This window comes from Cervus canadensis, chromosome 8 (assembly GCF_019320065.1).
Source record: "Cervus canadensis isolate Bull #8, Minnesota chromosome 8, ASM1932006v1, whole genome shotgun sequence".
In the NCBI taxonomy this organism is placed as follows: domain Eukaryota; kingdom Metazoa; phylum Chordata; class Mammalia; order Artiodactyla; family Cervidae; genus Cervus; species Cervus canadensis.
The window spans coordinates 64,630,306-64,696,726 of record NC_057393.1 but is presented as its reverse complement, the minus strand read 5'-3'; the positions used below and the strand labels follow the sequence as shown (position 1 = coordinate 64,696,726).

The window sequence follows — 66,421 nt, the reverse complement described above, 5'->3', positions numbered from 1 at the left end:
CACGCTAGTAACGCTCGAAATTCTCCAAGCTAGGCTTCATCAATACTTAAACCATGAACTTCCAGATGTTCAAGCTGGTTTTAGAAAAGGCAGAGGAACCAGAGATCAAATTGCCAACATTTGCTGGACCATCGAAAAAGCAAGAGAGTCCCAGAAAAAAACATCTATTTCTGCTTTATTGACTACGCCAATGCCTTTGACTGTGTAGATCACAATAAACTGTGAAAAATTCTGAAAGAGATGGGAATACCACACCACCTGACCTGCCTCTTGAAAAACCTGTATGCAGGTCAGGAAGCAACAGTTGGAACTGGACATGGAACAACAGATTGATTGGTTCCAAATAGGAAAAAGAGTACATCAAGGCTGTATATTGTCCCCCTGCTTATTTAATTTATATGCAGAGTACATCATGAGAAATGCTGGGCTGGAGGAAGCCCAAGCTGGAATCAAGATTGCTGGGAGAAACATCAATAACCTCAAATATGCAGATGATACTACCCTTATGGCAGAAAGCAAAGAATTAAAGAGCCTCTTGATGAAAGTGAGAGAGGAGAGTGAAAAAGTTGGCTTAAAGCTCAACATTTGGAAAACTAAGATCATGGCATCCGGTCCCATCACTTCATGGCAAATAGATGGGAAAACAGTGGAAACAGTGGCAGACTTTTTTGGGGGGACTTCAAAATCACTGCAGATGGTGACTGCAGCCATGAAATGAAAAGATGCTTACTCCTTGGAATAAAAGCTATGACCAACTGAGATAGCATATTAAAAAGCAGAGACATTACTTTACCAACAAAGGTTCGTCTAGTCAAGGCTATGGTTTTTCCAGTAGTCACGTATGGATGTGAGAGTTGGACTATAAGGAAAGCTGAGCACCGATGAATTGATGCTTTTGAACTGTGGTGTTGGAGAAGACTCTTGAGAGTCCCTTGGACTGCGAGGAGATCCAACCAGTCCATCCTAAAGGAAATCTGTCCTGAGTATTCATTGGAAGGACTGATGTTGAAGCTGAAACTCCAATACTTTGGCCACCTGATGTGAAGAACTGACTCATTGGAAAAGACCCTGATGCTAGGAAAGATTGAAGGCGGGAGAAGGGGACAACATAGGATAAGATAGTTGAATGACATCACTGACTCGATGGACGTGAGTTTGAGTAAAGTCCAGAAGTTGGTGATGGACAGGGAGGCCTGACGTGCTGCAGTCCATGGAGTTGCAAAGAATCGGACACGACTGAGCGACTGAACTGAACTGAACCACAAGCAATGTATGGCTCTTGTTTGAATCCTGACTCAAATCAGTAATACAAAGAAATTTTTTAAACAACTGGGGAAATTTAACTATGGAATGAGTATTAGATGATATTGAGGAATTACTGCTAGTTCCCATAGTTGTATAATAACTATATGGTTATGTAAAAGAGAAAGACCATTTGTTAGAAATGCATATTGCTGTATAAGTGCAATAAGACTGATGAAATGTTAACTATTATTGTAGCAGGGCAGTCATTGTTTTTTTCTACTTTGTATATATTTGAAATTTTTCATCATAAAAAATTAAACTGATAGAGCAAGTCAACTAAAAAGGAAAAAATAGGAATAAGAAAAAAAAAAAAATCCTACCATCCAGGGAAGGCTTGTTTACAAAACCAAAGGAATATCTGGTAAAAGTCCTTGACTGTGGCAATCAATCCTGGCAGCAAATCTGAGCTTATCTCATGCACACATCCTCTGTTTCTGTGCAACACATATGAAGCAGTCAGATGGGTCCTTGGGCAGGAAATTGCAGGGTTTTGTTTTTTCTGTTAAGACTGTTGCCGTTTAGCAGCACTACCCTGCAATAAAACAATTCCTGAGTCTCAGAGTCATCCATTGCTGCCATGAGATTGCAAGTTAATAAGCTAATGGCCAAATTGCCTGTGTCCTGCTAGCATTAGGGATGAAGTAGCTTTCTGCAAGCTAAATCAATGGAAACCCCTTCACAGACTGTAAACTCTGCTTGTGGGGACCACTTTTACCTTAATCACTGTCAAACACCTGTGACCAGCATGGTAGCTGACCCCTATTAAGCACTAATGTTTAATTGAACTGAAACCCCAGAGGAAAGAGACCACAGTAATTTGAATGCTACTTAGTAAGAAAATGTGCTGAAAGATTATGGAGATAAGTTTAGGGACTACTACCTAAAGATAATAATGTTCCTTTGCCAGGCATTAGAAATTCAGGTATTAGAAAAGGAGCATTGATGAGGAAAAATAAGAAATAATAGAAACCCAAAGCATCAGGTCAAGGTAAGATTAGGAGAGTGAAAATTTGGTTTCACTTGACTCCTTGTTTAATGCAGTATTTAAAAAACAAACAACAAACAAAACCCTTTTCTCTATGCTTCTTTGTATCCTTCCCCTTCACATTATCTTGAGTAACAGTGATTACAAGTTCTCATTCTACACACTATAGGATGTCAGGGGGCTGGCAAACTCAAAACCTGTAATTACTAAGGTTATATCTAGTGACATGTAATATACAGGACCCTACATTTTCCCTCTTTTGTCTAAAAATGACACTCTAGTAAACTTTGTCACTTACTTTTAAGTGTCAGCAATTAGATGAGTAGTTCCTAATTTGAAACACTCCTAGTGAACTAAAATGGACAGGGATGGGCAAAATTATTCAGATGGCCATTATATCTACTACTGCAGACAAGAATCCCTTGGAAGAGATGGAGTAGTCTTCGTTGTCAACAGAGTCCAAAAGGCAGTACTTTGATGCAGTCTCAAAAGTGACAGAATAATCTCTGTTTCCAAGGCACCACTCAATATCACAGTAATTCAAGTCTATGCCCCAATCACTAATGCCAAAGAAGATGACGTTCAAGGGTTATGTGAAGACCTATAAGATCTTGTAGAACTAAAACAAACAAACAAAAAAAAGATGTCCTTTTCATCATAGGGGACTTGAATGCAAAAGTAGGAAGTCAAGAGATACCTGGAGTAACAGGCAAGTTTGACCTTGGAATACAAAATGAAGCAGGTCAGAGGTTAATAGAATTTTGCCAAGAGAATGCACTGGTTATAGCAAACACCCTCTGCCAACAACACAAAAAATAACTCTACACATGGACATGACCAGATGGTCAATACCAAAATCAGACTGATTATATTCTTTGCAGCCAAAGATAAAGAAGCTCTATACAGTCAGCAAAAACAGGACCAGGAGCTGACTGTGGCTCAAATCATGAGCTCCGTATTGCCAAATTCAGACTGAAATTGAAGAAAGTAGGGAAAACCACTAGGCCATTCAGATATGACCTAAATCAAATCCCTTATTATTATACAGTGGAAGTGAAAAATAGATCCAATGGATTAGATCTGGTAGAGAGAGTGTCTGAAAAACTATGGATGGCGGTTCGTAACATACGGGAAGCACTGACCAAAACCATCCCCAAGAAAAAGAAAGGCAAAAAGGCAAAATGGCTGTCTGAGGAGGCCTTTCAGATAGCTGAGAAAAGAAGGGAAGTGAAAGGCAAAGGAGAAAAGGAAAGATACACCCATCTGAATCCAGGGTTCAAAGAATAGCAAGGAGAGATAAGAAAGCGTTCCTCAGTGATCCATGCAAAGAAATAGAGGAAAACAATAGAATGGGAAAGATGAGATCTCTTCAAGAAAATTAGAACTACCAAGGGAACATTTCATGCAAAGATGCATAATAAAGGACAGAAGCAACAAGGATCTAACAGAAGCAGAAGATATTAAGAAGAGGTAACAAGAATACACAGAAGAACTATACAAAGAAGGTCTTAATGACCTGGGTAATCACAATGAGGTGGTCATTCACCTAGGCCAGACATCCTAGAGTATGAAGTGAAGTGGGCCTTAGGAAGCATTACTACAAACAAAGCTAGTGGAGGTGATGGATTTCCAACTGAGCTATTTCAAATCCTAAAATAATGCTGTTCAAGTGCTACACTCAATATGCCAGAAATTTGGAAAACTCAGCAGTGGCCACAGGACTGGAAAAGGTCAGTTTTCATTCCAATCCCAAGAAGGGAAATGCCAAAGAATGTTCAAACTACTGCACAATTATGCTAATTTTACAAGCTAGCATGATTATGCTCAAAATCCTTCAAGCTAGGCTTCAACAGTATGTGAACCAAGAACTTCCACGTATACAAGCTGGATTTAGAAAAGGGAGAGGAATCAGAGATTAAGCTGCCAACATCTGCTGGATCATAGTAAAATCAAGGGAATTCCAGAAAAACTTCTGCTTCATTTACTACACTAATGCCTTGACTGTGTGGATCACAACAAACTGTGGAAAATTCTTAGAGAGTTGGGAATACCAGACCACCTTGCCTGCCTCCTGAAAAACCTGTGTGCAGATCAAGAAGCAACAGTTAGAATCAGACATGGAGCAACAGACTGGTTGCAAATTGGGAAAGGAGTACCTCAAGGCTGTATTTGTCACCCTGCTTATTTAACTTACATACAGAGTATATCATGTGAAATGCCAGGCTGGATGATGCACAATCTGGAATCAAGATTGCTGGGAGAAATATCAATAACTTCAGATATGCAACACCCTAATGGCAGAAAGCAAAGAACTAAAGAGCCTCTTGATGAAAGTGAAAGAGGAGAGTGAAAAAGTTGACTTAAAACTCAATATTCAGAAAACTATAATCATGGCATCCAGTCTCGTCACTTGATGGCAAATAAGGAAAAAGATGGAAGCAGTGACAGACTTTATTTTCTTAGGCTCCAAAATCACTGCAGACGGTGACTGCAACCATGAAATTAAAAAAACGCTTGCTCCTTGGAAGAAAAGCTATGACAAACCTAGACAGTGTAATAAAAAGCAGAGATATCACTTTGCCAATAAAGGTCCATATATCAAAGCAATAGTTTTTCCAGTAGTCATGTGTGGATATGAGAGTTGGATCATAAAGAAGGCTGAGCACCAAAGAAATAATGCTTTCAAACTGTGGTGCTGGAGAAGACTCTTGAGAGCCCCTTGAATAGCAAGGAGATTAAACCAAGCAATCCTAAAGGAAATTAACTCTGAATATTGACTGGAAGAATTGATGTTGAAGCTGAAGCTCCAACACTTTGGCCATCTGATGCGAAGAGCTGACTCATTGGAAAAGACCCCGATGCTGGGAAAGAATGAGGGTAGGAGAAGAAGGAGGTGACAGAGGATGAGATGGTTGGATGGCATCATCAGCTTAATGGACATGAGTTTGAGCAAGCTCCGGGAGTTAGTAAAGGGCAGGAAACCTGGCGTGCTGCAGTCCATGGGGTCACAAAGAGTCAGACAGGACTGAGCTACTGAACAACAACAAGCCCTATCTCAGGGAGAATTAGTAAAATAAATAACATTAAGCCATTTTAAATTCAGAGAGGAAAGGCTCTGTGAAAACATGAGATACTGCTCCTCAAACACAGCTTAAACTTTGTTTCTTTAGTAAGTTTTGATACCAAAGACCATAATAAACCAGACTTGGAAGCTTGCTTTAAGAGAATATTGTCCTCATTCTATACTGATCTCTACTGCTTTTTTGTGTGCTATTATAAACTCCTTGACCACCTGACAAAGACATTTTCTAAAGATCATTTTCCAGAATTAGACTTTATCGCGTTCTCATTTAGTATGCTATGCTATGGCGTCAATATCATGAAATCAATTTCTTAAAGTCACAAAACAAGATTTTGACGTGAGGGGATGTCCCTCTTTTAGAGTTCCCTTCTGGATAAGATACTGGAGGCCTCATTGCAGGGAAGTCTTGAGAAAAAAAACAATAGGAGGATGAGGGATTGTGAGGGTTTTTGTTTTTTTTTTCCTAAAGAAAAATATCAATAAAATAACTCTTGACAATGTAAAACAGTGCCTCTATCTGGGGTCAAGGCCAGAGCAATGGACACCTTATCCCACTCATCCTCTTCCTCTGATAAAGCCCCAACCAGTACTAAAAAGTCTTTTTCATAAAAGCCTAGGGGCCTTTTTCAAAAGTGCTTGAAAAAGAAGTAGACAAAGGAAAACTGAAATCAAGAGGATTTTCCAGTCTGTCTCTGGTGGCTGGTCCAGAAGGATGCCTCAGTTCCTGCTTTTCGCCTGCCTCTTCATCATAGTAACACTTGGGTCACCAAGGGGTAAGTCTTGTGTCAAGTACTTGACACAATATTTTTTTTGTTGGAGGAATTTGCTGTTATATACAGGTTATTAAGAGCAAGATTCCAGTATCTTAAATACTGGTTCTAGAATAGTATAAGAAAAGTCACTGATAACCTATGGAGATATGTTTCCAGAGAATTTCATGTTCCATTTAGCCTCTCACCTGGGCATCCAAAATTTCCGTGGATCTGCCAAATCCAAACAACTTTCCACGAGCTAAATATTTCTTGGAGTATGTATAAAAGGAATTCTAACCTCTTTATTTTCTAGGCACTTTTATAGTCCTAACTTTAAGAGCAAAAAAAAAAAAAAAGATTTTCAGAGTGGAGGATAGAGTTTTTCCTTTAACAAATACAAAGGACTGACCGTGCCCATAAAGGCACAGATCTGGATAAATCAGACTTCTTAGGTTTGACATCTTAAAATATGACTTTTGCAGTGACTGACTGTATCTTAAACTCTCTCCCCCCTCAGCTTTGGTACAAAACAGGCCAACAAAGCAAAGTTTTCATTCCAGTTAGTAACAATTTTCTCTCTCCTTTTCCCATTACAGTTTAAGTTCTAACTAGAAGACAGAGTGAGAGGAGGCTGAGATGATGAGGAAAACCATACTTCTTGGCATTTTGGGGAAGCTCAGTGTTTAGCTGCCCCTATTTCTTTGGGGTAACTAAGGCCTTGCTCTAGTACCTTTAAGAATAAACATTAAAACGAGGCTTGAGACAGTAAGGAGACATAGAAAATTAAATGTCATGTGGTATCCAGGATGGGATCCTGGGACAGAGAAAGATACAGGCAAAAACTAAAGAAATCTAAATTGTGGACTTGAGTTAAGGTATCAACAGTGGTTCATTAATTGTGGCAAAGATAACCATACTCGTGTATGATTATTTCATGAGGGGAAACTGGGTGCCAGATGTGAACTCTTTATACAGTCTTCGCAACTATTCTCTACATCTAAAAAAAAAAAAAAAAATAGTCCTGAAGATAGGTTTGAGCCAAGTTTAATCACCCTGTATCTGCTGCCAGTAAGTAACCAAGAGTTGCTTGAGCCAAAGTCGTCCTTCCCTCAACTTCCTCTCTGCTTTCTCCCCACTCTCTTCCCTGGCTTAACTGTCCATTACCTCCGTACCCTCCCACCAGATGCGTTCTACCTTCTTAGATCTTTTTTATTTTATTAAATTTTTATTTTCCCCATAACTTCTAGGATGTTTAACTCCAAGCCATAAAAAGGGAAACCTTTAGGGGCTGGGGATTGAGGTGGGGGTGAGGTTTCCTGGGAGGAGAGGGGAAGTGAGAAAAAAAGGAAAAGAAGGGCCAGAGAAGAGGGGAGATGGGAGGGAAGGAAGTAAAGAGTGAGAGGGAAAGAAGGCGAGGATGGGTTTCTCTGCTCTCTGCTTTCGGTTTTCGGCCGCTGAGAGGTGCTGGCCCCGGGGATACGGGAGGGGCAGCTGGCCAGGGGGCTGATGGGCAAGAATCCTGGTAAAGGCTGACCGGCTCTCTGCCAGCCAGGCCCCCTGACTTGAACTTCCAGAGGAATCCACCCGGCTGTTCTCATTTGAGGAGTGTATATATGGGTGTGTGTACATATATCAGCAATTCAGGATGCAGCATGTATAATACCGAATTCTGGCCTCCACACTGAGTCTGAAACAGGAATTAACACCAGCGGCCGGATTATAAAAGGATTGAAGTACTCCCTTAAAAGGGGGGTGAGTGGAATGGGTTTATTTACTGTTAGAAAATATCGCATGAGTAACTTTTAATTTATGTTTATTTTACAGAAGATAGTAAATTTCTATTTGTGCCATACATCCCTACAAGAGAAGAAATAAACTTTTAATGAATAGCACAAGAAATGATAGTTATATTTAAGGAAAAACTTTATAAATCATGAAATAGTTATTGAGGGAGGTTTAGGAATTTCTGTAAAAGCTATTACAAGTTGAGTGCCTAACCATTTCTTGTAAAATTAGAGCCAAGGAGATGAACCAAATATTTCTATGAATATATAATCACCTGTGAAATTGCCCTGGAAACCTTTCTTCATAACAGAACCACAGCTGGGAGAGCAGATGAGGGAATGTTTCCCTTTTCAGACGGTAGAGAGTCCATATGTGGACATTTCTTCCCCTCGAGGGACATCAAACCACAGTCTAGGACACAGCTGGGGTACCTCAGGGACATTTTAAGGAGAGGGTTGTGCCTTCCATGTGTAACTCTACCAAAGTTTTTTTTTTTTTAGAATATGCAATGTTCTACTTATTTCTTGTCCCTGTTATATTCTCAGTGGGGCACTAGGCTACGCCCTCCTCTACATGTGACTGAAGTTTTGAGAGTAAACTTGAATTGGAAATGTAGACTGGGAAAATTCAAAATATCTTCTTGACAACTTATCAACAAGACCCATCACATTTAATTATTATGCAGTATTTGCTAAAGCTGAATTTCCTGTCCACAGAGTTTACTGGCCTTGATATGAGTTCCCTGCCTACAATGTCAATTAAATCAGCCTCACATGCATTAAGAAGGATAGTATCCTCCGGCTAGGTCTCCTTTCTAGAATTTCTTGATTTTATTGTAAGATTCTTTATAAGCACAATTTGCCTATGTTATTTCAGCGTTTTCTTGAAATTGAGAGAAACGGTGAGAATACTGGAGATATTGGTGTCTTCAGTCATTAAAATGGTTTTGATGAGATACTTGTCTATGTTATTTATGCCTTAAAAATGCATGCTTGAAATGTTGCTGTATTCTAGACAGTGATGCCGTGGCTAATTGTGAAGACACAAAGCTCATGATATTTTCAATAAGCTGGTGGAACATGTACCAACATTCATACAGAGACTACCCTTGGTGATTACTGGCCACTGTGCTGTGTATTTCCAAGCACATGCCAGAGGCCTTGTGCTTCCCAGCCGAATAAGTTTACATATTTATTATCAAGCCAAACTGCCTACTAGTACAAAATTCCATCCATAATCTTGCTTATAAATGATCGTTTAGTTGGACCCTCCGGTCTTTTTCGATTTTCCAAAGATGAAGAGCTTACCACACTGTGATACAGCTTCTCCATTACTGGGCTTCCCAGGCGGCACTCGTGGTAAAGAACCCACCTGCCAATGCAGAAAACATAATAAGAAACGCCTGTTCAATCCCTGGGTTGGGAAGATCCCCTGGAGCAGGGCATGGAAATCTACTCCATGTATTCTTGCCTGGAGAAGCCCATGGACAGAGGAGCCTTGCAGGCTACAGTCCATGGGGTCACAAGAGTCGGACACGATTTCGTGATTAAACCACCATTACTGGATAGCTAAACTGAAATGCACTTCCCCATAACAATTTGTTTTGTCATTGTAACAGAATACCTAATTCCTTTTTCACAAGCTTTTTCCAGATTTTTTTGAAAAGTAATACATAATATACAGGATTTTTTTTTTCCTGCAAATAGTAGTTCTCAGCTTCCTCTCCAGTAAATAATTGTTAGGCTCCCTTCTAAATCTGGTCACCATCCTCTGGACATCAGGTTTGTTCATTACTTTCATAAAGTATAGCCTCCAGATATGAACACAGTACTCAAAATCCAGACTGACCAGTGCAGTGTTCAGTAAGATTATAACTTCCTTTGGTCTGAACAACTATCCTATCAGAGGAATACTGTGGATAAAAGGTTTAGTCCAAAAAAAAAAAAACGTTTAGTCCAATGCAAACACAGAGCTTTAAGTAGATTTGAAATAATTTTTCAAATGTAAAAGGCATTTATGAAATATGTTTACATCAACTTGAAGAATCTTAAACAACTGCTTTTAGGGACTTTAGATTATTTCTTTCTTGAAATCTAAGATCAAGAAGGTAAACTCAGGCTATTGCCACTGTGATCCAGATCATCAGGTTGCCTCTGAGGTGTCCTTTTCATCCCCAGCCCTAGACCCTTGTTCTGCTTACATCAGTCTGAACGAGCCATGGAGGAACACTGACCACCAATTCGATGAGTCTCAAGGCTCCCCTCTATGTGACAACAGTGTGGACGGGGAGTGGTACCGCTTCACAGGCATGGCTGGGGATGCTATGCCCACCTTCTGCATACCAGAAAACCACTGTGGAACCCATGCACCTGTCTGGCTCAATGGCAGCCACCCTCTGGAAGGTGATGGCATTGTGCAACGCCAGGCCTGTGCGAGCTTCAACGGCAACTGCTGCCTATGGAACACCACTGTGGAGGTCAAGTCTTGCCCTGGAGGCTACTATGTGTATCGTCTGACCAAGCCCAGCGTCTGCTTTCATGTCTACTGTGGTCGTGAGTACTTCCCTGGACTCTTTTCCCTCCCCTCAAAGGCCCCAGAAATGACATCAAAGAGAATAGTGCTATAGAATTCTGTTGTAGTAGTATCTCAGCGCCTGAAGAACATAGATTTAGGAGCACAGATATCTCTAGCTCATGATTTCTGGGGACTACTCTTAAGATTTCTGAAAAATTCCTAAGAATAGAAAGGAAGGGAGCTATGACTTTGATCAGTTTTGTCTTTTATGTAATTTAGTGTGGATTTCCAACCTTTCTGAGCATGGAGGACCCCTTCTTTAGATATATTTCAGACATCCATATGGTAGCATTGTGCTTAGTATCCATTGATATTTTTTAGAAATGATGTATAATGGGCAGAAGCTACTTGAGATCAGTAATACTTTCAAATGAATTTTCATGTTATTAATCCCTTCAAAATCTGTACACATTTTAAAAACAGACTGCATAGAAGAGTAGAACATAATGCTATTTAATCTACAGCTCATGTTTGGTGAGGTTTTGCAGAAAACACCAGGGTCGCCCAGGGGTCTGTGGATGTGAAGTTAGGACTCATGGGTCTCAATGACAGAACATGCCCATGCCCCTGGACAGTACCTCTTGCCAGTGGGTTATATAAACCCAGAACAGTGAGAATTCTCTTGATGTTGATTAGGAATTTGTACCCTGTAATTGAACTCATGAGACTTTCTTATGGATGAGTGTCCTCTGACCCTCGCCCCTCATGAAAGGTCATCTTTATCCTTCCATAGATTTTTATGACATCTGTGATGAGGACTGCCACGGCAGCTGCCTGGGTACCAGTGAGTGCACATGTGCTCCAGGAACCGTGCTAGGCCCCGACAGACAGACATGCTTTGGTAAGAAACTCATCTTGCAGTAGAAACAGGCCATTAGGAGCAAAAGGACAAATCAAATCAAAAACTCTTCTTGACTCATAGCACCACCATTTTTCCACTCTGTGTCTCTGAACACTCGGAATGGGGTTTGCCTTTTTAGTTCATAAGTAAAGCTTCAAGTCAAATTTATATCATGTGCTGGGACAGTCTAGGATTATGCTGTCCAATATAGTAACTACTAGCCATATGTGACTATGAAGCTCTTGATATGTGGCTTCTGTGACTGGAAAACTGAGCTGTAATTTTACATAATTTTAACTTAAAAGCTAATACTTGATTGTCATCGGAAAACTAAAACTATGTGGAACAACTTGAGTGAACTGTAAATTTCATGACTCTAAAGTACAAATCACATATTTCTGATGAAAATTTATCATCCAAATTGAGACATGCTATAAGTGTAAAATACACACTGGATTTTGAAGACTAGTTAAAAGTACATATCTCAATAATTTTAATACTGATTATATATTAAAATTAAACATTTTGGAAATACTAGATTAAATGAAATATATTATTAAAATTAATTTTACCAATGGCTTTTAACAAAATTTTTAATGTGACTAATAGGAAATTTTATATGTGTGGCTTGCTTTGTATTTCTGTTGGATAGCTTTGGTCTAGAATTACCTACAGGTATACTTCTATAGCTTCAATGATATAATTTTGGTTTGTCTGAGTAGCAAGAAAGGGGAGTCAGGTTATTCATTGGAAATGCAGAATTGTCTAATTGTATATATGTTTTGTTGTCCACAACTGGGAGAAAATAGAGTTGAAAAACCCAGGACTGAAGGTCATCTCTTTTTTGTTTAATGTCATGAAGCTTTTTGTATTCAGACTCAAAGAGATTTAAAACAAGTCTAGAGAGAAAGGGAAGCACTGCCCCACACCTGCCTCCTCCAGAAGAGCAGTAACAAGATCAGGGTGGGATAGGGATCAGGATGAAAGGGCTATCAAAGGGTTCTTATTTTAGAAAAGCTTTTGTTTCTCAGTCTCTTTAATGAACCGCCCCCCCCACGCCCCCACCGACTGTTCTATGGAGCGTGGTTAGGCCCTCCCACAACAGTTGTTAGGCTCTTGCATGGCCGATTTTGACTATGTGATTTATTGCAAACAGATCTGGGGTGTGGCAGACGATGGTTCCTACAATCCCCCCAGCCTCTCACACTGCACAGGCACACGCACACACACACACACATATACACTCATATCTGTTGGAAAATATTTGGCTTCCTTTTAAGGCAGGGGTTTTTCATTCATTTCTCTGCCTTTATTTTCATATAAATTTTGAATAGGTAATGTATTTAAATAGCTCCCAAATTAAACAGCATGACAGGTATACAGTGAAACGTCTGGCTCTCTGTCCCCCATTTGTTCCATTTCCCCCTCCTCCAACTCCACCCCAAGGAAACTACATTATTTACTTATGTATGCTTCCAGGATTTCTTCAGGCAGATATAAAAATAAAAATATACACATTTAATTATTGCTGTTGTTTAAATCAAAGGTCACCTGTTATACACACCATACATGTCTCTTGCTTAGCAACTTATCTTGAATGTTTCTGCCTATCAGGACGCAGGGAAAAGCTGCCAGTTTCCACCTGGGGTCTGCCTGCTGGTTTCAGGGAGATGATGAATTCCCTGAAATTAGAGGCAAAGCTTTGTGTTTGTGTGTATGTCAATGTTACTTTAGTTTTTAAAAAAATATATAGCAATTTTAATTATTTGTTATAAATTATGTATTTGGGGGAGGCAGAGAGAAAAGAGAAATAATATAACAGACCCTCATGTACCCAGATTTACAGCTAAATTTTTCTTCTTTTTTTTTAAATAAAATTTTGCAGACACAGATAAAGCCATCTCACGCCATCTCTTAGTATTTTGAAGTTAGTGTATGTCCTTCTGGTCCCTGTTTTTTGCTTTTATTATTTATGTAAATAAATAACAATAACAATATAACACATATAACTAACTATATAGCACTGTTTTGTGTGTTCTTAAAATAGTTCTTAACATGGTTTTAAGAACCTTAACTCCCCTGTGAGATTTTCTCCACCCTTTTTTCATTTTATACCTATAAAAGTGGAATTGCTGGGGCATTGAGTATCTAAATTAGGCTGTAATGGACAATTAACTCCCAAATAACAATGATTTAAATAAATAGAAGTGTATTTCTCTCTCAGGTAAAAAAATCAGTCTCAGGGTGAGTAGTCCAGGCTTTGGACAGAGACTGGACCCAAGCACCAGTGTGGCCGTACCCAGGAAGGCTGCCAGCACCCCTATCCATCCGCTGTCCAGGCAGTAGGGCCTAATCTTAGCAACTGTATTTTTCATTTCTACAGGTTCCGTGTGCTTGGTTTCGATTCTGCTCTGTTTTCCTACACATTCTTTTATTTGGCTACTGACCTTGTATCTCTTTAGTAATTTTTTAAATCCTTGTATTATGTGTTTTCTTGGGTTATTCTGTTCTCTATAGTTCAGAGATTACCAGTTGTTACCATATCAGCTTTCTCATAGTGGATCATCTCCACCTGTGTAGTGTTTTATGGTAAACCATCTTCTATTGTAATTGTTTTTTCTGTGGAACTCCACTCTTATCACTGGTTTGAAGAAGTTGGTTTTTGTTTTTGTTTTCTTTTACTACACAGCAGTGTTGCAGATGCTTTTGTCACAGAAGTTTCACCAATCCAGGTCAAAGTTTACATCAGTTACTCAGTTTCAAGATCCCCACTAGATGTGGGAATTGTGACTTCATACTTCAACCATGGCAGAGCCAGACTTGGCTTTTATGAAGGCTTTTTTCTTTCTCAGAACTTGAGGCAGAGAGCTCCTTACTGCTTACCTGGGCCTCAGAGCAGAGCCCTTCCTCTCCCCCTTTCACTACGGGGATGCCTTTTCCAAGGTCCTAGGCATGAGCTGGGTTTCAGTTCCAGCTCATCTTCTCTCAGGGACCCACGGCCATACCTTCTGTCATCTAGTGGGTGTTTAAAGCCCAGTCCCTAGTTTATATCTTATATCCAAGCCATGACAAATTTAGCTCTTCAAGCTCCCCATTTTTTGTTTTTAGAAGGAAGTGGATTGACATTTGTTGCCAACTGTGCATTTTTTATAACAAGAATCATTATCCTGTATCACATTCTTAAAAAGGATAACAATCATTACTTAAGTACAATATGGGAACATTCCAATGTTTATTTTTTTAAAGGTGGTTTTTTAGTATTTTGAAGTCTTTACTGAATTTGTTACAACATTGTGTTAGTTGCCCAGTCGTGTCTTTGCAACCCCATGAACTGTAGCTTGCCAGGCTCATCCGTCCATGGAATTCACCAGGGAAGAATATTGGAGTGGGTTGCCATTCCCTTCTCCAGGGGCTCTTCCCAATCCAGGGATTGAGCCCGAGTTTCCTGCATTGCAGGCAGATTCTTTACCATCTAAGTCACCAGGGAAGCCCTGTTACAATATTGCTTCTGTGTTATATTTTGTTTTTATGGCCAGGAGGCATGTGAGATCTTAGTTCCCTGACCAGAGATTGAACCCTCACTGCCTGCAAAATCTTAACCACTGGACCACCAGGGAAGGCCCTTCCAATAGTTAAAACAGATTTTAAAGGCAGTTGTTTATAATATTAGGTTGGTCAAAAAGTTAGTTCGGTTAGTAAATAGAGTTCGGTTAGTAAATAGAGTCAATAGAGTTCTTCATAAAAATGAAAAATGTGTCTGTCTTTACTTAAAACTGAACAAAATTTTTGGCCAGCCCAATAGAAGACTACCTCACTAATAGTATACAGAATACATTTATTTTAGAAAACATGAACTTTGCTTAGCTAACCAGTTCATAAGATTTTGATTCCACTTGTTTGACTTAGTATGAATGGAATGCTAGATTTTTATTTTTTTAAAAAATAGATATGCAACAATCAACAAAGTTTTACTGTATAGCACAGGGAACCATAGTCTATATCGTGTAATAACCTCTAATGGAAAATAATCTCAAAACTAATATATGTGTATATGTATGACTAAATCACCTTGTTGTGCACCTGAAACTTTGTATGTCAACTATACTTGAATCAAATATATATATATATATATTAAGGAAGACTGCTTCACAAAAAATTTCATCAGACCTAGCCTTTTGCAATGTAAATTTATTTAATGCATTTAAAACACAGTTTGATTTATAAGTTTCAGGAATTGGAGAAAATGAGACTCGCCAATACAAGCAAGTAAGTGAAACCAGATAACAAAGGGAATTTCATTTCCCCAACAGTTTTGCCCTGAGGAGGGAACTGGCGAACAACCAGCTGCCTTCTGCTCTAGCAGAGGGCAGAGGGACAAATAACTTGGTTGAGGAGACCAGGTTAATATTATAGAAGTGATTATATTGGAGATGGTTTGTGGAAAGTCTATGAACAGGATCTGAAAAGATGTAGCGATTCTGCTAAGGGGCTTGGGAAAAGACTGCCTGGCTCAGCACTGTGTAAACTGTGTGGTTTCTCTTCTACAGATGAAAATGAATGTGAGCAAAACAATGGTGGCTGCAGTGAGATATGTGTAAACCTCAAAAATTCCTATCGCTGTGAATGTGGGGTTGGCCGTGTGCTAAGAAGTGATGGCAAGACATGTGAAGGTGAGGTGGGCAAGAAGGGATTCACATCAAGAGCCCCCACTAAGCCACTGGCTTATTTTTTGACATTTACGAAACTGTCCAGGGTTAGAAGAGAGTAACAACTTGGCTGTGTAAAGAAACCACAAACCATCATCACTGAACATCACTGCAGGATGCTTGTGTTGCAGACAGAATGCAGTGTTGATTTTATCTCCAAGCTTTGGCAGAAGGGAGCTGTTGCAGTTTGCAAGAGGCAGAGAGCTGCATTTTAGTTTGGGATATAAAAATTGGGTATTCCATGTTTCTCAAACTTTAATACACCCACGAATCACCTGGCATCTTGTTAAAATGCAGGTTCTGATTCAGTAGGTCTGGGGTCAGGTGAAGATCCTGCATTTTTAAATAACTTTTAGGTGCTGGCTATGCTGCAGACCCAGGGAGCACATCTGAAGTAGCAAGATAATGGAGGCAGGTGGCAGTTTCTCAGACTTTCTTGCTGAGAATCACCTGCATGCTTTTAAAGCTGGCCCTTCCCAGGTCTCTCTCCTGGAGACTCTGGTTCAGTGAGTGGGAGAGGCCTTACAGTTTGTGTTTTTACCAAGTTTCCTATGTGAGTCTTACCACCTTGGAAGTTTGGGAAACTGGTTTTTATGAAGTCATTTATTTTACTCATATGCTTTACATTTATTAGAGATTAACACATGTTTGGAGATAAGTAAACTTACCTGATTTGATAGTAGAAATGCTACATGGTGACAGTTTTAGTCACTAAGTCATGTACGACTCTTGGACGGTAGAGTTGGACGTGGACTGTAGCCCGCCAGGTTCCTCTGTCCGTAGGATTTCCCAGGCAGGAGTACTGGAGCAGGTTGCCATTTCCTTCTCCAGGGGATTTTCCCAACCCAGGGATGGAACCTGGGTCTCCTGCATTGCAGTGGTTTCCTGCATTTCAGGCAGATTCTTTACCAACAGAATCACCATGGAAGTCCAGAAATTCTGTATACATTTTGTACAATTAAGTAATAAAAAATAATTTGAAATGTATGTTGAATAACTGAAATGGAAATTGTCTACTATTATGACATGAAGCTTTGATAATATCCCTTCTCTAAGGCACATTTGCCCTTGCAAATTATCTGAAATTTCATAATTTCTACTTTAATAACTCTGAATCTCATGACATTGAGAGTTAAGAGGCCAAAAAAAAGAAAAAAATCTCTGCAGATTATATGAAGAGATAAATGGCTTATCATTATTTACAGAGGACATATGATATGTCCTAGAGGATAACTGAGTGTATGGCTGAATACATTATAACACTGCTTGTGAGTTCACTTTATTCTAACTATATTCAAAATAATAAACTGCTACCCTAAAAGGAAAAATTATGGCCAGTGCTCACAATTTATTTCATGCCACAAAGTTTGCATTATTAACTCAGGGTCCATTAACCAGGATATCAAACTGTTGTCTCTTATAAAAAGACTAAATGTACTTTAAGTTTTATTGGATAAGGGTAATATCCTGAATCCTCCTTAAATCTTATTTTATACAACCATCTTTGCATATTTGTATATTAATGAAATGTTCCATGAGGAACATTTGTAATTATCTACGAGTATTTTATTGGAAATATTACAGTTAATCCTCATATAATTTTAAAACCTAATAATCATAACTGAAAAGTATTTTAGCAGAAGATAAAGTTTGAATATGAATTATACTTTAGGATTAAGATTCAAATTTGAAGCCCTTACATTTTGGAGCATTTTTTGGGTTTTTTTTTTATGGAAACCCTTACATTTTATTGATAGTCCAAACATATTTGTTTCTTTAGTTTGTTAGATTAGCATATTTTCTTTTTTAAAATAAAAGGCTCTTTTTAATTTTTAAGTAATTTTTATTGTTTGTTTTACTATAAAAGAGTTATGTTCATGGAAGAAAATACGGAGAAGTAAAAGAAAGATATGGACCCAGAACCCATTTGCTAGATATATCCATTCTAAACATTTTGGTATATCCTTGTAAGAGACTTAAAATTCTTCAATCCAAGTAAGAATTTCAGCTTATTTTGTGCATTGCAGTGTTAGATCTGGAAATATTCTTAATGAACATTTAATCCAATACTTTCATTTTACATTTATTGAAACTGACACCCAGGAAAATTAAATGGCTTAAGGAACATCACTTTTAAGAAAAAAATTTCCTATTAATGTTGATTTTAACATTTTATAGCATATTTTATGCTTTCTTCTATATCATTATATATCATTTTCAGCTATTTAAAAAACCTGTAAGAATACTTTAATCTTTTTTAACTACAGATTTATAAACAGGTCATAACCTAATTTCTCTTAAATTTTGTGAAGATTAATTCATTGCAAATTTATTCTCTCTCCCTATTTCACAAAAATTGATTCATTCCAAGTTAGTTAACTGATGTTCCAAAGAACTAATATTTTTATCATTATTGAACTGAGACTTATAGCTATAACTGGAAATTGGCTAATACCTTCCCTTGAACATCTTAAATGAATTGAAAGCATTCTCCCCCAGGTTTTTTTTTTTTAACCACACCCTGAAGAATCTTAGTTCTGACCAGGGATCAAACCTGGGCTGTTGGGATTGAGAGCTCAGAGTCCTAACCACTAGACCACCAGAGGATTCCTGAAGGTATTCCCCTTTAAATATTACTTTACCCCTAAAACAGGGAGCAGCAAACTTTCTCTGCATAGACCAAACAGTGGATATCTAATATGGAATTTGTTCAAACTACTCAACTCCACCCTCGCAGTAAGAAGGCACCCCATAGATAACAGGGAAATAAATGAGTATGACTAAGTGTGCTAATCAAACTTTATATAAACAGCATATAGCAGGCCAGAGTTTGATGATCCATGATCTAGAAGATAGCATCCAGAACCCACAAAGGTCATTATTTTTCCTCTGCTATATGACATTATGTGGTAGTTTCTTCATTTTTCAACTGGATATTTTTCCTTTTTTGCCCATTTGATTGAGTATGCTTTCTGAAAATGCAAAACTTTTAAAAAGAAAACTTTTAAAAGCTACCTCATACGAGAAGAATGAAGGAGCTCGGTGGAGTGGAATCTCTCAGTTTGCTGTCCAGGTCTTATTTTTATAATGTGCTGTCAACCCAAGAAAAATATCTCCAGTGCTGTTATTCCTAGAGATTCGGGGAGAGGGTCTGGTGACCCAACCATTGGCAATAACTCTGGGTAACTCTGATCCATTTAGCTGCTCTGCTTGAATTTATACTCTGTCAGTTCCTGTTACATCAGTAATAAACATTTCAAAATTTGGTGGACTAAATGTTACAGCATTTAAGAAATGACTTTCTGGTCTTCCTCCCCAAATTATACTTTAATCATGAGAAAAACAGACAAATCCAGGTTGAAGGGCATTCTACGAAATGACAAGCTTAAATGGTGAGAGCTGTGTTTGGTTGTAAGATGGCTCTTTGTAGCTCTAACATTTAATCAAAACTTCTTTGTGGACATTTCTGCATGTCTCAGTGACCGAGGGGGGCCCCAGTGATACTGTGGTAAGTCAAGTACAATGCCTGATGCAAACCATGAGTCCAAGAACCAGAATTCTTGAGGAAGAAGGCTACAAGATCCTTCCTTTTTCTTTTGGTTTTTATTGTAGACATTGAAGGATGCCACAATAACAATGGTGGCTGCAGCCATTCTTGCCTTACGTCTGAGAGAGGCTATCAGTGCGAATGTCCCCGGGGCTTGGTGCTGTCTGAGGATAACCACACTTGCCAAGGTAGTACATGCTCAGCTTCTGCTCTGACTTCTTCCTTCCCAAATCTCCCTGTCTTCCTCACCCAAGTGTGTCAAGATTCTCATCTTTTAGAATACCAGCTCTTTCAGCAGTGTGTGTTCACTCTGGAATCATTCAAAATTGCAGTTAAAAAATTTAACATAAAATTTACCATCTAAACCAGTGTTAAGTGTATAGTTCAGTAGTGTTAAGTATATTCACATTTTTGTGCAACAAATCTTCAGAACTTTTTCATCTTGCACATCTAAAACTCTGGACCCATTAAAAACATCTACCCCTCATTCCTTCCTCCCTGCAGCCCCTGGCAACCACCATCCTACTTTCAGTTTCCATGAAGCCAACTATTTTAGGTACGTCATATAAGTGGATTCCTACAGTTTGTCATCTTGTGATTGACTTAATTTCACTTAGTAAGTTGTCCACAAGTTTCATGCATGTAGCGTATGACAGGATTTCTTCCCTTTATAAAGCTATTCCACTGCATGTGTACACCACATTTTATTTATCCATTCATCCATTGATGGACATTTGGATTGCTTCCTCCTCCTGGCTATTGTCAGTAATGCTGCTATGAATATGTGTATGCAAATATCTCTTTGAGATCCTGTTTTCAGTTCTTCGGGATCTATACTCAAATGGATTGCTGGAACATATGGTTTCCTTTGCTTTTTACTTTTGATTTTATTTACCCTGATTTCTATTATTAGTTGTATAACTAATTTTCAATTAATTTCAATACTTAATTTAGATGGGGTTCCTCTCTTTTCTAGCAGATCATTGTTTTTCTGGAAATCTAGTTATTTATGTCCAGAATATTAATTTATTCATCCAGCAAATATTTAACAAGCACTTATCTGTGATTTCTTTATACTAAGTTATTGCTATTATGTGCCCTCATACACTGATACTGCCCTCATGTTTTGTCTGACAGTACTCAGAAGTACTCATTTTAGGATATTTGTACAGTCTTGAGATGAGAATGCTTTAGAAAAGCAATCTTTTTATATTAAATTAAAGTGGGCTTTATAGTCACAGTTTATGGTTTACTGAGCCATGCAAGGATGATTTGGAACTTTTCCCCAAGTGCACTAATGCTGTTTTTATTACCACTGTTTTATGGGGCAATAATTAATGGTGAAGTCAAAGCAGTAACATTATGTAATTTAAGCCCATATCAAAGCAGTACTTTTCCTGTATTGCCGATAAATTGTTTCCGCTAAAAGTTCATCCTTTAGGTGTTTTGATACATGGAGTTATGCTAGACACGCTTTGAAATGTTTGTTAAATTGAAACTTCAGAACATTTCTTCATTTGGGAAATAATACAGTATTTGACGAGCATTATTTGACCACCACCTTGGGAGTTAGGAGTCCAGCTTTTATTCACCAATTTGTTTTGAGCCTCACAGATTTTTCTTGTGGATAAAACAAAAAGCTCAAAGTGCAAGAGGGAGAAGTTGTTTCCCCTAGTAGTCTCCTTCCCCTCCTCCCAGTCCCGCTCTCCCGGTTCTGACAGCATCCCCTGTCCCCACAGTTCCTGTATTCTGCAAGTCGAACACCATCGAAGTGAGCATCCCCAGGGACCTGGTTGGCGGTCTGGAGCTCTTCCTGACCAACACCTCCTGCCGAGGCGTGTCCAATGGTACCCATGTCAACATCCTCTTCTCCCTCAAGACGTGTGGCACAGTGGTCGATGTAGGTTCTTCCTAGAGGACTCTTGGGGAATGACCAAATCTAGTTACTTGGGAATTTGTTGATGAACGTGTGAGTTGTGGCTTGTGTCATAGATGACGTATTTCCACATAAAAGAATGGCGCTCAAAAATTCACATGCTGTTCATTTAACAAATGTATTATTGAGCATCTGTGCTGTGCTGTGGTCCTGACACTGGGAAGACAGCAAGTTAAAAAGAATTCTGCTCTTTCAGTTCTCAAATAGTATTGAATACCATCTCTCCAATATGCACAGATATTTTCCTGAGTGCATCAGCACCAGTACCAGGAGGCCTACTGTGTCTCCTCTGACCAATTATCTTACTTGAAGAAAACAGTGATTAATTCACGCATATGCAAAATAAGATTCCTGACTTTTAGGAACATACGTGGTTCCTAAAAGAAAATACACATAAAATATGAGTCAGCGATACAGTTGACAGGTGGTGTAGGAGGCCAGAAAGGGACAAACCCTGGAGTAGTCAAGACAAGTGAGACTTGAATTGGGGTGGAAGCATATGCGTGGTTTATACAGGCAGAGAGGTGGGGAAAGGGCATTTCAGATGAGAAACAAGTGATCAAGTCTCAGAGATGGGAATTCTTGAGGCTTATGCTGAATGAATGGGCAATACAACCTGACTGGCAAGGAATGAATAATGGAAAGGAAACTGGAAAAGTGGGTGGAGGGAGACTGTGCTTTCAAAGATCTGCTTTGTGTGCTGGGGTGAGACGTTTGGCTTTTTCCCATAGGAATGGGATGAAGCAGGCACTGTCATGATGAAATCAGCAGTGGACAAGATGAATAGAAAAAAGAGGACCTGGACCCAGGAGATTGATGTAGAGGCCCTTGCAATCAAATAAACAAGTATTTATTTATGGAAACAGAGAAAAATCAGAGAGCTAATTAGACTTGGGATGAGACATTGGGGAGATATTTGAGAAGGACCCACTTTAGGCAAATTGTGTTTTGTCGTATCTGTGGATAATCAAATAGAAATGCCCTGCAAATGAGCCAGGGGTTCTTGATACACAGGAGAGCAGACAAGGCTAGAGATGAAGAACTGCAAATCATCTGAGTAAATGCGACAGCTGAAGCCCATGTACAGATGAGCTCAGCCCAAGGTCATGCTGCTGCACAATCACCAGGTCTAGGATTCCAGAAAAATATAATATACAGAGGCTGTTCTTTTCTAAACTATCAGAGCTTTGAATTTGCTGATTCTGCATAGCTCAGGTTTTTATGACTAATACTCCAAAGGAATGTGTGGGTTGACCATGAAGTGATATATAAAACTCTTAACAGTCAAAACATGTTAGTAAAAAGAGGAGAAGCGATTTTTCTTTTTTTTAAGTTTCAGGTTTTAGCAACTGAATCTCTCATGTGTTTTGACGTAAAGAGAAATTAGAGAATGCTATGGTGGGCAGCGGGTAGGGTGCTCTGTAGAGATAAACAGAGGCTCTTTCCCCTCCTGGCTCTGGCCTGGCCCAGGTGGTGAACGACAAGATCGTGGCTAGCAACCTGGTGACGGGCCTCCCCAAGCAGACCCCAGGGAGCAGCGGCGACATCATCATTCGAACCAGCAAGCTGCTGATTCCCGTGACCTGCGAGTTTCCACGCCTGTACACCATCTCCGAAGGCTACGTTCCCAACCTTCGCAACACCCCGCTGGAAATCATGAGCCGCAGCCACGGAATCTTCCCGTTCACTCTGGAGATCTTCAAGGACCATGAGTTCGAAGAGCCTTACCGGGAAGCTCTGCCTACTCTCAAGTTGCGAGACTCCCTCTACTTTGGTATTGAGCCCCTGGTGCACGTGAATGGCTTAGAAAGCCTGGTGGAGAGCTGCTTCGCCACCCCCACATCCAAGATCGATGAGATCATGAAGTACTACCTCATCCAGGATGGGTAAGTAGGCTTCCTGAATGATGGATTAGCCTTAGTTCTCATCCGGGTCTTCCCTGGTGACTCAGATGGTAAAGAATCTGTTTGCAGTGCAGGAGGCTCAGGTGCAATTCCTGGGTCAGGAAGATCCCCTGGAGAAGGAAATGGCAACCCACTCCAGCGTTCTTGCCTGGAGAATTCCGTGGACAGAGGAATCTGGTAGCCTACGGTCCATGGGATTGAAAAGAGTTGGACAGACTGAGGGACTAACACTTTCACATTTGATCTCTGGACACAATAGCAACTTCAATCATTTCATAAAACCAAGCAGCACTCTTGCCTGCTCTTAATTAGTTCAGAAACCACTTGTGTACATTTTGGTGGTAAAAACTGGTGAGGAAGAGCAGAGTCAAAAATGACTCCAAGGGGTCTAACTTGTATGATTGACTAGATGTCCGTAACCAAGATGAAAGGACATAGGTTGAAAAGCAGATTTGCTGTAAAAATACTGAATATGATCATTCCAAATAATAATATTACAATGTAAATGCCTGGGCTTCCCTGGTGGCTCAATGGTAAAGAATCTGCCTTCCAGTGCAGGGAACATGGATTGGATCCCTGGTCTGGGCAGATTCCCTGGAGAAGGAAATGGCAACCCACTCCAGTATTCTTGCCTGGGAAATCCCATGGACAGAGGAGTCTGGCAGGCTACAGTCCATGGGGTTGCAAAGAGTCAGATACGATTTAGCAACTGAACAACAAACAAAAACAAATTGTAAATACCCACAGGATACTTAAGAGAATTTCAGTGGCAGTTGGAAATGCATGTCAGTTAGACTCAGAAACAATAGAGACAAATAACAGAGGATTACCCCTGTTTATAGTTGAAACTATAGGATTGATTGGGGCTTCCCAGGTGCCACTAGTGGTAAAGAACACGCCTTGCCAATGCAGGAAGCATAAAAGAAAGGCTCGATCCTTGGGTAAGGAAGATCCCCTGGAGAAGGGCATGGCAACCCACTCCAGTATTCTTGCCTGGAGAATCCCATGGAACCTGGCGGGCTACAGTCCATGGGGTCACACAGTTGGACACGACTGAAACAACTTAATATGCATACCTAGGATTGATTAACCTGGTCAGAGAGATTGTAGAGCATGGGTGGCATGGTGGTGGTTGTTCAGTCTCTAAGTTGTGTCTGATTCTTTGCGACCACATGAACTTCCCTGTTTGCTCAAACTCATGTCCGTTGAGTCAATGATGCCATCAAACCATCTCATCCTCTGTCGCCCCCTTCTTTTGCCCTCAAACTTTCCCAGCATCAGGGTCTTTTCCAATGAGTAGGCTCTTCGTATAAGGATGGCAGATGGAGAATGAGAAATGCAAGAGGATAAGGAAGTGGAAGCAGCAAATGCAGACCCCTCTTTTAAGAAATTTGGTCATGAAGGAGAGAGATGAAATAATTGGTTGGTTTTAGGAGAGGAGAGATCAAGTGAACTTCATTTCTGTTTGCTTGTTTTATACAAAGGAGAGTTCCATATTTGTTGAGGTTGTTGGATTGAGAACTTTGCATGTGTCCATGTATCATTGAAAGCCTAACAGTAACCACATCTACTGCTTACATTCCCAGGAAAATTACACTCACACCCCAAACTCAGAGCTGTATCTCTTCAGTTCCTTCCTCATCCTCAGTGTCAGATGGGACGTATCTTTAGCAGGTCAGGACTGGCCGCTTAAGGAAAGGCAAATGGCCTAGTGAAGAGCTCCGCAGATGTGCCCTGGTTCATGCCCTTTGCTAATTACCCTGATAGACTCTGAAATTTCTCCTTTGCTTTTAACCCCCTGGATCTCTCACCATAGGCGAACTTTACCTGCTGCTATCGATTTCCTGCACAGTGATTTTAAACTTTTGATACACATTAGGATCAACTGAGAAGCGTTTCTAAAAGTAGCAATATCCCAACCCTGTTCTCCACTCTTACTGCCTTATTTCCAGCCCTCATTATCTTTCACCTGGACAGATGAAAGCTTCCAAACATAGCCTCCTACATCCCAGCTCTCAAGTCTCATCTCCACAGAGCCCTGGGTATCCAGTCAAAAGGAAAACAAATTATATATATATAGTCATATTCCTGCTGAAAACATATTGATGACTTCCTTTGGTTGGTAAATTTAGCTGTTTACTAGCAGGAGTACTGGAGAAGGCAATGGCACCCCACTCCAGTCCTCTCGCCTGGAAAATCTCATGGACAGAGGAGCCTGGTAGGCTGCAGTCCATGAGGTCACTAAGAGTCAGACATGACTGAGCAACTTCACTTTCACTTTTCACTTTCATGCATTGGAGAAGGAAATGGCTTCTCCAGTGTTCTTGCCTGGAGAATCCCAGGGACGGGGGAGCCTGGTGGGCTGCCGTCTATGGGATCGCACAGAGTTGGACATGACTGAAGTGACTTAGCAGCAGCCTCAGCAGGAGTACCTCTAGCTTCAGATTCCTGTAGCCTCCTCAGCTTGTTTTCAGAATCTGGAAAAGGCATCTGAGCTGCTCTGGATGGCTAGAGGTAGGTCTTATAGGAGACGGCAGGCCTTTGGGTTTCTTGCCATCTTAAAGTGATCTCCACGAAGTTTTAAAATGAAACATGGAAGCATCAATTTTTTCTTTTTTTTTTTTCAGTCACATAATTAGTGCTAAGTAGATCTGGGGATGGATTTACTTTGTGGGGGGTGGGTTTTGGTTACTTTTAAATTTTTTACAGGTTTATTGCACTGCTGTTTGTATACAATAAATATGCTATTCAAAGTATACAGCTTGGAGAATTCCCTTGAGGTCCAGTAGTTAGGACTCTATGCTTCCACTTCAGGGAGCTGGGTTTGATCCCTGGTCAGGGAACTAAGCCGCCCAGTGTGGCCAAAAGATTAAGTGTGCGATTTGGTAAGTTCTGATGTCTACATACTGGTGAAGCTATCACTACAATCAAGGCAGTGAATATTTCTCTTATCACAAGCTTTCTCCTGTCCCTTGCATTTACTTTTGCAAACAGAAACATATAGTCTTAACCCACTTACTGGGAAAACATGTAACCTACAGTCTCAATAAAGCTTGTGAAGTTTATTTATAAACTTTATTCAGACCGTCAGTTAGGACTATATGCTTATATTTTAGACAGTTCTAAGAAGATGTGCTATTTAATTTTCCAGCCTTTAGTGCACACAAAAACAATGCTATGGAAGATATTAAAATTGTTCAAAAGCATAAGCAGAACTCAAAAACACAGCTATGCAGACCTGTTTCCACTATACATAGGCAAATAGTTTCATCTCTAGTGCAATATTGGATAGTACAGTATTAGCTAAGAACAGTAATGGTGCATTTGAGATATTCCCTCAAGATAAAATCCAGCTCTCAGTTTGGCTCACTGTGCCTCACCCTCTGACCTCCACCTTCTCCATTTTCTGCTCCTGCCAAAGAGAACTATGGGCAATTCACAGTTTCTGTTGCTCCTTACACTCTCCTGATTCTGCAGCTGCCATTTCCACTGCCTGAAATCTTCTTTCCTTTTTATTCATGTCTGATTCTTACTGGTCCTTTGAGACACATTGGGACTTTTTTTTCCCTCCGTGAAGCCTTCCCTGATTGTTCTAACCAGAACTAGAGATCTTCCTTTCGTCTTCCTCAATTCTTTGCCTACATACAGTAAAGGTCATTTACTATTTGTCTAATGAATTATTGAATGAGTGTTTTCATAATACTAACTTGGGGCTAGTTCAGAGTCCTAAAATAAACATAATGCTGTTTACTTATATTTGTAAATTGGTTGATTATTCATTGTCCTCAGCTTAAATTTAAATCAGGCTGGTTTCCCCTGATATTTAACACATCTGATTTGCTTCCCTCTAGTTTTAGTTGGCATATGCTCTGGGAATGCAAAAAAATTTAATGCAAGCCTAAGCAAAATAGAATTAGAAAGTTTATCTCCAGAAAAAGAAACACTGAATTCCAAAATCCAACATTGGACAACTTTTGGGTAATCAGTTATTTTGACTTATCCTATACTGTTTGTTGTTACTTTCTTTTAGCACATGAACTTGGAGTTGATGAACTAGAATTGTCTAATCACAGCAAACACGGAATCCAGAGCCAGAATTTGTCTTGGGTTCTATTCTGTAATGTGTTGCCTTGCAACAACTCTTTCTGTCACACTTTCTCTAAAAAATTTTTTTTTACTATTCAGCCACAGAAAAGAATAAAATTATGCCATTTGCAGCAACATGGATGGACCTAAAGATTATCACACTAAGTGAAGTAAGTCAGACAGAGAAAAGCAAATATCATATGATATCACTTATATGTAGAATCTAAAATATGATACAAATGAACTTATTTACAAAACAGAAACAGACTCACATAGAAAGCAAACTAATGGTTACCAAAGGGTAAGTTGGGATTTGGGGAAGGGATAAAGCAGGAGTTTAGGATTAACAGATACACACTACTATATACAAAATAAACAACAAGGCCCTACCATAGAGCATAGGGCTTCCCAGGTGGCACTTGTGGTAAAGAATCCACCTGCCAATGCAGCAGACTCAGGACACGCGGGTTTGATCCCTGGGTTGGGAAAATCCTTTGGAGGAGGAAATGGCAATCCACTCTAGTATTCTTGCCTGGAAAATTCCATGGACAGAGGAGCCTGGTGGGCTACAGTCCATGGGGTTGCAAAGAGTCAGGCACAACTAAGCATACACACACAGGATAGCATAGGGAATTACAGTCAATATCTTGTAATAACCTGGAAGTAGTGGAAAAGAATATGAAAAAGAACATATATGTGTATACCTAAATCACTTTGCTGTACATCAGAAATTAACATTGCAAATCACCTATACTTCAATTTTTTTAAAATAGTATTTTAGGTAAAGATAAATTGAGAATGCTGAGGCACTCAGATGAAAAGTGCCATTTTAATGTCACATTACTACCGTTCTCACAGTTACTGGACTTTTAAGTTCCCTGACATCACAGACCACATTGTTCATCTCTAACTCCTCTGCAGCACCCAGAAGAGTGTGTCACACAGATTGGATATGCAATAGGTATTTGAGAACATAATCAGAAATGGCATAGATTCATTTAACCTCAGGAAAATGACAATGTGTGAATAAATATAATAAATAACAGAAACCACATTATATTTCTAGATCCTCTTCAGTTTAGGGGAATAAGGTACCAGTGGTAATACAAGTCAAGGTGTCATTTTTTTTAATAATTTTATTGGATTTTTCAACTGCCCTGAAACAGCAATTAGCAATGAACTAGAAAGTGTTCTGTAAGTATGTGGAGTAAGTATCCAGTTTAATAGGTGTTTATATCTGATCCCACTTTTTTACTGGCCTGGTAGACAGAAACTATGAAGCATCCACAAAAAGGAAAATAGGTAAAAGTTCCTTTTGAATTCAGAATGGAGAAGACAATATATGTGTGAGCCCTGGCCTTTAGGACAAATGGTTCATCTATTCTAATGCTTGGGCTCAAAGTAGAGAATCAATAACCCCTCTTGTTCCCCCAGCTAACCCTGAGGTGAGCCTAGGAGTTTCACTTCGAGTGGTAGACCTGAAATTAAAATCTCAAAGCCTATCAAATTAAAATTTGGCATTAAATCTGTGAAAAGAGGTATTAAAACATTTTGGAAGTAAATGATTCCCAATAGGTCTAGTTAATATCAAAGAAACTGACATCTTTATGCAGTTCCTTGTTGTACAAATTGGGGTTTGCTCACCTTTGGATCCCCTTCAGGGGTGAGTATCTGTTAGGTGTCTGATAAATATAGTGAAATCTCATTAAAGAAAAGCCTTCTCAAATCAGTAATAAAGTACATGAATGCAGAATTCCTACAATATATTAAAAATGGAAAAACAGCCTTAAAAAGATACCCCGGTATCAGAAGATATCTTTATAATAAATGTTGTTGCTGTTACTAATACTTCAGGATATTGACTTAAGAGGAGGTCCTGGTGCGCAGTTTGTGGGTACAGTGAATGAAAGATGGGACAGAGAGTGTTAATGAGCAGAGCTGTGTCTGAGATGCCTTCACAGGGAAGGGATTTCATTTTTCCTTCATTCTCAAAAGTCTTGAGTGCAGCCCAACCTCCTCCACCCTGTTTGCCTCTCCTTGGACCAAACACGTTGGACTGGATTGTTTTTCCACCTCTGTTTAAGAAATCAAATCTTACGTGCTATCCTGCCCTACTTCCAGCTGTGTTTCAGATGACTCGGTAAAGCAGTACACATCCCGGGATCACCTCGCAAAGCACTTTCAGGTCCCCGTCTTCAAGTTTGTGGGCAAAGACCACAAGGTGAGCTGAACACCTTTACCTTATAAAGCTGTCTGCCCTCTCCCCCCATGAACCTGAGCCTTCCTAATGTCCCAACTTGTTCACATTCTAAAGCCTACCATTGGGAGCTGCATGACCTTTATGAAAAATACTATAAAACTGGCCATCTAGAATCTTAACACCTCCATGAATGTCAGAATCATTTGCCCCCTCCCAATAAAATAACTGGGCTTGTTCAAAGAAAATATGATGTGATTACAATACAAAATCCTTGTGAGCAGGTATGATTGAAAAAGCCTGTGTAGTGGTCACATGGCAAAGTACATGGAAAGAATATTTGCAAAAAGACAAATAGTGAAATATTCAGTGAAAACAGTATTTCACTGTTTTACATGCCAATTCAAATAATTATAAGACATTTTATACATATTAAATGTATAAAAATTACAAATCTCAACTTTCAAGCCTATAGGGAGATGTATATAGTAGTAGTAAATGTTGATATACTTTCTGGAAAGCTGTGTAATAACCTGACAACTAATTAATAATCTGATAATGTGTAATAACCATAAAATTATCAGTGTAAAAATTTCAATTCTAACAGTTTCTCAGAAACAAAAATAAAAACATGGTTTGTTGAATGTGTTTATAGAGTACTGTATGAAAGAGGCATTTAAACCAGTGCATCAATTAATGCAATATTAAGCAGTTAGTGTAGAATAAAATATAGAAAAAGGAGATATGAAAAAACTCCTGTCATAAAAAATTTAAATGAAAATTGAATAGGAAACAGTTTTTTAATGTATATAAGTAAATAGAGGTTATAAGAGGCCATATATTGATATACTGTGTTGAGGTGGAAGGTTTTTTATTTTAGTAGAATTGTTGAAACACTTAAACAAAAGAAAGTTTGAGGCCAGCAGTTTTTCCCATACTGCATCCAAGTGTATTCACGTGCGGTCCAGCTTCATCACTGTTCCAGAATAACTGCTAACCATGATGGCTAACCTTGACCTTCCTCTTCAACTGGGCAGCATGCATTGGGAAGTTACTTATAGGAAGAAGCTTGGAGAAAGAACTTGTTACTTTACACAAAGTGGGTGGGACCCCATGTTATGCCCAGACCTTGATGTGACAAATCAAGATGTTAATGTTATTAGACGTTGTCCTCACAGAGTTCTCTTGTGTCCAGGCACGGAGGCAGAAGTTGTGGATGTCAGGTTTTAAATCACCCATGTGACTGAGTATGTTTGCCACATTATTAAATGTGTGAATTTGGACAAGTTCCTTAACCTTCTTAGTTTCCTTATCTGTAAAATGGGGATGACAGCTGTTTCAAAGGCGGTTGTTTAGATGAAGTGAGATGAAACTTGTGGAACATCTGGTAGTGCCTGGCTTCTAGCAGGCACGCCCGCCTGGCGGCTGACCCCACCGCCTCTGTTCTCTCATTGTAACCTCTCCAGGAAGTGTTCCTGCACTGCCGGGTCCTGGTCTGCGGGATGCCGGACGAGCGGTCCCGCTGTGCTCAGGGCTGCCACCGGCGAGTGCGTCGTGAGGCAGGAGGAGAGGATGCCGGTGGTCCACAGAGCCAGATGCTGACGGGCGGTCCAATCAGCATCGACTGGGAGGACTAGACAACCCACCACCCAAGTCCTCCTGCAAGCTGCCTGTCTCTCTGGAATTCTCCCCTCGTCTTCTGAGAACATCAGTGACACCCTTGAACACCATGCTGCTTTAAACATTACACTTTGGGTTTAGACAAACCCCCAGAACCGACTCACTCAGACTCCAGCCCATTGGATCAGGAAAAGTCACCTCACTGCTGACCAGCCTGTTCCAGATGGAGCTTCATCCTCCTAATGTGGACAGCTGTGCCATGCACCCCCAAAACAGCTCACCCCCATGCTCCCCCATTTCTCTCCTGCAATAAAACACCTAGTGTAGAATGCAGCAGCACCACCACTAAAATCAGAAGTTGGGTATATTATTTCAAATTAGGAATTTAAAAAATGAAATAGTGGCTTGAAATTATGACTTAAATACCCACTGACTCCTTAAATATGTAAACAATAATTATACCCTAAAATTTCCATTCAAATACAGAATAGTTATAGGGGATTTGGAAGTTTATCACTGTAAGTGTGTACTAAAAATAAACTATTTGGATTTCCTCCTGAATAATATTTTCCTCTGGGGTTTTTATGTTGTTTTAAGTAAACTATTTTCAATTAATAAATGTTAATAAACTCATTAACATGCACTTAACATGCATTAGCATGCATTTAAATGGTTCAGTGACTGAACAGTAGACAAAATTAAAATATGGCAACATATGCCCTGTTATTTGGCATTCTGTGCCCTCAGACTGACAGTAGAAAAAGCTATAAGACTACACCATACTCTATTTTGTAGGTGCTTAATAAATTTTATTGAAGTAAATAGCCTAAACCACAGAGATAAATGTTATCCGCAGTTAAATCCACTTGCTAAATATGCCAATTCATTTTATGGCTTTACAGAAGATCAGAAAACAGTTTTTCTACTTTTCTTTTTAGAAAAGGCTGCACCAACAATTTGTATCGGAACCACTAACATTAACAAAAGGAAGAAAAAGGAGAAAACAATCTAAATCAGGGATTGGCAAACTTTTCTGTAAAGGGCTGAAGGGTAACTAGTTTAGCTTCCTGGGTCATACAGGCCCTGCCACCCCTGCTCAGCCCAGCCGTCCTAGCACAGGGCCAGCTGTGACTTCACCCAAATAAGTGCTAAGCCTGATACGCCCAGGCCTTTGTTTATCAGTCCCTGACTTCTGTGGTCCTCAGGCCTCAGTGCATCAGAATCATTGAGGAGTGTTTCTAAAATACCAGTATGTAGGCACCAGCCCCCAGAGGTTCTTTAGGGTCTTAATACTCCTCAGGTGATTCTAATCTACAATCAGTGCTGAGAACCAGTGTTTTTAATACTCATCAGGTGATTCTAATTGCAACCAGGACTCAGTCTCTCACTCCCTTCAGTTTCCCCGGACTTTTCCTAGCTGTCTTCAGTAGCAGTTTTTACCAAATGCTTCTCAGATCTTAACATGACACTAACACCGCTTAGTAATTGGGAATTTTAACAGGACTAGTTCAATGAACGGAGTAGGCAGTGGCAACCCACTCCAGTACTCTTGCTTGGAACATCCCATGGACGGAGGAGCCTGGTAGGCTGCAGTCCATGGGATCGCTAAGAGTCGGACATGACTGAGCGACTTCACTTTCACTTTTCACTTTCATGCATTGGAGAAGGAAATGGCAACCCACTCCAGTGTTCTTGCCTGGAGAATCCCAGGGACAGAGGAGCCTGGTGGGCTGCCGTCTATGGGATCGCACAGAGTCGGACACGACTGACGTGACTTAGCAGCAGCAGCAGCAGTTCAATGAAGGGAAAAAATGGAACCCCAGAGACCTCACTCTGTCTGACCTGCACCTCCACAGGCTTTAATCAAGTAAGTCTCTGACCTTGTCTTGTTCTTAACTTCTCAGCACCAGTGGTTATAATTGTTGTCTTTGGAGGAATTTACCAGGTTGGGTTCTGTTCTCTTCTAAGTGAAATGGAAGCACATTGGTGATAGTGGAATTCATTCATCTCTTTTCAGATTTTCTAAAAACTATACTTTATGATATGTGAGGTGCTTATTAGCAACTGAAACACGGACCAGAGGAAAGTCATTGCCTCTCGAATGGTTGGACTCTCCAAAATTTCACTTATTAATATAATTATCAATTCCAAGAATTCCAGTATTTTAGTCTTTATTTTAGTCTTCAAAGTAAGCACTGAATTTCCAGGCAAATATGTCTTGGTTGGGGAGATTGGTGTTAAAGTGAAGAGTAGTTTTCAAATCACTCTGTGTCTTTTTTCCAATCCTCCTTTTCAAAGGTCAAGACTCACTTTCAGCTGGAAAATAGTTTTCTTTTCTGTGCTCTGTGGTATCCAAACTTTTGGGGAAAAGGATGAGGTACATCCACCATATTACCGTCTCCCAGGCTGACAGCTTTGAGTGGTGTCACTCAAAACGGGGAAGGGATCACCTCTTCCTCACAACTCTTCTTTCTCCTCTTCTGCACAGATGCAAGCTGCCCGCTGACTGTTCATAAAGGGCCGGCAGCCCAAAGTCCATACAGTGTTGAACACAGTATCAGCCAGGGAATCACAGGCTACTTGAAAAAGATTAAGAGAAATATAAGGGTTACTATACAAGACTACCCCAAGTAGTAGTTTGAGTAATTTTGAAGAGGCAGTGTATTTCCAAGGATAACATGATACCCAGAGGAAAGTTAGAAGCAGTGACCCAAATACAGAATTTAAAAGGAAAAGAAAAAAAGATTTCTGAAAAGCTTTTTCAGAGAAGCTTCTAGCCAATCTAATAAAGCAGAACACACTTTGAGATGCCCTCCTTTTATGGGGCCTCCAGGTCAAAACCATGACTAGCAATCAGAATCTCCCACATCACTATGCTCACTCTATGGAAAATTACATTTTTTTTTCCAGAAGACTCAAATAACACTGTTATGTTTCCTATAGCTTTCCCTATTCAAGTGTGGGATAAATAACTAGGTTACTAACATTTTGTGAAAGATTTGTGCATCTGTATTCATCAGGGATATTGGCCTGTAAATTTGTGTGTGTGTGTGGTGTTCTTATCTGGCTTTGGTATAGGTAAGGCTGGCCTCATAAGACTTGTTTGGAAGTTTTCCCTCCTCTTCAATCTTTTTTTTTTTTTTTTCAGTTTGACTGCCCAGTCTTAGTTGCAGCTTGCAGAGTCTTCATTGCCACATGCAGCATCTTTAGTTGCAGCTTATGGGCTCTTAGTTGGAGATGTGGAATCTAGTTTCCTGACCAGGGATCAAACCTGGGCTTCCTGCATTGGGAGCACAGAGTCTTAACCACTGAACCACCAGGGAAGTCCTGTCTTCAACTTTTTGAAAGGCTGAGAGGGCTTCCCTGGTAGCTCAGATGGTGAAGAATCTGCCTGCAATGAGAGAGACCCAGGTTCAATCCTTGGGTTGGAAAGATTCCCTGGAGAAGGGAATGGCTACCACTCTAGTATTCTTGTCTGGAGTATCCCATAGACAGAGGAGAGGATTGGTATTAATTCTTCTTTAAATGTTGAAGCCGCTTAAATAGCCGATTAATTTTTCTTTGAATGTTGAAGCCACTTTAAAAGTGAAGCTATCTGGTTACCAACCAGGAACCTCACCTGAATCTAGAGTCCAGGGATTTTATTGGGCATCAGTTACATAGGCATATGATGCTTATGTGACTGATTTCAGTCACTGGTACTCCCAGACCCCCAGAAGGAAAGCAGGTATTCACCATAAAATACACTGATTGTATAAGCCATCTAGACCAACTGGTATAGTTTGGCTCAAGATCTTAGGCATCCAAAACATTTCATCAGTCGGAATTTTCCAAGAGTTCACTTCCCCAGAGCTGATGAAGGGCTAGTCATCAGCTAGCATGGCTAGAAAATAGCCATTTCTTGGGAATGTGCAGAGTTTTAATAACCCAGATCTTTTGGGTTAGACACTTTCTGTATGACATGGAACAGATATAACAACAGAAATCAGAGATGAGAGAGGAAATGGTAGAGAATAATGTTCTTGGCTAAATTTGAAGCATCAATTTCAAAATAATGATGCAAGTTTTTTCATGTCTTTTAGTATTTTTTGTAAATTTCAATGACTTCTCTTAAGAAATAATGCTTATTAATAATTTTTTTGAAATTCGATGTTTTTGTTAACTTCATGTAAAATTTATCTCTAATTAAATTAACATATATAGAAATTTTCCACCTTTAAAAAAAAAAAGTGAAACCATCTGATCCTAAATTTTTTGTTTGTTGGGAGATTTTTGATTACTGATTCAGTTTCCTTACTAGTAACAGTTCTGTTCAAATTTTTCTATTTCCTCATGATTCATTCTTGATAGGTTGTTTGTTTTGAGGAATCCATCTGTTTCTTCTAGGCTGTCTAACTTGTTAGTGTATAATTTTTCATAGTAGACTCTTATGGTCCTTTATATTTCTGTGATATTAGTTTTAATGTTTTCTCTTTTATTTCTGATTTTATTTTCACCTCCCTTTTTTTTATTCTTGGCAAATGTAGCTAAAGTTTTGTCTATTTTGTCTGTCTTTTTAAAAAAATCTCCTAATTTAATTGATCTTTTCTGTTGTCCTTTTAGTCTTCATTTCATTTGTTTCCACTCTGATCTTCCTTCCTTCCTTCCTTCTACAATCTTTGGACTTAATTTGCTTTTCTTTTATTGGTTCTTTGGGGTGTAAAGTTAGGTTGTTGATGTGAGATCTTATTTCTTGATGTTGACATTTATTGCTATGAACTTTCTTCTTATTAATAGAACTGCTAGGAGGGATAGTTAGGGAGTTTGGGGTTGACATGTACACACTGCCATATTTAAAATGGATAACCAACAAGGACCTACTGTAACTCAGGTACCAACAGTGAACTCTGCTCAATATTTCATAACAAACTGATTGGGAAAATAATTTGAAAAGAAAGATAAATGTATAGGTATAACTGAATCACTTTGTTGGACACTTGAAACTAGCACAACATTTTTAATCAAAAATACTCCAATATAAAATAAAAAGTTAAAAAAAATTAAAATAGATCCAAATAAGTGGAAATAAATCCATGTTCAGTGGTCAGAAAACATAATTTTAAGATGGCAGTATTCCTCAATTGGATCTACAGAGCCAACAAAAGTCTTATCAAAATTTCACCTGCCATTTCTTGAAGAAATTGACAAATTGAACCTAAAATTCATGTAGAAATGAAAGAGATACAGAATATCTGAAAAAATCTTGAACAAAGTTGAAGGACACTTCTTGATTTCAGATTTTACTACAAAATTAAAGTAATAAAAACAGTGTGGTACTGGCATAAATCAATAGAATTGAATTGAAAGTCTTGAAATAAACACTGCATTTATGACAAATTGATTTTTTTGGCAAGGGTGCAAAAACAATTTAATGTGGAAAAGAATAGTCTCTTTCAACAAATGGTGCAGGAACAAGTGGTGGGAAAGAATAGTCTTTTATTTAACAAATGGTGTATATCCATATACAAAAGAATTAAGCTGGATCTCTTTCTTACACCATACAGAAAAATTAACTAAAATGGATCATAGATTTAAATATATGAGCTAAAACAAAACTTTTAGAAGAAAACATAGTGACTTTGAGTTTGGCAAAGCCCTTTTACATATGACATCAAAAGTACAAGAAATTCAAAAGATAAAAATGGACTTAAGCAAAATGTAAAACTTCTGGACTACAAATTATATCATCAAGAAAGTGAAAAGTCAATCCATAAAATGAGAGAAAGCATTTGCAAGTCATATATCTCTTAAAAGATTTACATCCAAAATATATAAAGTGTCTTATGACTCAATAATAAAAAGAGAGCCCAATTTTAACGGTGGCAAATGAATAGACATTTCTCCAAAGCAATTATTTAATGGCTAATAAGCACATGAAAAGATGCTCAACATCATTAGCCCACAGGGAAATGTAAATCAAAACCACAATGAGATATAACTTCACACCCAATAGGGTCTATAATAAAATAGATAGATAATAACAGGTGTTGGCAAGGATGTGGAGAAATTGGAGCCTTAATACATTGCTGGTGGGAATGTGAAATGGGGTAGCTATTTTGGAAATCAATTTGTCACAAACTTAGCAAATAACCTAGAAATTCCCCTCCTAGATATATATCCAAGACAAATGAAAACATGTCACCACAAATACTTGTAAATAAATGTTCATACCGGAATTATTTATAATAGTCCAAAGTGGAGACAACCCAAATGTCCATCAATTGATGAAAGAAAACTTGTTTTATCCATATAATGGAATATTATTCAACAATTAAAAAGGAATGAAATACTGATGCACACTACAATATGGATAAACCTTACCAAATGAAAGAATCCAGTCACAGAAGACCACATATTTGTAATTCCATTTATATGAATTGTCCAGAATAGCAAATTTATAGAGACAGAAGACTAATGGTTGCCTAGAACTAGACAGGGGAACATTGTGGTGAGACTGCTAATGGCTCTGGGATTTCTTTGTGGAGTGATGAAATTGTTCTAAAATTTATTGTGGGGAGTAACTTGACCTGACCCTAGATTAGCAGCAGGCATTTTTCACCTTTTATAGGTACAGATAGAAGATAGGAAAAAAAAAAAAAAAGAAGATAGGTGCATTTACAGAGCCTCATTAATTATTCATATTTTCAAGTCTATGCACATTCACTTTAGAACAACACTCTAGACATTGACCTATAACAGGATCCAAGCTTCTTCCTGTGGCTGACTTTCCCAGTAGCATAAAGCCAGCTCTTCATAAGCCTGAATTTCAAACTTTACCATCTAAAAGTATGCAACACTAATACTTGGATATATTGTTTGGGCTTCAGAAACTAAAGAATTACAATTTTCCTAAGATAAATTAGGAAAAAGAAATTATAGAATCACTGCTAGAAGTTAGGCAGCTAAGCAGTCATTTTTAAATAATTATCCTTGAGAATATAGATAACTTTACACAAAAAGAAGATAGGTTTTTAAAAACTCTTTCTCTTACTGAGAACAAAATAAGAAAAAGAAAAAAAAAAAGCTTCAACCAAACCCCATAGACCTATACAGAATAATTCCTGATATGGAAAATTATTTAACAGTGGAATGGATAATGAAAGCCAGTTGGGCAACGCTTGTTCTGGTCTTAGAGGATAGATTTTTATCCTCTGGGAAGGCTTTGGTGTGGCCCTGTCCATCAGGAGTGGCGCCAGCAGCTCCTGGGCAGGACAGCAAGAACTTTCGTGAAGGATTGCCCAGAGTCTCCCTTCCCCCTTGCTTCATTGGTCACAGAGTTCTATAAAGAAAGATCAGTGAACTCTGATGGTCTCTTTGAGTAAAGGGGCTCTGGTTACATTTCTGTGTGAAAACGTACCATCCTCTCTGCTCACAGGTCAATGCACTTAAGATACCTACCTTCCACATTGGAGACAAAGCCCAAACTCCGTTTAAGGTCAGAGCAGATAGAGTGGAGACACCATCGGAATTTTGCATCACAACGATACTTGTTGGCACCACAAGTGTCGTAACAGACATCCAGCTGGTTGCAGCACTTGGTCATTGCTGGAATGCCCAAGTCCATCTGGAGAAAAGTGAAGGAAGAAAAGAGAAGGAAGAAAATGCCACGTTTAGACCAAGGACCTTAGGCAACCTTGCCTACCTTGTTCTCAAATTCCTGTTACAGATTCAGATCAGTTCAGAAGCACCAGATGACAGGAAAGAATACATCAAGTTGACAGTCACAGGATGCTAAGTTTTGATCTAGCCATTAGTTTAATAACTTTGAATGGCCCCTTTTTCTACTTTTTCTTTTATATTTTAGTAGTTTTCAAATTCACAGGCCACTATGGAGCTAAAAATAGAAAATCAGAAAGTGAGGCAAGAGGACAGAGCTTCAATACTTTCAAATTCAACTAAAACCTTTACTGTGTGAGATTTTTTTTTTTTAAACCAAAGATTCCAAGGCTCAGAAGTATGAAAAATTAAGCCTTAGTTCACAAAGAGGTCACCAGGATTTTGCAGGGACCCATTCCATGCAGCACTGTTTTAAGTGTGTGTATCTGTTTGTAACGTGTTGGGGAATAGAGTAGGGTATAGAACATAGTTCCTGACCACAAGGGGACTACGATCAAACAACTTCTAACATATATATACACATACACATTTATAAAGTATCCTATAAACAATTATAAATCTGTCATAAACTAAGTTCATAGACTTCCACACACAGAGATATCAAATGGGAATTTTTGTAGAGGATTATTAGATGAAGGTATATTTAAGATATAACAAGTAAAGAAAGGAAGTGATAAGTAAATCATATATAAGCAAGTCAACCAGTTTAGTCATTCAAGGGTCTTATCAAGGGTCTTTAATTATATGTACTTTTTAATTAGGGAAAAAGACAAGTTGATAGATGGCCTTGACTTCCAAAGTAACAAGTTAGATTTGATTGGGCTTCCCAGGTGGCATAATGGTAAAGAACCTGCCTGCCAATGCCAGAGACATAAGAGATGTCTAGGTTCCATCCCTGGGTTGGGAATTCCCATTCGTGTATTCATGACCTGGAAGAGGTCATGGCAACCCATTCATGTATTCTTGCCTGGAGAATCCCGTGAACAGAGAAGCCTGGTGGGCTACAGTCCATAGTGTCACAAAGAATCAGACATGACTGAAGCAACTTAGCTTGCATGCACTTGAAGAGGGAAGGGACATGGTACAATAAGTGATTAAAGAGAAGTAATCATAGGAGAACAAGATGGCGAAGGAATAGGTGGACGTGGAGTACATCTCTCTGCACGATTACATCAGGAATACACCTTTAGACACAGAGATGCATGCAGAACACCAGCTGAGAGCGGACAGGAGTACCTGACCAGTAGAAAAGAATATATAGAACCACGCAAAACTCCGTAGGATGAAGGAACTAGAGGGGAAAACAGGAGTGTTAGTAAGCCCTTGGCCAGTTGGGGAACTGAAGCAGGGATCCGATCCCTACATCAGGGCAATTGTCTGAGTCATAGGAGAAACATTTAAGGCTGAGAGTGAAAGAGCTGATCTGTGGCAGCCTAAAGGGGATGAGAATCAGACAGTCCTTGCTGCAGCCATACATACCCCGGACAGGGATGCTGGTCCCCTGGAAGGTGTAGCAGCTGGGAGCTGGAGTTTAGGGATTGTGGAGCAATACCAGGGCGAGGGCTGCTGTTGACTGCAGAGAGAAAGATGGGGGCAGGAGGGGGGTACGGATGTGAGGAAGGAGACTGTGGTGGGAAATGCCTGTGGAGGAAAGCCAGGCAGCCATGGAAGCAAGGGGATACTGCTGAGTCATGTGGAGGGGGTGGAGCCATCACCATAGCCTCTCTTTCCCCACACACCGGCATTGGTAGCTGAACAACAGAGGCTGGCCCATCAAACACCTGAGGCACTGAACTACAGAGTAGGACCCCAGCCAGGGGGGTCCCTCTATCTGCCTGATGCATCGAACAACAGAGAAAGGCCCCAGGCAAGGGAGCCCTCTAAGTCCCTGAATGGGTAGAGCTATGGAGAAAGACTGGCCAAAGAGACCTTCTGATCACCAGCAACAAGAGGGATGACCCAGAGGGATGGGATGGGGAGGGAGGGGGAAGGGGGGTTCAGGATGGGGAACACATGTAAATCCATGGCTGATTCATGTCAATGTATGGCAAAAACCACTACAATATTGTAAGTAATTAGCCTCCAACTAATAAAAATAATTGGGGGGGGGGGGAAAGAAAGTCAGAAAAAGAAAAAAGACTCTGATAGGGCCATAACTCCTGCAGCGGAGGCAGTCCGTGTCCCTGCACACTTGGCATCACCAAGGTCCCCACAAGCCAAGCAGTTGTGTCACATTCACCCTCAACTCTCACTGGGGCAGAGCTGCCACAGGCACAAAGAGTCTTGCATCTCTGTGCACAGGGTCACTTTGGTAGTGTCTGACTTTGCAACTCTGCAGACTGTGGCCTGCCAGGCTTCTCTGTCAGGGAGGGGGCTTCTCCAGGCAAGAATACTGGTGCGTATGGGCCAACACTGGTTGCCGTACCCTTCTAGAGCACTGTGTTTCCTGCTCCTCTAGCCACCAACTCCCCTGAGTACCTGGAGCTGCCAGAATCCCCGCAACCCAAGCAGCTGCACCACCTCCACACCTGGCCCTCAGAGGGGCAAACCCAAGTCCTCCAGGGAAGTCTCAGGAGCAAACCCCAGTGGGTGACCCATATCCCAAGGTGTAAAAAAAAACCACAGTTGAAATCCAGGGGCAGTGTGGCTAAGGAAGAAGACCCAAAACCTTCCCAACAGCTGTACGAGCTGCAGATTAAATCCACACAATCAACCAGGCAGACTCTGTGTCTATGGAATATGTAAAAGGTCATTGAGAGCTCCCACAAAAGAAAACACAGTAGTTCTGATAGCTGTGGACACTGGAGGCAAGAAATACAAGAGTAGGACCAGCTTAGAATTCAAAACAAGGTATGAAATCCTTCTACCAATTTTTACATGAAGCTTCTTTTCTAAAGTGAAAAAGGTAAAAGGGTTTCTGAGGGGTCTTTAAAAAATTATTACTTGTTTTTAGAGGAAGCTGATAGTTTGAGAAATAGTCAGTTGGCAAAGTGAAAAATGTTTTAGCCAGCAGCTGGTTGGCAGGGGACGATATGTGTGTGTGTGTGTGTTTACAGATTTCTATGGTGCTAATACTCCAAACATGATTGATTTAACAGTTCAGACATGAAGTCGGCCACTTGCAAAAGTCCTGAGGATACAGCAATCAGCCCTCACTGGTCAGTACCAGCTTGCTCCAGTACATCTCTAGAAAGTCTCACCAATTTGAAGAAGTCACACTTGTCTGATCTATTTCAAATTAAGTTATGCTTGGTTTGCTAAGGCTCAGCTGATGTTTGCACTGGTGACTTCAAAGTTCACTACCCAATGGCTAATCTGAGGGACAGCTGCACCTGAGAAAAGGAAATCAGATGCTTTCTTTGAAAATTATCTCCTTTTCTCTGTATCCAGTTTAAAATACTAATTATATTGCTCAACCATATTCCATAAGTAATGAGTTCCATCAGAGAGACCTCTTAGATTAGTCTTAGTCAAAACCAGTCAACTAAGGAAACAATGGTGGTGTACATACTCTTTCTGGTACCTTGAGACCCAGGAAATAGGAGCTGCAGCCATTGGGCTCCTGAGGCTTGTAGCCAGGTCTGGGCATTGGTGTCTTTCCTAGCAGGGGAAAGAGAGGAAAGAAGCAGGAAGAAGTGTTTAGAAATGAAGCATTTGGAAACATTCATCAAATAAAAATTGTGTAAAAGTATATTCAACTTTTCCTTTAAAAGTCACTGCTCATCACCGACTTAAATTAGGTGGTGATGATGACAGTGATGATATCATAAAAAAGTAATAATCTCCAGACCAGACTGGCACTTTTCTCCCAATCTTGAAAAGTTTTATGAGCATTTATTTACTAACAATTCTAACATTTCTTACATGGGTGACCTTGAAGATGAGGTCCATGGCAAAACCAAACTAAAACTTAAGGTCTCTCATTCTTCTATCCACTGTAAGACCACATACTATACACAAAGACCACCACCTGATCATACACTTAAGGGATCAGAATTAAAATAATACCACAAACATTTTTAGAATAGCTTGAAGGAAATTTTGCAAGATTCCATAAATGTAGGCAAAGCATTATTTACTAAAATACAAAGAAAACATGCCTATACAATATTGTAGTTGATTATGTCATAGAACTAAGGCAAAACTATCTGAAAAGCTTTGGATTTCTTGGTTTCTCCTCCATGGCTTTTGGGTTTTTTTATAGTCTTGCAAATATATACAGAGAAGCCTTGTCAGTGTATCAAGGGTAGTCATTACAGATAAAGATAATCTTGACCTTAGATGACCTCAGAACAGTCATCGGCAGTGAGTATTTTTATGCCATTATCCAGGTAAGAAATATAGGACTAAGAAGTTTAGTGACTTGCCTAAGTCATATAGAAAGTGAGAGGAATTGGGATATAAATCCAGTTTTCCTGTTTGTCTCCGAAACCCATGCTCTTTCCCCTCATTCCTCTGCTTCTTATAGGAGATGCAAGACATAGCAAAAGACTGAGGAAATAAGCCAAGAATTAATCCTCCAAGTGAGACACATGGCATTTCTTCTTTCTCTTCTGTAAGTTTCTCCTATCAGGTATTTTATTCTTAATTATTTTTTATTATGAACTATTTCAACACTAAAGTCAGAGAAACAAATACCTATGTACCCACTACACAGAGATAATGAATGTCAATGTTGCCAAACTTGCTATAAATTTTTTATGCTTAATTAAATGTTACAAGTATAGTTGAAGTCTCTTTACACCCCATCTTTCTGTTTTAAGTTTTAGATGCTAAGTCTATGCTTTAAAGCTCTCCCTCCTTTTATTCTTAAAAATTGTCTTGATTACTCTTGGACATTTACTCTTGCATATGAATTTGAGAGTCCACTTATTATATTCTACAAGAGACAGCATCAGGATTTTTATTGAAAATACATTGACTTTACAGATTAATTTGGAGACAACTGAATTTCTTAGAATATTCTAAATTTCCAGATATGAGCCTAATATAGCTTTCCATTTACTTAGATCTTTATGTCTTTCAATAGAGTGTTATAATTTACTCCATATGTTTATTATATCTCCTACAAACTATGTTATTCAGATGCTTAAACAAGACAGAATATCTTAATAACATCAGGATCTAAAATTAAGGCTCAGAAGGCTGGAATGATGTCTGCTCTTTTCTGGAACCGAGGCTACTTCTAACCTTCTGCTCTACCAGCCCTGGAATGTAGCCCTGGGTCCCATGATCCAAGATGGTACTTCAACCAACACATCCATATTACAAATAGCAGAATGGAAGAAGGAGGTGAAAAGGTCAGAGGCCCTCTCTTTAATAACCCATTCCAGAATATTACACACATCACCTCCTCTTACTTCCCTTTGGCCAGACTTTCATCATATGGCAACACCTACTTCAAAAGTGGGCTAGGAAATGAAGGTTTTTTTTCAATGTAGGCAGCCGTGAGCCCTGCTTGAAGTTGGAAGGAGGACTTATGAATGTAGAAAAAACAGGGACAATAAGAAGTCTCTGCCGTAGTCTGTTTGGGTATTTGTTGCTGTGGTACAATGTGTTTATAAGACAGTTGTTCAAGATAGCTCTCAGTTTTCCCTGTCCTGGTGTCTTTATACCCGTGTGTACTGTCCTGTGGTTGGTCCGTGTGACCAACAGAATATGGCAGAAATGGAAGTATGTTGCTTCCAAAATCACATTATAAAAGACTACAAACTTCTGTCATGGAAAGGTCCATGTGGCAAAGGACTAAAGCCTCCTGCTAACAGCCACATGAGTTTGGAAGGAGATCTCCAGCTTCAGTCATATCTTCAGAGGCTGTAGTATCAACAGACAGTGTGATTAGAACCCTTATTAGAAACTCAGAGCCAGAACCACCCAGAAGAGCGTCTAGATCCCTCACCCTGTGTGATACAGTAAATGTTTATTAAATGTTTGCTATTTTTAGCTGCTAAGTTTGTGGGTCACTTGTTTCTCAGCAATACTTAACTACTGCAGTTGCCATTATGATTTGAATCTTTTTTCATTACATCTTTTTCTACAACAGCTTTATTGAGATAAAATTCACATATTATATATTCACTCATTTAACATAATTCAGTGGGTTTTAGCTGTGAGACCATCACCATAATCTAGTTTTAGAACATTTTTATTATCCCAGAAAGAAACCCAATACCCATTTTTAGAAAAATCTCCATCTTTCACGTTTATCCACATTGTAGCATGTACCAGGACTTATTCCTTTTTATGTATGAATAATATTCCATTCTCTGGATCTACTACAGTTAGTTTATTCATCCACCATTAATAGACATGGTATTTGTTTCCATGGTATTTTGGTTTTTGGCTATTTGTGAATAGTGCTGCTATGATCAACTGTCTTCAAGTGTTGGTTTGAATATCTGTTTTCAGTTCTTTCGTGTATATGTACCTAAGGAGTGGAATTTGGGGGTCATATAGAAATTCTGTTTAACTTTTTGAGGAACTATCAGCCTGCTTTTTTCAGCAGCTGTACTATTTTGTATTTCCAACAGAAATATACAGAAGTTCCAATTTCTTCAGTCCTCACAGTTTAACTACAGTGTATCTATAAGTGGTCTATATATCTGGAACAATCTGAAGGCTTGGGCTCTTTCACCTCTGGAGAATTCACAGCCGTTGTCTGAATTTTTGTTTCTTCATTCTCTATAATTTCTCCTTCTGGGTCTCTTTCTGCTGAATGGTGAATCTTTTTGATCCTGTCCTTCTTGTATCTTAATCTCTCTTTTATATTTTCCCTATTTTTCCCTCTGTACTGAATTTTTATTAGCTTCATCAATTTATTTTCTACTTTACTAATTATCTCTAGGTTGACTAGCTGCTAGATTATCCGATATGTAACCCATCCACTGAATTGTTTTCTTCTGATGACTATAATTTTTATTTCTATGAGTTCTATTTAAATCTTTCAAACCTATGTATTCATTTTCATTGTTTTATTTTTTAATTACATTTTCTATCCTTTTATGTCTTTAATAATTTCAAATATTATGATTTTTTATCTCCAATCTTTGGGATGCCCTTTCATTTTTTAATGTCCACTGACTCTCCCTCATTGTGGATTATCTTTTCAAATGGTATGTAGTTGTTTTCAGAAGGGCTTGTTTTTCTAAAAGAATTCCTGTGCCCTGAGTCACATACTGCAGAGTAGTCCCTAATAGCTTTTGCTGTGTCTCTAGGAGACTGAGGATAATTGAGACACACAGGTATTTGTTAATTTCTCAGCTTGGGATACTCATACCAGGCCAACTGAAGAGATTCAGATTCCTCATCTGTACATAGAATATGCTTCAGGTAGTGATTTTTTAGTGGGTATTCATTCCTCCTCCAAGCCCCACCCCCAGGTGGAGAGAAAGCATCCTTGCTGCTTCTAATCCCTTTTAAACAGACTAGACAGTTTCCCAGGCTCTAAACTTTCTGCAGACTGTTCAATTCCAACTTCCCAAACCTTACAATTCTTCTCCTCTCTCTGTATGGTCACTAAAGCACATTCCTCAGCCCATGGAGTCAATATATAATGTTCCAGGCTGACACCTCCAAGGACCGCAGCAGCACAAGCCCCTGCTAGCACTCAGTTTTGTGTTTCCTCTTCATTTCGGGAACTTGAAGGTTTCCCTTTATTTCTTTCTAGCTTGAGTGTATATGTATTTGTTTTAATATTTAATTTCCACTCAGCCTTTCTTATTATTTGTAATGGAAGTGTCCTGCACTCGTTGACGGAGTCTGCCAGCCCACCAGTGATTCCTCCATTACTTTTCAAAGGCCTTGAGAAATATAACTTAGTATTGATACTCTACTAACTTGTTGTGTGTGTGTTGCACTGGGAGTAGGGGAATGGGTAAAGTGTATTAAATAATACTAGTAATCAAATTATACATATGGAAATAATCACACAATTAAATGCGTATTATCTCTCGGAAGTGAGACTATGGTGATTTTATTTCTTTGGGTTGTTATTTTACAAATGTTCTACTTATACTAGGTTTATAGAAATCAGGGGGAAATTTTCAGTAAACAAACAAATGTCTAAATATGATGGTGAAATTTAACTCTTTTTCTGTTCAAGGGTTTTTGCCGCAGACTCAGTCCAGTTTCCTGAGTTACCCTCTGCTTTTTTTGGACTTGATAACTCACAGAAGATAAAACTCCCAGTTTGAAAGATAATGGATCACCAATTATAGACGTGTCCTACCTGGCCTGCTATTGATGACAGTTACTTTTATTGTATTTAATGTTTCATGATAGTTGCAGAAAGTCTGTTGAGGAGTGAAGCTTGAAATAAAAATTCTAAGAAAAAAGGTGATGGTTTGAGTCCAGACAGAAATTATGTACCAGATTCGCACGTTACAGTTGGAGCAGATTTGAGTTGTGTTGAGTCTTTTCAGTTTGATGTTTTGAGTCTAGGCATCAGTTATGCACGATGTCACAAACTAGTTTTATTTTGGGTTTTGGCTACCTATAGGAGACTGACCACCTGATTTTCTGGATCAGCTTGGCAAATACTGGTCCGAGTCCAGCCCATTGGCTGTTCTTGTATAACCTGCCAGATAAAAATAATTTTTATATTTTTAAATGGTTGGGGGAAAAGTCAAAACAAGGATAATATTTTGTGACATATGAAACTTGAAATTGAAAATTTAGTGCTCATAAAAATTCTTTTCAGAACACAGCAACACTCATTCATTATGTATATTAGCCACAGATGCTTTCACGGAAAAACAAGCCAAAAACTGTTTTGATCTTGATGTGAGGATGGTCCTTTAAGCAAAACAAAAAATGCAGAAGATAAAAGGAAGTACCGATAGACTTGCTCTTGTGGAAATTTAAAACATCTGACTAAAGTGAAACACCACAAAACACTTAAAAGACAAATAAGGGAGTTAGGCATGAAATGAGAGTTCTACCAGCAGACAGGTCCACTACCTTCTGGGCCCATCCGGTTTTTCTCTCTGTCACAGTGAAAATGTCTGGGGTTTATCACCCAGGTTAAGGGTTAAGCCACACGGGAGGATGTATACTTTCTCCCCACGCAGCTGGTTCGGCAGAGGCAGCTCTGTGTTCCACTAGGGGTTGACCTAGTGGTCAGAGTGCTGAATTTGAAGTGCACATTTTGTTTCCTGCCAGAAACCCTCAAACACAGCATGAGGAACACAGCAAGGGGGCAAAACAGAACTGTGATAATTTAACTGAAGCAATAAACTCTATTCTAGTCGCTAAAACAGATTCAGTTACTGTATGAGGTCAAGTGAGCAACTTGTCCCAAAGATTTGTCTGGGACAATCCCTGTTTCAGTATTTAAAGTCCTTCGTCCCAGGAACCACCGCCCCCCATCCTGGCAAACCTCGACAGTTCATCACCTTTCCTGAGAACAACCTTTGCCCTCTAAGTCAGTAGCTCTTTCCTTTTTTCAGGCTATACATCCTCTAAGAATCTGATGAAGGCTGTGAATTCTTTGCCTGGAAAAATACACAAACTCACAGGTTCATAAAATTCTGCTCTAAAATTTCAAACAGGTAAAAAGTTCTCTAGAAAATAAGAACGCTGATGTTTAAGGATACCTGCTTTCCTAGAACTTAACCCAAGAAGAAAATTATCCTTTTATCCAAGTGTGACAGTGTGCATGATAACTTAAATCATGATATACAAGACACAGAAACTCTGCCCCAGAGACCTTCATAAAGGCACAGGATATCTAAATCATCATTTGATGATTTCTTCCAGAAGCTGAGAGGGTGTTTTCCAGCCACTAGGATTTCTGTGTTTTTTAATTTTATATTGAAAAAGAATCAGAAGAATCTGATTGCATAGTTAACTTGTTCTCTAGACCATCTTTCTCAAACATTTATAAAATTTGGTACCTGCCATGCTCTACTTGGTAGCTTGGGTCAGATGTAAAGAATCTGCCTGCAATGCAGGAGGCCAGGATACAATCCCTGGGTCGGGAAGATCCCCTGGTGAAGGGAATGGCTACCCACTCCAGTATGCTGGCCTGGAGAATCCCATGGACAGAGGAGCCTGGTGGGCTGTTCCAGTTCATGGGGTCACAAAGAGTTGGACGCAACTGAGTGACTTTCACTTTCTAACAGCACTAATTCTTATATATACAGTGTCTTTAATTCTTATAACAATCTTGCAAGATAGATATTATTAGCATTAGATATAAACATAAGGAAACAAAGGTTGAGAAAGTTAGGGAACTTGTCCAAGGTCACTAGCAATGAGATGTCCTGCACCTCCCACCCCCAGATCAAACCCTTGATTTTTTCCATCAAAGTCTGGTTCAAGGACCATTTGTGCTGTCCCGAGCACAGCCCTATTGAATCAGAATCCCTGAGGTGGGAGAGGCAATCGTGTTCACATTAGTGCAGACTCCTGAGACCAGGTGTGTGTACAATGTATGCTCTTGATTCATGTTGAATCTCTATATTTATAGCCCAATCCTTTGGTAAGTGCAGATTTTGTGTGTTAACATGAAAACAAACTGTAGGTAGAAGAAGTGTGGCAAATAGTGATGACAGGCTAGCAGGATACAAGCACAAATTGCCTGTCTGAACAACTATGGGCTGAAGTTCTTCCAGAATGATCCCTTAAATAGTGTTGTCTACTTTAGCTGCAATTTGTAATCACCTGGGAAACATTAAAAATAATGATGTCTGGGTCCAACCGAAGGAGATTCCCTTTTAATTGATTCGGACAGCAAGTGTTTTTTAGAGCTGCCCAGGTGATTCTAAGTGCTGAGTGAGGTAGGAACCACTGTTTTAAGTAGTGATAAGCACCTACCAAACGACAATTTTTCTTGTAGACTAACTGTTGCTAAATTGTTCCTCCTGGAAGAAAAGAAAAAACTGCAGTTTTTAAAGGAGTTCCCCCACCCCCACCCCAAGTGTGATCCCAGGACCCTAGCAGCAGCAGGATCACCTGGGAACTCTTAGAAACGCAGATTTTCTGGCCCCGCCCCAGACCTACCCAATCAGTATACGAGGGGTGGGGGTGAAGCAGTCTTTTTAAACAAGCCCTTAAAGGGATTTGCAGCACAGGCAAGATTGGGAGTCAGTGCTTTGAAGAAAGTGTTTTGCACAAGAAATGTGTCACAAGGCAAACTGTAAAAGAACAGTTAGTTATTAGATGTTATCTGTTCAAAAGCCTGCTTGATGCTCAATCAACTTGAGAAGATAGTTTGTACTTCTTGAGAAGATAGTTTGGGTGCAGCCTTCAGGTTCTTGGCTCTCTGCATTCCAAAGGTAACAAGGGTTAACCCCCTCTTTCCTATATGGTTTTCAGGTCCCTCTTTGGACAGGTTCCATTTTGCAGAGTGACTGGAGTTACTTGCGACCCTGTAATATCTCTGTTGACTATTCCCATCCCCCACCAGTGATTGCTGCATCGACTGACCCAGGTGGAAACTTGCACCAAACTTTGCTGAAATCTTTTAATGCCATTTTACTAGAGAAGAGGGTTTGGGTCTTGTTTCCCTAAAGAAAGAAAAAAGAAGAAAAAAAAAAAAAATCCTGCTGTTTTCTATTTGCTAAACCACAGACTTAATAAGTCTTGTGTTGCCACTAGGGAGGAAAGGAGCACCTGTGTTTATCAAATACCTGGAGTTAACCCTTTCCTGCCTCATCCATGCAAACTCGGTGAGCATGGTCTCTGTGACAAGGCATCTCTGCATTTGTCCAACACACCTTGGATGAAGACGTGGCTAGCAGTCCAGGTGGGCCCTAGCACAGGTTTACTCTATGGAATCGTCACAGAGATGCTGCAGCTTCCTTTTTTTCACTATCTCCCTCTGAGGTTAAAGCTTCTATTCTGTAAAAATTTTGGTTCTGGAATGTTAACCACAGTCTCTTAGTCACTTTCAGTTTCTAAGAAGAGATTCCCCCTGCTCAGGGATAAGAAAGGAGTGCAAGACATTGGCTGAGCCCAGCAAGTGTGTGGCTTTTTTGAGTCTCTCTCCAAGCTGAGTTTTATCTGTTGTGTCTGGAGAGAATATTTCTCAAATGTTTTCCTTCTAGGCTCAATCACCATTTTCATCTCTTAATCCCATGATGAAACATTTGATAAACTAAACAATGAAATGGATGCTGTTAGGAGACTGTGTATGCTTTCAAAAACATTTTCTTTGGAAGTTACCCCTTGCCTCCCAGCTGTAAGGTCCAGGGCCCCGCTTTCTGCTCCCATTACACTGAATTCCAGTGTGGGGGAAAGCAAGAACGGGCCTCAGGGTCTGCTGTTTTGCAGCTAGGCCTGCACGCAGCTTCCCATGTACCCTCTTTACAACTTGGGCGAGGTAGTGCTCCTACCCATTCAGTTCCACATCCAAGACCAGGCCTGAGGGGACAGTGTGGTCACTCAGGGACTGATCCCTGGTGGGCAGAGGCGGCTGGCAGATGCCCATCTTACTCACGTAAGGCCTGCCATTGCTGACTGAGGCAGGGACAGCTCTCTTGGTGTGGGGTGGGGGGTGGGGTGGGGTTGGGATGGGGTTGGGGGTGGGGGTGGGGTTAGGCAAAGTGATCAGAGACTGACACAGTTGGGAGGAAGGTGTGAACTGTATGAGAGTGAGAGGAGAATCTATTTCCAAGCTAGGCACAGAGTGACTGAGGAAGCTCAAAATTTTCCCTGAATGATCAGCTTCAGTTTTCAGCCCCAGGAGCACCTCACAAAGACATCACCTATTCGTTTTCCCCCTTGCCACCTTTTTCTAAGTATCTACCTGCCTCAAAACAAACCCATTAAAATGGTCCCAGGGGACAAGTATTGCAAAACTCCTTGGAGTAGGTTTGCCAGATAAAACACAGGAAGTGCAGTGAAATATATATTTCAGATAAACAATCAGTAATTTGTCATTATAAGCATGTTCCAAACATCTCAAATATTTTAACAAATATTGGTTGTTTATTTGAAATTGAGAGTTCACTGGGCATTCTGCATTTTAATTTTCTGAATCTGGCAACTACCCTCTAAGAAGTGGATAACAGGGAAAAAGTGCATGACAGACTGTGGCCCTGCTCAGGCTGTTCACAGGTCCACCAGCGATAGTTTCACAGGAAGGGAAACCGTTCACTCACCATATCGACACCTGTACTGACAGACGCCATTTTTCCCTCCCAGCAGCTCCAGAAAGGAATCGAAGTAGCTGTTGACAGATTCAAAGCTGCCCCGGATGTGCCGAAGGCCCCAGTCTGAATAGGACTCCTCTGCGTCAGGGCTGGTGTCGCTCTGCGCCAGGCCACCAGCCAGGCTGAGCCACAAGATCAAGAAGCTGACGGCCGGCGTCATCCTGTAGCCAGGTGGGTGCTGAGGTCCCCCCTCAAACTCCCCCAGCCAGTGTCCCGGGAAGTCCAGATACACAGCCCACCGGCCAGATGCCAGGCAGGACTGGAAAAGGGGTTACCTGGAACGCTCAATCTGTGTGTTCCCCAGAGGTGGACTTTAAACACAGCTATGGAGGTTAGGATGAGATCAGGGCAATTAGAAAGGGCAAAGGTTAGGCAGTAGGAGGGCCTATCTGGGGGACGGCTGGTGAGAGAGCGAACACTTCACAGTGGATTCCCCGGCCCTGGAGCAGGGAAGTTAGTCAGCTTCTGGAGGCATAAGTTGTGGAGCAATTGGAATTCTACCCCAGACAAGCTGGTTAACCTACAGATTAGTTACAAGTTTGGTCCCCCAGGACCAGCCTTTTGACACAAAGGACCTGGCCACACCCCTAAGCCTGTCACCTACAGATGGTGTTTAGTGAGCTACGGGAAGATGTATAAAAAGACTCAGGAAACCCCCAATGATGGTGAGTCAACAGTGGCACCTGTACCAGTGGTCTGGGTATTGTCAGAGTTTGCTCTAAGTGTCTGTGAATGCGGCATTCAGATTTAGCACCCCGCCTTCTGTGTCTGTGCCTGCTTGGCTCTCAGACTCTGTCCTCTAATCTGACAGAGCTCCCCATCATAGCCAACCTACTGCTGGGGCATTTTTGCCTCTGTATTTACAGCAGTATTTTTATTTACACTCAGCTGCACCTGGTGTATACAGGTTGAGATAGAACTTGGGGAACTCAGCACTCTTAGTGTTATTCTTCCATTGAGTTGCTTAGAAGAGAGTTTATCAGAAACACTATTTGAGATTTTAGGCTTTAAAAATGTTGACTGAAGTCTAGTGTTTTGGTGTCATCTTCAGTTTATACTTTGCTTTTAGTCATGTGAAGAAATAAATTTTATCCATGAAATGACTAGGCTGAAAAGTAATAACTATGGATCAAATGAGTCATTTTGCTTCTCTGTCAAGTCTGGAAATCACAGAAAATAGTGAATTAAATTTCTTCATTGTAGATAAGAAATGTATTTGTCTAAAGACTCCAGTAATGGTACTCATTATAAAATATTTCATATGAACAGCAGCAATGTCACCAGTATTTTAAAGTACCTATACTTTTTCAAACCATTGTGTGTATGTGTGTGTATTTTAATTTCACATCAGTTCTACAAAGAAAGGTAAATACCATACCCATTTGAGAGGTGAGAAAACTGAGATACAAATGACTCAGTCAAGGATAAACAGGCTATCAAGGCTGAGAGACAGAACCAGCTATATAACCAGTTAAAATGAAAAGTGGAACTCCTTTTCAAAAAGCAGGGGAAATTGCCATTAAAGGACCTAAAATAGAAAGCTTTTTTCTTTAAAAAAAATGTTTTATTGTGTTATAAATATTGGGTAATAGTGATAACTGAGTAACAATATAAACTTACAAAGTGCAAAAATATTTTTGGTGTCGTAGTTTTATATAATATAATATGTAATACTTTATTAATGTGTGACACCTTGATTATTTTTCTCACTTTTCTGCAAATTCATTTATTAAGTCATTAAAATTTATACTTTTAATAACTTCAGTTCATACAACTGAAAGCATTGCCAGTTGCTCTTGGCAAATGAAAGGTCTCAGATACTTTTTGATAATTTTTAATTTTGAGAAGGCTCTGCCGATCCAGCTGTCACTGCAGTTGTTACAAGTATCTCTTCCCCATTTCTTGATACCTTAAAATTTATTATTATTATGGTAAATATTATTTATTCATATTTACCATTTTAACTGTTTTTAAATGGCTAATGCAGTGTCCTTAAGTACATTAAAGATATTCACAATGTTGTTCGGCTGTCGTCATTATCCATCTCCAGAACTTTTTCATCATCCCCAATGGAAACTATGTATGTTAAACAATAATTAACCATTCTTTTCCTTCAACTTCTGGCAACCACTATTATCCTTTCTGTCCCTATGAATTTGTCTGTAGAAGGTACCTCATAGAAATGGACTGGTACAGTATTTGTCCTTTTGTGTCTGGCTTGTTCCATGGAGCATGTTTTCAAGGTTCATCCATGTTGAAGCTTGTGTCAGTACTCACTATTGAGTATATGATGCTGCTGTGAAATTAGTATACAAATCACTGTTTGAGTCCCTGCTTTCACTTCTTTTGAGTACATAGCTAGACCAATGAGTTTTGCTAGACCAAATGGTAATTCTACATTTAACTTTTTGAGAAATCATCATACTGTTTTCTACTGTGGCTGCACCAGTTACATTGCCCCCAGCAATGCACAAGGGTTCTGATTTCTCCATATCCTAACCAATGCTTGTTATTTTCCATTTTGTTTTTTGGCAATAGTCATCCTAAAGAGTATGAAATAGTATCTCATTGTAGTTTTGACTTGTATTCTCTAATGGTTAGTAATATTAAGCACCTTTTTGTGAACTTTTTGGTCATTTATATGTCATCTTTGGAGAAGTGTCTATTCAAGTCCTTCTTTGCCTAATTTTTTTTCCTCAGCTTCATTGAGATATAATTGGAATATAACATTATGTAAATTTAAGGTATACTTCATGACGATTTGATACCTATCTATATTGTACAAGGATTACCATAGTGGGGTTAGTTAATACCTCTATCATCTTACACACACACACACACACACACACACACACACACACACGTATTCTTTTTCAGATTTTTTTCCCATATAAGTTATTACAGAATATTGAGTAGAGCTCCCTGTGCTATATGGGAGGTCCTTATTAGTTATCTATTTTATGTATAGTAGTGTGTGTATATTAACCCCAAGCTCCTAATTTATCATTTCATTCAACGTTACCCCGTTTGGCAACTGTAAGTTTCAAGATCTGTGAGTCTGTTTTGTAAATAAGTTTGTATCACTTTTTTACTAGATTCCACATTTAAGTGATATCATATATTTGTCTTTCTCTGACTTACTTCACTTAGTGTGATAATCTCTAAATCCATCCATGTTGCTGCAGATGGCATTATTCTGCTTTTTTTTATGGCTTAGTGATGTTCTCTTGTGTATATGTGCCACATTTTTATTCTTGTCGTTGGACATTTAGGTTTTTTCCATGTCTTGGCTGTTGTAAATAGTGCTGCAGTGAACACTGGAGGGCATGTATCTTTTCAAATTATGGTTTTCTCAGGATATATGTCCAAGAATGGGATTGCTGGATCATTTGGCAGTTCTATAGTTTTTTAAGGAAACTTCATATTATTCTCCATAATGGATGTACTAATTTACATTCCCACCAATAGTGTAAGAGGATTCTCTCTTCTCCAAACCCTGTCCAGTATTTATTGTTTGTAGATTTTTTGATGATAGCCATTCTGACTGATGAGGTGATACCTCATTATAGTTAAAAAATGTTTTTTTAATTGGAGGATAATTGCTTTACAATATCATATTAGTTTTTGCTGTACTACAACACGAATCAGCTACAAGTATATACATAGTGCCTCCTCTGAACCTCCCTCCCAGCCCACTCCCATCCTACCCCTCTGGGTCATCACAGAGTACCAAGCTGAGAGCTCCCTGTGTTACACGGCAGCTTCCCACTAGCTAGCTATTTTACACATGGGCGTGTATACATGTCAGTGCTGCTCTCTCGATTCTTCACACCTTCTGTTTTCTATATCTGTGTCTCTATTTCTGCCCTGCAAATACTTACATCAGTACCATTTTTCTAGATTTCATATATATGTTACTATATGATACTTTTTCTGACTTCATTCTGTCTGACAGTGTCTAGGTCCATCCACATCACTACAAATGACCCAATTTTGTTCCTTTTTGTGGCTGAGTAATATTCCATTGTTTGTATGTACCACAATTTTATCCATTCATCTGTCGATGGACATCTAGGTTACTTCCATATCCTGGCTATTGTAATAGAGCTGCAGTGAAACTTGGGGTGTGTGTGTTTTTTCAAATTATGGTTTTCTCAGGATGTATGCCCAGGGATTGTTGGGTCATAGGGTAGTTTTATTCCTAGTTTCTTAAGGAATCTCCATTCTGTTCTCTATAGTGCTGCATCAACTTATCTTCCCACCAACAGCGCAAGAGGCTTCCTTCTCTCCACATCCTCTCCAGAATTTATTGTTTGTAGAATTTTTGACTTTGATGGCCATTCTGACTGGTAAGAGGTGATACCTCATTGTAATTTTGATTTGCATTTCACTAATGAGTGGTGTTGAGTATCTCTTCATGTGTTTATTAGCCATCTGTATGTCTTCTGTGAAAAAATGTCTGTTTAGGTTTTCTACCCACTTTTTTATTGGGTTGTTTGTTTTTCTGATAATGAGCTGCATGAGCTGCTTGTGTATTTTTTAGATTAATCCTTTGTCAGTTGTTTCATTTGCTATTATTTTCTCCCATGTTGAGAGTTGTCTTTCACTGCTTTGGTTAAATTTATTCTGAGATATTTTATTCTTTTTATGCAACTATATATGAGTTTGTTATTTTAATTTCTCTGATAGTTTTCAGTGTATAGAAAGGCAACATTTTTATATATTCATTTTTATATCCTACAAATGTACTGAATTGCCCTATAGTTCTAATATTTTTTGTGTGTGTGTGGAGTCTCTAGAAGTTCCCATATATAATATCATGTCATCTGCAAATAGTGACAGTTTTACTTCCTCCTTTCCAATTTGGATGCTGTTTATTTCATTTTCTTGCTTAATTGCTCTGCTAGGACATCCAATACTATGTTAATAAAAGTGGTATGCATGGGCATGTTTGTCTTAAACTTAGAGGAAAGTTTCAGATTTTCTCCATTGAGTATGATGTTAGCTGTGGATTTGTCATGTGGCCTTTATTATGTTGAGGTGCATTCCCTCTGTACCCACTTTTTTGAGAGTTTTTAATCATAAGTGGATGTTGGATTTTGTCAATTACTTTTCTGTGTCTCTTGAGATGATTACATGATATTCATCCTTCATTTTGTCAATTTGGTGTATCACATTGCTTGATTTGCAGATACTAAACCATCCTTGCATCTCCCAAATAAATCCCACTTGATCATGGTGTATGACCCTTTTTCTTTTCTTGGCTGTGCTCAGGTCTTTGTTGCAGCACATGAGCTCAGTCACTGAGGTGTATAGGTTCTCTAGTTGGTGTGCATGGGCTTAGTTGCCCCATGATATGTGGGATCTTAGTTTCCTGGCCAGGGATCAAACCCATGTCCCCTGCATTGGAAGGTGAATTCTTAACCACTGGACTACTAGCGAAAGCCCTCCATTTTTTTTGAAGTTTAGAAGGAAGCTAGATTCCACATTTATTTCTGCTGAAATGAAGAAATAATGAAGGCAGCTCCTTCATTATTTCAGTTACTGAAAGAGACCGCATTACAAATCAATGTCAGATGTAAGATATATCAACAGATAAAAGACACATTTTTCTGATTAATCAACATTCAGTTTTTATAAGCAAAAAAAAAGAAAAACCTCAGCAAATTCAAAGCAACTTTTTTTTTTTTACAATTCTTCATTTGAACCTAATTAGCCACCTATTTCTCCTTACATATGAAATTTTTTTTCATTGTTTTATCTTAATTCACTTTTAAACGGTTTGTTGTTGTTGTTCCGTCACTAAGTCTTGTCTGACTCTTTACGACCCCATGGACTAGAGCAGTCCAGGGTTCCCTGTCCTTAAAAATAGCCTTGACGGTGTTTTTCTCCACATCATCCTTTCTCGGTATTTCCAAGAGATCTTTCAGGATCTTAAGAGAGAAGGGGTGAGAAATAAAGACATTTTACCATTTTTCCCACAGGGGAAGACCCCAGTTCATGGGTCCCTAGGAGAGGCCAAGCTGTTTAAGCCCCCAGCAAGGTGTGAGCCTGCTCACAGCCTCGTGAAAGCTGCCACCTCTGAGGTTGGGACAGCACCTGCGGTGTTTTGTCCACTGTCTCAGGCACCTTCTCTGGCTTTGGGAGTGGCTTTTACATCTAATTCCACGACCATATCAAAGTTGCCCTCTTAGCGTGTCCTCACGGCCGCCAGCCCCAGCCTTTCCCTGGGACCTTTGCCAGAGCTTCAGCACCCCACCCTCACATTCTGCTGCAGGCCAGGGCTAGCCAGCCGCTTCTCTCAGCTCCCTGCCCCCACCCTCTGCTCAGGTGGTTTCTGAACCACACGCAAAACATTTCTATACTACATATGAAGTTTTTTAAATGGTATGGCTAGTGTCGTCATTAAATGATATCAGAGAATCAGTTTTTGTCAACAATTTAAAGATTTGATTACAGCTTCTGAGTAGTTTTTTTTTTTAATTGAAATATAATTGACTTATAATATTAGTTTCAGATGTACAAAATAGTGATTTGATATTTTTATACCTTACAAAATGATCACTGTGATAACTCTGGTTATCATCTGTCACTATACAAAGTTATTACAATATTATTGACTCTACTCATGCTGTACATTTCATCCTTGTGACTCATTTGTTTTTATAACTGGATATTTGTGTCTCTTAATCTCCCTTACCTTTTTCACGCACCCCCCCACCCAACCCCCCCCTTCCACCGGCTAGAACCACCTGTTTGTTCTCTGTATCCATGACTGTTCCCATTTTGTTATGTTTGCTCGTTTGTTTTTTAAGATTCTAAGTGAAATCATATAATATTTGTCTTTTTATGCCTGATTTAAATTTCACTTTGCATAAGTACCCTCTAGGTCTATCTATCTTGTTCCAAATGGCAAAGCTTCATTCTTTTTTATGACTACTATGCCATTGGGTGTGTATGTGTGTACATGTATACACATATACTACCTCTTCCTTATCTGTTCATCTATTGATTGATATTTACGTTGCTTCCACGTCTTAGTTAATGCAAATAATGCTGTGATGAATGTAAGAGTGCATGTATCTTTTCAAATTAGTATTTTTCTTTTCTTTAGAAAAATCCCCCACAGTAGAATCGCTGGATTATACAGTAGTTCTACTTTTAATTTTTAGGAGCTGTGCTCTTTTCTATGGTGATTGTACCAATTTACATTCCCACCAACAATGCACAAGAGTTCTCTTTTCTTCACATCCTTGCCAACACTTGTTATTTGTTGCCTTTTTGGTAATAGCCGTTCTGACAAGTACAAGAGGTTAATCTCATTATGGTTTTGGTTTGCATTTCCCTGATGGGTAGTGATGTTGAGCACCTTTTCTGTGTCTGTTGGCCATCTGTATGTCATCTCTGGAGAAGTGTCTATTCAGGTTTTATGCTCATTTTTGTTTTTTCTCTGCCCATTTTTGAATCGGGTTGTTTATTTTTTGCTGTTGATTTATATGATATCTTTGTGTATTTTGGTTAACTGCTTATCAGATAAATCATTTGCACATATCTTCTCCCATTTAGTAGGCTACCTTTTGGTTTCATTGATAGTTCCCTTTGCTATGCAAAAACTTTTTAGTTTGATGTAGTCCCATTTGTTTATTTGGCTTTTGTTTCCCATGCCTGAGGAGACATATCCAAAAAAATATTGCTAAGACTATTGTCAAAGAGCATACAGTCTATGGTTTCTTCTAGGAAGTGGATGGTTGCAGGTCTTACATTTGAACCCAGTTCATTTTGAGTTTATTTTTGTATACAGTGTGATAAAGTAGCCCAATTTGATCCTTTACATGTAGCTGTCCAATTTTCCCGGCACCACTTATTAAAGAAGTTGTATTTTCCCTTTTGTCTATTCTTGTCTCTATCGTTGGGATTAACTGACCATGTAATGTGGGTTTATTTCTAGGCTTTCAATTTTGTTCCCCTGATCTATGTGTCTGTTTTTTTGTACCACACTTTTTTGGTTACTGCAGCAATGTGGCATAGTTTGAAATGAGGGACTGTAATGGTTCCAACTTTGTTTTTAAGATTCTTTTGCCTATTTAAGATCTTTTCTGTTTTCGTAAGTTTTAGAATTACTTGCTCTAGTTCCATGAAAATTGCCGTTGGTATTTTGACAGGCATTGCACTGACCCTGTAGGTTGCCTTGGGGAATATGGTTATTTAACAAAGTTAATTCTTCCACTCCATGTGCATTTGTTTGTGTCATTTTCAATTTCTTTCATCATTGGACAATAGTTTTCTAAATACAAGCCTTATACTTTCTTGGTTAGATTTATTCCTTCATATTTTATTGTTTTTTAGGCAATTATAAATGGGATTGTTTCTGAGCTCCCCTGATAGTTGTAGTTAGCATATAGAAATGCAACAGATTTCTGTATATTAATATTTTGAAACATTACTGAATTAATTTATTCTAATATTTTGGTGGTGTCTTTAAGATTTTTTAAATATATATTTACCATGTCATCTGCAAATAGTGACAGTTTTACTTCTTCCTTTCCAGTTTGGATTTATTTTATTTCTTTTTCTGATTGCTGTGGCTAGAATTTCCAATACTATGTTGAATAAAATGGTCATAGTGGGCATCCTCGTCTTGGTCCAGATCTTAGAGGAAATGCTTTCAGCTTTTCACCCTTGAGTATTATGTTGGTTAAATGTTTGTCACATCTAGCCTTTATTATGCTGAAGTATGTTCCCTCTACATTCACTGTAAGCTTTTTTAAAATCATAAATGAATGTTCAATTTTATCAGAAACTTTTAGTCACATCTATTGAGATGATCATGTGATTTCTATTACTCAATTTGTTAATGTGGTGTTATCACACTGATTGATTTGTGTGTGTGTGTGGATATGGGACCATCCTTGTATTTTTGGAATAAATGCTACTTGATCGTGGTGCATGGTACTTTTAGTGTGTTGTTGAATTTGGTTTTCTAATATTTTGTTGAGAATTTTGACATCTATGTTCAGGAGTGATTGTTGTTGTTATTCAGTCATATCTGGCTCTCTGTGACCCCATGGATTGCAGGATGCCAGGCTTCCCATCCTTCACTATCTCCCGGGGCTTGCTCAAACTCATGTCCATTGAGTCAGTGATGCCATCCGACCATCTCGTCCCTGTCATTCCCTTCTCCTCCTGCCTTCAATCTTTCCCAGCATCCTACTGACCTGGGGAGTTCATCTTTGAGTGTCAGGAGTGATACTAGCCTGTAATTTTCTATTTGAGGGTTGTCTTTTTCTGGTTTTGGTATCAGGGTGCTGCTGACCTCATAGGATGAGTTTGGAAGTATTCCTTCCTCTTCCATTTTTTGAAATAGTTTGAGAAGGATAGATGTTAACTCTTCTTTAAATATTTGGCAGAATTTACCTGTGAAGCTGTCTGGTCTAGGACATTTGTTAGGAGTTTGTTTTTTTTTTGTTTGCTTATTTGTTTTTATTACTGGTGGAGAAGGAAATGGCAACCCCCTCCAGTATTCTTGTCTGGAAAATTCCATGGACAGAGGAGCCTGGTGGGCTACAATCCACAGGGTCGCAAAGAGTTGGACACAACTAAACGACTAACACTTTATTACTGGCTCATTTTCATTTTTGGTAGTATCTTCATATTTTGTTTCCTCCTGATGCAGTCTTAGGACATTGTGTGTTTCTAGGAATTGATCTATTTCTTCTAGATTGTCCATTTTGTTGGCATATAATTGTTTGTGGTACTCTTTTATGACACTCTGTATTTCCATGGTTTGGTTTTAACTTCTTTTTAATTTCTGATTTTATTTGAGGCCTCTTTTTTTTCTTGAGTTTGGCTAAAGGTTTACCAGTTTTGTTTATATTTTCAGATAAGCAGTTCTTAATTTCATTAACCTTTATTATTATTATTTCTTAGTCTCTCTTTCATTTGTTTCTGCTCTGCTTTTTATTATTTCTTCCCTAGCTACTGACTTTCTATTTTTTCTTTCCCTAATTCATTTAGGTGCAAGGTTAGATTATTTATTAGAAATTTTTCTTGTTTCCTGTGGTAGGCTTGTACTGCTATAAACTGCCTTTTCAGAACTGCTTTTGCCATATCCATGGGTTTTTGGATCAATGCTTACATTTTCACTTGTTTCCAAGTATTTTTTAAATTTTCTTTGACTTCTTCAATGACACATTGGTTGTTTAATGGGATATTTTTTTTAGCCTCCACGTTTGTTTTTTTGCAAATTTTCTCTTGTAGTTTATTTCTAGTCTCAGAGTGTTCTGTTTGGAAAAGATGCTTGATTTGGTTTCAACTTTCTTAAATTTACTGAGACCTTTTTGGGGCCAAGTATGTAAACTATCCTGGAGAATGTTCCATGACCATTTGAAAAGAATATGTTTTCTGCTGCTTCTTAAAGGAATGTTTTCTGTATGTATCTATTAAGTTCCTCCGATCTAAGGTGTTGTTTAAGGCCTGCATTTCCTTACTGATTTTCTGTCTGGATGATCTTTCCATTGATGTAAGTGGGGTGTTAGAGTCTCTTATTTATTGTATTACTGTCAATTTTCTCCCTTTTGTTAATATTTGCTTTATGTACTTAGATGTTCTTATGTTGAGTACATATAAATTTACACTTATTATATCTTATAGGAGTTATCCCTTTATCATTATGTAATATCCTCTGTCTCCTGTTACAGTCTTTGTTTTAAAGTCTATTTTGTCTCATTGATACTCCAGATTTCTTTTTATTTCCTTTTATATGGAGTACCTTTTTCCATCTCCTCACTTTCTGTGTGTGCCTTCAACTCTGAAGTGAGTCTCTAGGCAGCATATATATGGGTCTTATTTTTGTATCCATTCAGCCACTCTGATTTTGATCAGAGTTTAGTCCATTTACATTTAAAATAATTATCTCTAGGTATATACTTACTGCCATTGTGTTATTATTTTCTGGATCTTTTGTATTTCTCTTTTGTTTTTTTTCTTTTGTTGCTCTTTGTAATTTGACTATCTTTGTGTTAGGTTTAGATTCCTTTCTGTTTGTTTTTTTTTTTTTCTGTGTCTATTACAGGTTTTTGGTTACCATGAGGTTCAAATATAGAAGTATAACTATATATGTAAATATATATATATATGGTTATCTTAAGTTCACATTCTAATAACCCTGCATTTTTACTGCTCCCCCAACACACACACATTCAAAGTTTTTGGCATAGTATTTAATATCTAGTTGTTTTGTGTATCCCTTAACTACTTATTTGTTGATATAGAAGATTTTACTACATTGTCTTTTAACTGTCCTACTAGCTTTATAACTGGTTGATCCACTAACTTTACTGTTTGTGTTTATGAATGAGATTTTTCCTTTTATAATCACTGACTTAATAGTGCTGAACTCTTTGCTTTAGCTTTTCTATAAAACTCTTTATTTCTCCTAAAAATCTGAATGATACCCATGTTGAGTAGAATATTCTTATAGGTTGTAGGTTTTTCCCTTTTATCACTTTAAATATATAATGCCACTCTCTTCTGGCCTGCAAAGTTTCTGCTAAAACATCAGCCTATAGTTTTGTGGGAATTCCCTTTATATGTAACTAGTTGCTTTTATGTTGCTCCTATTAAGATTCACTCTTTTTTTAAAATGTATTTATTAATCGTTCTTTTGGCTGCACTGGATCTTCATTGCTATGGATGGGCTTTCTGTAGCTGTGGAGGGTGGGGGCTACTCTTCATTGGTGTTCAGGCTTCTCATTGCAGTGCTGTAGAGCACAGGCTCTAGGCACATGGGCTTCAGTAGTTGCGGCTCACAGGCTCAGTAGTTGTGGCACATGGGCTTAGTTGCTCTGTTGCATGTGGGATCTTCCAAGACCAGGGATCAAACCTGTGTCCCCTGCATTGGCAGGCAGATTCTTAACTGGACCGCTAGGGAAGTCCCAAGATTTCTCTGTTTATCTTCAATTTTTGTCATTTTAATTGCAGTGTGTCTTGGTGTGGAACTCTTTGGGTTCATCTTGTTTGAGGCATTGTGCTTCCTGGACCTGGATGTTTGGATCCTGTCCCAGGTTAGAAAAGTTTTTATCTTCAGATAAGTTCTCTGCCTCTTTTTTTCTGTCTTCTCCTTCATCATAGGGACCCCCTATAATGTGAATGTTAGTATAACCGATGTTGTCTCAGAGGTCTCTTAAACTATCCTCATTTAGAAAGAAATTTTTTTTGTCTCTTCAGGTTGGATGATTTCTGTTATTCTGTCTTCTAATTTGCTGATCTCTTCCTTCCATCTAATCTATTGTTGGTGTCTTCTAGTGTATTTTTTATGACAGTTATTGTATCTTTCAGTTCTGTTTGTTTCTTCTTCATATTTCTAGCTCTTTGTTAACCTTCTCACTGTGTTCATTCTTCACCTGGGTTTATTGAATATCTTTATGATTATCATCTTGAACTCTTTATTGGATAGATTCCTTATTTCTACTTAGTTCTTCTTCTGGGGTTTTGCCTTGTTCCTTCATGTGGAGAATATTCCTCTGTCTCCTCATTTTGCTTAATTCTCTGTATATTTCTGTGTATTATATAGGTCAGTAACTTTTCCTGATCTTAGAGAAGTGACCTTATATAGGAGATGTCCTGTGGGGTCCAACAGCACACTCCCCTCTTGTTTCCAGAGCTATACCCTCTAGGGTGCTCCCTATATGGACTGCTGCATGGGTCCTTCTATTGTGGTGGGGCCAACTAGTGTGGAAGGCCTGTTAGGCATGGCTGGCCCCAGGCTTAGTTGACGGCCAGGCCCTGACTCATGCAGTGACTGCCAGCTCACTGGTGGGTGAGTCCTAGTTCAGTTGCTTGTGTAGCTTGGAGGGTCCTGGGGTTTGTCATGACCTGCTGGTGGGCAGGTCCCACCATAGTGGCTTTGCAGCATGTATAGTCATGGCGCTGGTTTCAGCCTGTTGGCGGGTAGGCCCATGTCCCAGCTTGGCTAGTTGTGCAGTCCAGGGAGTCACGGTGCTGGTGCCAGCTTACTGGTGGATGTGTAAACCTCTGGCACTAATAGGCTAGAGGGAGAACTCCAAAATGGTGCTTGCCAGCATAAACATCCTCATAGTAGAATGAGCTCTGCACAGAATAGTGCTGTCAGCATCTGTGTTCCCAAAGGGAGTTCCAATTTTCTCCTGCTTCTCAAGGGTGCTAAGATCAGCAAGTGGGTCTGACTCAGGCTTCTTTCTACTGCGACTCAGAGTGTGTGAGATTTTATGCATGTCCTTTAAGAACAGTCTATGCTTTGTACAGCCCTCTGGCTTTCTGGCTTTCCCATACACAAGCCCCATTAATCTTCAAAGCCAGATATTCCTGGGGCTTATCTTGGTGCAGGACCCCCAGGATAGGGAGCCTGACATGAGGCTCAGGCTCCTTGATCACTGTGGAGAACTTCTGCAGTTATGATTATCTTCTCATTTGTTGTCACCTACCCGGGTGATATGTATCTTGACTATATTGTATCATCTCATAATTCCTTCTTTATATCTTTAGTTATGGAAAATCTTTTCTGCCAGGGCTCATGTTGTTCTTACAGACAGTTGCTCTGTAGATATGCTTTTCCTGTGCCTGTGGGAAGAGGCGTGCTCAGGGTCTTCCTACTCTGCCATCTTGGTCACATCTCCCTGGTATATGGTCTTTTTAATGTATTGGGATTTTTAAACATAATTTTATTTACTTGGCTATACTGAGTCTCTGTTGCTGTGCGGATTTATCTCTAGTTGCGGGGAGCGGTGACCACTGTCTAGTTGCAGTATGCAGGCTTGTCATGGCAACGGCCTCTTTGGTTGCAGAGCACAGGCTCTAGAGCTTTCAGGCTTCAGCAGTTGCAGCTCCTCAGGCTCAGTATTGTGGCTCTGGAGTCTAGGGCATGGGCTCTGTAGTTGTGCACAGCCTTAGCTACCCTGTGGGATGAGGGATCCTTCTGGATCAGGGATCAAACTCATGTGTCCTGCACTGGCAGGCAGGTTCTTTGCCACTGAGCCACCAGGGAAGCCTGAATGTATGTTGAATTCTGTTAATATTTTGTTGAGGATTTCTGCTTCTATATTCATCGGGGATATTGACCAGTACTGTTACTTTCTGGTACTGTCCTTGTCTGTTTTTGGTATCATGGTAATGCTGACCTCATAAAATGAGTTTGGAAGTGTTTCCTCCTGTTTGATTTTTTGGAAGAGTTTGAGAAGGATTTGGTAAAATCCACCAATGAATTGTCTAGTCCTGGACTTTTGTTGTTGGGAGGTTTCTGATTAATTATTCCATTT

General features: G+C 39.3%; 2 protein-coding genes and 1 long non-coding RNA gene across 6 annotated transcripts; 2 read left to right on the top strand and 1 right to left on the bottom strand.

Moving 5' to 3' along the window:
• Positions 1-5,878: 5,878 nt before the first annotated feature.
• On the top strand, positions 5,879-31,957 carry OIT3 (oncoprotein induced transcript 3). Its single transcript, XM_043477237.1, has 9 exons — positions 5,879-6,145; positions 10,087-10,461; positions 11,217-11,324; positions 15,872-15,994; positions 19,643-19,765; positions 21,317-21,477; positions 22,984-23,399; positions 29,625-29,724; positions 31,167-31,957. Exons 1-9 carry the CDS (start codon positions 6,085-6,087, stop codon positions 31,335-31,337), a joined length of 1,638 nt encoding a protein of 545 aa, XP_043333172.1. The 5' UTR covers positions 5,879-6,084; the 3' UTR covers positions 31,338-31,957.
• A 1,072-nt stretch (positions 31,958-33,029) lies between these two features.
• LOC122446115 lies at positions 33,030-47,270 on the top strand. Its single transcript, XR_006270772.1, has 4 exons — positions 33,030-33,187; positions 42,075-42,134; positions 43,445-43,531; positions 47,078-47,270. It is a non-coding gene; the product is annotated as an uncharacterized LOC122446115 (long non-coding RNA).
• Positions 33,475-52,441, bottom strand: PLA2G12B (phospholipase A2 group XIIB). 4 transcript variants are annotated; one of them, XM_043475934.1, is made up of 4 exons: positions 52,080-52,441; positions 42,488-42,576; positions 38,758-38,923; positions 33,475-33,899 (listed from the first exon to the last, which is right to left on the bottom strand). In XM_043475934.1, the coding sequence occupies exons 1-4, from the start codon at positions 52,288-52,290 to the stop codon at positions 33,778-33,780; spliced, it is 588 nt and encodes a 195-aa protein (XP_043331869.1). In that variant the 5' UTR covers positions 52,291-52,441; the 3' UTR covers positions 33,475-33,777. The 4 variants fall into 4 exon arrangements, with proteins under 4 accessions (XP_043331869.1, XP_043331870.1, XP_043331871.1 ...); XM_043475935.1 differs by having other exon boundaries at positions 33,475-33,896; XM_043475936.1 differs by having other exon boundaries at positions 42,500-42,576.
• Between the last annotated feature and the right edge of the window lie 13,980 nt (positions 52,442-66,421).

Coding starts and splice junctions, on each gene's coding strand:
- OIT3 (XM_043477237.1), top strand. CDS start 6,085: ATGCCTCAGTTCCTGCTTTTCGCCTGCCTCTTCATCATAGTAACACTT. Junction 15,995..19,642: donor TGATGGCAAGACATGTGAAG/GTGAGGTGGGCA, acceptor TTTTTATTGTAG/ACATTGAAGGATGCCACAAT. Junction 21,478..22,983: donor CGTGTGGCACAGTGGTCGAT/GTAGGTTCTTCC, acceptor GGCCTGGCCCAG/GTGGTGAACGACAAGATCGT.
- PLA2G12B (XM_043475934.1), bottom strand. CDS start 52,290: ATGACGCCGGCCGTCAGCTTCTTGATCTTGTGGCTCAGCCTGGCTGGT. Junction 38,924..42,487: donor GTCTCAAGGTACCAGAAAGA/GTATGTACACCA, acceptor ACTTTTCTCCAG/ATGGACTTGGGCATTCCAGC. Junction 33,900..38,757: donor CTTTGTCTCCAATGTGGAAG/GTAGGTATCTTA, acceptor ATCTTTTTCAAG/TAGCCTGTGATTCCCTGGCT.